Source organism: Bombina bombina, chromosome 11 (assembly GCF_027579735.1).
Source record: "Bombina bombina isolate aBomBom1 chromosome 11, aBomBom1.pri, whole genome shotgun sequence".
In the NCBI taxonomy this organism is placed as follows: domain Eukaryota; kingdom Metazoa; phylum Chordata; class Amphibia; order Anura; family Bombinatoridae; genus Bombina; species Bombina bombina.
In genome coordinates this window covers 34985689-35057777 of record NC_069509.1, presented here as the reverse complement: position 1 = coordinate 35057777, position 72089 = coordinate 34985689, and the positions used below count along the sequence as shown (strand labels likewise).

Here is a 72089-nt window from a genome sequence, read left to right as displayed (position 1 = left end):
CATCCATCTGGCCCATCAAGACTCACTCTCATTTCATCAGTCCATAAAACCTTAGAAAAATCAGTCTTGAGATATTTCTTGGCCCAGTCTTGACGTTTCAGCTTGTGTGTCTTGTTCAGTGGTGGTCGTCTTTCAGCCTTTCTTACCTTGTCCATGTCTCTGAGTATTGCACACCTTGTGCTTTTGGGCACTCCAGTGATGTTGCAGCTCTGAAATGTGGCCAAACTGGTGGCAAGTGGCATCTTGGCAGCTGCAAGCTTGACTTTTCTCAGTTCATGGGCAGTTATTTTGCGCCTTGGTTTTTCCACACGCTTCTTGCGACCCTGTTGACTATTTTGAATGAAACGCTTGATTGTTCGATGATCACGCTTCAGAAGCTTTGCAATTTTAAGAGTGCTGCATCCCTCTGCAAGATATCTCACTATTTTTGACTTTTCTGAGCCTGTCAAGTCCTTCTTTTGACCCATTTTGCCAAAGGAAAGGAAGTTGCCTAATAATTATGCACACCTGATATAGGGTGTTGATGTCATTAGACCACACCCCTTCTCATTACAGAGATGCACATCACCTAATATGCTTAATTGGTAGTAGGCTTTCGAGCCTATACAGCTTGGAGTAAGACAACATGCATAAAGAGGATGATGTGGTCAAAATACTCATTTGCCTAATAATTCTGCACTCCCTGTATATTGACAGAACACAGGTGGCTCTGCAGCACAGCTTTTCCTTTGACCCATGTACTGCAATGGAGAGAAGCATTCCTGTACCTGCCTCTCCATAGCATTACATGGGGGAAAATATTTTTTTTTTGAACTTTTTTGTTGTTGTTTTAATTAAAATTGAATTAAGCTTTGGCCACATATGGCAGGGTAGGCACTGCCTCCCCTGCCTCCTATGAGTGCACGTCCCTGCCATGTAGTGAATACAGTTACACATAAAGGTGTTTATGGAAAGCTTATAAATAATATAATGTTGATAGGAAATGAATTGGTTATTGCAGTGTATAGAGGCACAAATGAATGAATGTGTACACTATGTATAATGGTTGTTAACTGCATATTAACAGTTAATGTTTTTGGTTAAAAAACAATAGCGTTTGCTGTTCATAAATATATATGTTCACTTATATTATCTATTTCATATTAAATTCAGTAACACACATTTTTCAACATGATCCAAATGCTCTACACAATATATTATGAAGTTGTAAAAGTGACCATTTTAAGGGTATAACTGGCGTTAGAATAAGGAAGCCTTGAAAGTATAATCATGTGCTCTAAAGACGGTACCATATCAAATAGGCACGAGCAACAGGATTGGCACCTTTAGCTCAGGCCGAACTCGAACACTCTTGCGCCGTGCACAGCAAAGACATTTTTGCAGAATACAAAACTGTACATAAAAGCACAGGAACACAACCCTGCACATAGAATTTCACACACACTAACACTTTCATGCAAAATCAACCATACACACATACTCTCTTACACACAAAGACACTAACACACTCTGTATCTCACTCTCTCACGCATACTAACACACACACTAACATACACACATACTCTCTCGCGCACACACACACAAAGACACTAACACAGTCTATCTCATTCACTCACTCACATTAACACACACTCGCACAAACTCTAAAACACTAACATACACACATACTCTCTCGCAAACACACACACAAAGACACTAACACACTCTGTATCTCACACACTCTCACACACACTAACACACTCTGTATCTCACTCTCTCATGCACACTAACACACACTCACACAAACTCTAACACACTAACATACATGCATACTCTCTCGCACATACACAGACACTAACACACTCTGTATCTCACACACGCTAACACACTCTGTATCTCACACACTCTCACACACACTAACACACACTCACACGCTCACACAAACTCTAAAACACTAACACACACACATACTCTCTTGCACACACACACTAAGACAATAACACACTGTATCTTACACACTCACACACAATAACGCACTCTGTATCTTACTCACGCATGCTAACACACACTCACACGCTCACACAAACTCTAAAACACTAACATACACACATACTCTCTCGCACACACACACACAAAGAAGACACTAACACACTCTGTATCTCACACACTCTCACACACTCTAACATAATCTGTATCTCACTCTCTCACGCACACTAACACATACTCACACGCTCACACAAACTCTAAAACACTAACATACACACATACTCTCTCGCACACACACACAAAGACACTAACACACTCTGTATCTCACACACACTAACACACTCTGTATCTCACTCTCTCACACACACTAACACATACTCACACGCTCACACAAACTCTAAAACACTAACATACACACATACTCTCTCGCACACACACACACAAAGACACTAACACACTCTGTATCTCACACACTCTCACACACACTAACATAATCTGTATCTCACTCTCTCATGCACACTAACACACTCACACGCTCACACAAACTCTAAAACACTAACATACACACATACTCTCTCGCACACACACAAAGACACTAACATACTCTGTATCTCACACACACTAACACACTCTGTATCTCACTCTCTCACACACACTAACACACACTCACACGCTCACACAAACTCTAAAACACTAACATACAAACATACTCTCTCGCACACACACACACACACAAAGACACTAACACTCTCTATCTCACACACTCTCATGCACACTAACACACACTGACACAAACTCTAACACACTAAAATACACACATACTCTCTCACACACAAAGACACTAACACACTTTATATCTCACACATTTTCACGCACACTAACACACACTCACACACTCTTATGCACACTCTAACATACTGACACTCACACACACATACTCTCAGGGCTGGCCCTATCCATTGTGGGATCCATGTCAGAATGACAAAATGGGCCCCTTGTATCCTCACCCCAACCCTTCCCTATCTCTGCCCACAACCCGGCCCCCACAGTTTTTAAAATGAAAAAAAAAAAATGGGAGAAAAACAATTTAAGATACTGCACACAATTTTATAATAAAAATAAAATACAAATCCACAAATGTGAAACACTATAACATTGTATATATTGCAATATACCATTGTTTCTATTGGAACTACAATATTTCTGTATGCATTGAAGAATTATGCTGGCAATTAGGGATGAGTTAAACTGTTCCTTATATTTATGTGTTTTTTTTAATGATGTTAACAAGGACATTACAGTGACACAAACCTCAAGTTGCAACCCAAATAGACAGTCATAAATATTATGCCATATAAGCCATTATAATTATTTTATACTATACATTTCTAAGCCCTTTAATACTTAGGTTACATGACAAACTTTAGTTTGATATTACATTTTAATGGAACCTTAATTAGCACAAGAGACTACTCATGGACAATAAAATAGATAGATAAAGATAATGGTTTGAAGACTACCTGACCAGTTTTTCAGCAAATTCCCTTAAATGGGATCATAAAGAACCTTTAAATTGTAGGAATAGTAATTCCACTGTCAAAGAGAACAAGAATTATGGCATCAGCCTTCACTGAGAGCGGAGCTGTTCAATTATTGGAATGATAATAAACCAGATACATTAATGATAGCTAAGCACATGTACATTACAGTCTACAAATGGATAATGGTTTGAAGACTACCTGACCAGTTTTTCAGCAAATTCCCTTAAATGGGAACCTAAAGAACCTCTACATTGTAGGAATAGTAATTCCACTGTCAAAGAGTACAAGAATTATGGCATCAGTCATCACTGAGAGCGGAGCTGTTCAGTTGTTGGAATAATAATAAACTAGATAAGTTAAAGATAGCTAAGCACAGGTACTTTACAGTCTACAAATGGATAATGGTTTGAAGACTACCTGACCAGTTTTTCAGCTAATTCCCTTAAATGAGACCTCAATATATTAAACCACAAAGAACCTTTGTGTGTGACACTCAAGTCAAAATTAAACTCTCATGATTCAGATAAAGCAGCAATTTATGCAACTTTCTAATTTACTCCTATTATCAATCTCATAGTCATGTCTTGATTGGTGACTACATTTAGAGACCAATCAGAAAGTGCTACCCAGGTGCTGAACAAAAAAAATGGGCTGGCTCCTAAGCTTACATTCTGGCTTTATCAAATAAATGTACCAATAGAACGAAGAAAAATTGATAATAGGAGTGAATTAGAAAGTAGCTTGACATTGCTACTCTTTCTGAATCATGAAAGTTTAATTTTGACTAGACTGTCCCTTTAAGTTTTAACATGGCAGCTCCCATCATTTCTTATAGGCAGTGGCTACACTGACAATATTTAAGTGCTGAATTTGCAAGAAAAGTTTTAAGGTGCTTTTTTTTTTTTTTTTAACACAATTTGTTTTTGTTTTTATATTTACTTTGATGTGACATTTTTTTTTAAACTAAAGGAGCAAGTTTTATATCCCCTTAATTTAACCTTAAAGGGACATGAAACCCAAATTTTTTCTTTCATGATTTAGAAAGAGCATACAATTATAAACAACTTTCTAATTTACTTCTATTATCTATTTTGCTTCATTCTCTTGATATTCTTTGCTGAAAAGCATATCTAGATATGCTTAGTAGCTGCTGATTGGTAGCTGCACACAGATGCCTCCTGTGATTGGTTCACCGTGTGCATTGCTATTTCTTCATCAAAGTATATCTAAAGAATGAAGCAAATTAGGTAATTGAAGTAAATTGGAATGTTGTTTAAAATTGTATTCTCTACCTTAATCATGAAAGAAAATGTTTGGGTATAGTGTCCCTTTAAAGAGAAATAAAAATGAGATAACCTCGTCATCTTAGACATGACTATGAGATGAACCTTTAACGATCAGGACCCTAATTTCTCCTTAGAGTGGAAGAAAAATTGTGGAAATTCTAGTACATGTGATACTGTCAATTTAACTACTAATTAAAGGGTCAGTCTTGCTAATAAAAAACTAACATACTGGGTGAATCTAAAAATATTTGAATTCAACATCTTGGTGGCTGTAATTGTTATAGGGGGAGTCAATCCTGTCTTGCAACTAGAGTGTACACAACTAGCCACTGTAATTTTGCTAGCAAAATCTCAATTATTTTGCAGTTCTTATCTTATCATCTCTGCTCAAACCGATTAGTGACAGATATGGTTCAGGGTCTGCCTTGTGTGCGATCACATATCAGAACTGAAAAACTCTTTCATTTTCAGACTTAAATTACAGGAAAAGGGGACAAAATAAATAATAAAAATATATTGCAAGGGTTTTTTATTGACACATCTATACTATAATCGCGTTTGTAAATTGTCCGTCTCCGTTGGCAGTTGCGCACGCATCCTCAAAGGAATGTTGGCAGAAGGTGGATTCTTTCACCACCCTGACATTTTCGGAATCCACCGGGATGCAGCGAAGGCAAACGGAGAATTACAAAAAAAGTAAATAACCACCCGCAGTAAGTATTTAAAAAAAAAACAACTAACCGTCCGCAATAAGTAATAAAAAATAAAAAAATGCCCACAATAGGTATTTAAAAAACAAACAAAAAACGCCCGTACGAACTATTAAGAAAAAAATAAACTAATCGCCCGCACAAAGTATAAAGAAAAAACCCCCCAATAAAATGATTAACCCCTAAATCTGCCAACCACAACATCGCAAACTATTTGTTATTATTATTATTATCGGTTATTTGTAGAGCGCCAACAGATTCCGCAGCGCTAAACTACCTAATACATCTATTAACCCCTAATCAGCAAACCCCCCACAACGCATTGAACCTAATTTACTTATTAACTCTTAAACCGCCAACCCCACAACGCAAAAAACTAATTTAATGACTAAGCCCCCTAACCTAACACCCCCTAAATTAACCCCTTAATTACATTAAAAAAATATTACATAACAGTTAAAATAAAATAAAAATACATTACATTAATCTAAAATCACAGAAAATATCAAAAAGGCTAACATTACAAAAAATAATAAACAATACTATCCAAAATAAAAAAATTAAGCCTAATCCCTATGAAAATAAAAAAAAAAGCCCGCCCAAAATAAAAACACCCCCTAATCTAAGAATAAACTACCAACAGCCCTTAAAGAAATCACCTCTTTTACATTAAAAATAAACAAAGTCCCCCCATAACAGTAAAAACCCCCACCCACCAAACCGCACAAAAAACAAACAAAAATAAACTAACACTAATAAACCTAAACTACCCATTGCCCCAAAAGGGGCATTTGTATGGGCATTGCCCTTAAAAGGGCATTAAACTCTTTTTTACTGCCCTTAAAAGGTTTTGCAAATTGCCCAATAAACCCTAATCTAAAAAAACAAAAACTCCAAAAAAACTTAAAAAAACCCCTAACATTAAAGCCCCAAATAGGTACTCACGGTTTCAGAAGTCCGGCAGAGAAGGTCTTCTTTCAGGCGGGTCCATCATCTTCATCCACAGTGAAGGTGGCACGGACCGGAGATCTGAAGCGGTCTTCCCAGATGTGGCGGTTTTCCCAGATGTGCGCGGAGCGAATGCGGAGCGGTCTTCCCAGATGTGGCGATCCTCGGTGGCGGTCATCGGGAGCCGGCGGTCCTTGGCGAAGGCGTGGAGGTTCCTCTTCATGTGATCGTCCGCCACACACTGAAGATTGCATTCAAGGTACCCCATATTTATTGGGGTACCTTGCATTCCTATTGGCTGAAATTTTCAAAATCAGCCAATAGGATGAGAGCAACTGAAATCTTATTGGCTGATTTGAACAGCCAATAGGATTTCAGTAGCTCTAATCCTATTGGCTGTTTTGAACAATTCAGCCAATAGAAATGCAAGGTACCCCAAATTGATTGCGGTACCTTGCATTCAATATTCAGTATATGACGGACATCGGATGAAGAGGATCGCCACATCTGGGAAGACCGCTCCGGACCTCTGCGCCGCTATGGATGAAGATGATGGACCTCTGAAACTGTGAGTACCTATTTGGGGCTTTAGTGTTCGTGTTTTTAAAAAATCTTTTTGTTTTTTTAGATTAGGGTTCATTGGGCAATTTCAAAAAGAGCTGAGTGCCCTTTTAAGGACAGTGAAAAAGAGCTAAATGCCCTTTTAAGGGCAATGCCCATACAAATGCCCCTTTAGGGTCAAAGGGTAGTTTAGGTTTATTAGTGTTATGTTTTTTTATTTTGGGGGGTTTGGTGAGCAGGGGTTTTTACTGTTAGTGGGGACTTTGTTTATTTTTAATGTAAAAGAGCTGATTTATTTAGGGCATTGCCCTACAAAAAGCCCTTTTAAGGGCTATTGTTAGTTTAGTATTAGATTAGGGGGTGTTTTTATTTTGGGGGAGATTTTTTATTTTTATAGGGGTATTAGTTTAGGTTTAATTTTATTATTTTGTATAGCTTTGTTTATTATTTTCTGTATTTTTACTTTTTTATTTTTTGTAGCTTGGGGGATTACATTTTTAACACATAGACTGCACTCTGGGCAGGCTTATCAACTAGTAATTAAATAAAAGTTATATTGCAATCTCAAAGGGTTTACTTTCCCTGTAATATACAAATAAAAAAGACCTTTCCAATGCCAGAGCAGTCATCTGTCTTAATATTATAGAAATATCATGTTACCGCTCTGTTTATTTAGGTATTTATTTCTAAGATAAGATATGGAATGTAACACCCACTGTAAACTGAAATGTATCTCCAAAAATTCCTCAAAGTGTTTAGGTAAACGTCAGTTTAGAGCTTCATGTTTATTATTGTTTATTCTGTAGCCAGAAAGTAGAAAATTACATTTTATTGCTTCATAAGAAAATGCTGGAGTGGCCACATTTCCCAAGCTCCAGTTCCCTGCAATTTCTAAGCACTTGAAGGCTGCCTCTTATCTGAATGCATTTGACAATTTTTCACAGCTAGAGGGCGTTAGGGCTCACAAACGTTGAGTTATTCAAGAGTCAGCACTTATTGTCCGAAATGCAAGTCTGTCAAAAGATCTGAGTTAAAGGAACAGTCTGCAGAAGCTTAGATACAAGGTAATCACAGAGGTAAAAAGTATATTAATATAACTGTGTTGGTTATGCAAAACTGGGGAATGGGAAATAAAGGGATTATCTATCTTTTTAAACAATAACATTTTTGGTGTTTGCTGTCCCTTTAACCTTATCCATTAGTCTAACCCTTATCCTAACAGTAGCTATACCCCTTATACCCTAGCTATAAACCTAATCTTTACACTTACCCAGACTGACCCTGGCCCTAAGCTTAACTGCCACAATGCTACCACTCACATGCTGTTAATATGGATGATTCTTGTTGAAGTGAGATGTGATGGGCGCTGAAGTCTTGTTACTGACATTAAATGCACAATATTGTTTAGGCTGCATCATATTGTGCAAGGGAGGAAAGAGAGAATTGCCCTTCTCTGCTGCCATCCCTTGTTAGCCACACCCCTGAAGAATCCAGCTCCGCCCACTCGACCCCTCCCATGGACAACACATGATTCTCTCTGATACGCACAAAGTAAGCCTTTGCCCCTCAATAAATCATCCCAGTACTTCCTCTGGTCCATAATACCTTTATGTCACACTCCCTCTGATATCATACAGCCTGCAGAATAGCAGATGATCTGGCTCCCAGATGTCAGGTGCTCCAGGCAGCTGTTTGTCACGGATCATTTCATGTTAACATAAAAAAAAAATGCTTTGAAGTCTTTAGAATAATTTTTAAACAAAATACAAAGTAACCTTCAGTTTTCATTAATATTCAGATCACTTCATTATGGGTAAAGGCAGTGACCTAAATACCAGGCACAGCTAAACCTTAGCAGAGTAAAGAAGTTTGGGGGGGGGGGGGGTAGATTGATGCTACAATTTGTGTTAAACTAAATGTTATGAATATCAATTAAAGGGAAATTCTATTATAAAAATAAAACGTTATATTTGCTAAGATTATTTTATTGTTTAACAAATCTACTTCTACTCTATTTTAACGCCTTTAAAAAAGATTAAACATGGAGCCAAAGTTGCACTCCTGGAATGCCCCAATTCTGCTCCAGATGAGAATAAGCCCAGTGAGTGCAGCATACACATGTATGCTTACGTCTGATTGGCTCACCAGCGGTATCCTCATTGGGAGTGGCACTGAAGCAGAATTTAGACTGTATGTATTTAAAGTTACATAAAACCCAATTTTTTTATTTAATGATTCAGACAGAACACAAAATTTTAAACAACTTTCCAATTTACCTCTAATTTCAAATTTTCTTAATTTTCTTGTTATCCATTGTTAAAAAGCAGGAAGGTCAGTTCAAGAGTGTGCACGTGTCTGCAGCAGTTTTGTAACAATGTAATACATTACCAGGAGCACTAGATGGTAGCACTATTTCCTGACGTGTTTCTCCAAACGTGCACGTTACCTATCTAGATATCTCTTTCACAAAGAATAACATAAGAACAATGCAAATTTGATAATAGACGTAAATTGGAAACTTTTTTTTAAATTGTATTCTCTATCTGAATCATAAAAGAAAAAAGGTGTTTCATTTCTCTTTAACTCTTTTCCAGAAATTAAACATATAATAAAATAAAGCAGTCTGTTTAAAAACTAAAATGATCTAATGAAGAAGAGCATTTTTTCCCCCTTAGAATTTCCCTTTAATTTGGCATTGCATAGACAGCTGGAGGGTTAACCCCTTAGTGACCAGAGCACTTTTCCATTTTCTGTCCGTTTGGGACCAAGGCTATTTTTACATTTTTGCAGTGTTTGTGTTTAGCTGTAATTTTCTTCTTACTCATTTACTGTACCCACACATATTATATACCGTTTTTCTCGCCATTAAATGGACTTTCTAAAGATACCATTATTTTCATCATATCTTATAATTTACTATAAAAAAAATTATAAAATATGAGGAAAAAATGGAAAAAAACACACTTTTTCTAACTTTGACCCCCAAAATCTGTTACATATCTAAAACCACCAAAAAACACCCATGCTAAATAGTTTCTAAATTTTGTCCTGAGTTTAGAAATACCCAATGTTTACATGTTCTTTGCTTTTTTTGCAAGTTATAGGGCCATAAATACAAGTAGCACTTTGCTATTTCCAAACCATTTTTTTCCAAAATTAGCGCTAGTTACATTAGAACACTGATATCTTTCAGGAATCCCTGAATATCCCTTGACATGTATATATTTTTTTTTAGTAGACATCCCAAAGTATTGATCTAGGCCAATTTTGGTATATTTCATACCACCATTTCACCGCCAAATGCGATCAAATACAAAAAATTGTTCACTTTTTCACGAATTTTTTCACAAACTTTAGGTTTCTCACTGAAATCATTTACAAACAGCTTGTGCAATTATGGCATAAATGGTTGTAAATTCTTCTCTGGGATCCCCTTTGTTCAGAAATAGCACACATATATGGCTTTGGCGTTGCTTTTTGGTAATTAGAAGGCCGCTAAATGCCACTGCGCACCACAAGTGTATCATGCCCAGCAGTTAAGGGGTTAATTAGGGAGCTTTTAGGGAGCTTGTAGGGTTAATTTTAGCTTTAGTGTAGTGTAGTAGACAACCCCAAGTATTGATCTAGGCACATTTTGGTATATTTCATGCCACCATTTCACCGCCAAATGCGATCAAATTAAAAAAAACGTAAAATTTTTCACAATTTTAGGTTTCTCACTGAAATCATTTACAAACAGCTTGTGCAATTATGGCACAAATGGTTGTAAATGCTTGTCTGGGATCCCCTTTGTTCAGAAATAGCAGACATATATGACTTTGGCGTTGCTTTCTGGTAATTAGAAGGCCACTAAATCCTGTTGCGCCTCACACGTGTATTATGGCTAGCAGTGAAAGGGTTAATTAGGGAGTTTGTAGTGAGCTTGCAGGGTTAATTTTAGCTTTAGTGTAGAGATCAGCCTCCCATCTGACACATCCCACCCCCTGATCCCTCCCAAACAGCTCCCTTCCCTCCCCCACCCCACAATTGTCCCCGCCATCTTAAGTACTGGCAGAAAGTCTGCCAGTACTAAAATAAAAGAGTTTTTAAAAAAAAATGAATTTTTTTTTTAGCATATTTACATATGCTACTGTGTAGGATCCCCCCCTTAGCCCCCAACCTCCCTGATCCCCCCCAAAACCGCTCTCTAACCCTCCCCTCTGCCTTATTGGGGGCCATCTTGGGTACTGGCAGCTGTCTGCCAGTACCCAGTTTACAATAAAAAGTGCTTTTTTTTGGTTTTTTTTGTTTTTTTCTGTAGTGTAGCTTCCCCCAACCCCCCACCCCCCACAAACAAACCCCCACCACCTTGCTCATTGTATATATTTTATTTTGAATATATTTTTTATTTCCCCATTTTCTGCAGTGTAGCGGTTCCCACCCGCTCCCTCCCCGTGCACGCGCCCGCCCCCACCCTCCCGTGCACGCGCGCGCGCGCCCGTGCGCGCCCCCAGCCACCCCCGCCCACGATCCCGCCCCCCTTCAGATCCACATGGCCATCGATGGCCGCCACCCGCCTCCCGGTCCGGCTCCCACCCACCAACGCCGGTAGCCACCGATCTCCGGTGCAGAGAGGGCCACAGAGTGGCTCTCTCTGCACCGGATGGCTTACAAACGTTATTGCAGGATGCCTCCATATCGAGGCATCACTGCAATAACCGGAAAGCAGCTGGAAGCGAGCAGGATCGCTTCCAGCTGCTTTCCACACTGAGGACGTGCAGGGTACGTTCTCAGGCATTAACTGCCTTTTTTCTGAGGACGTACCCTGCACGTCCTCAGTCGTTAAGGGGTTAAATAAACATCTCCTCCAAATGTAGCCAGTTTATTTATTTATTGAGAAATCACTTAATTGCTATACGAGGCCTCTCTCATGTGATGAAGGTGCTCAGTGGGAGGTCAGTTCGTCCGCAACTCCTGCGCTGATTGGAACAGCAGCCAAAATGCTGATGATTAATTCAGAAGATTCCCATTAACCTCCCCTACAAGATCAAATCACATGTATGTGACCTACACCCCATGTCATTCAAATCGCTCTCCAGCCTCTCCGGTATATATATATATATATATATATATATATATATATATATATATATATATATATATATATATATATATATATATATATATACTCCCTTGCAAGTCCTGGGACTAGAATCCTGATTGGCTGCTTAAAGGGACAGTCTAGTCAAAATTAAACTTTCATGATTCAGATAGGGCATGTGATTTTAAACTACTTTCAAATTTAATTTGACTCTTGGTGCTCTTAGTTAAAAGCTTAACCTAGGTATTATTATTATCAGGTATTTGTAGACCTATGTAGGCTCATATGCTAATTTTTAAGCCCTTGAAGGCCTCCTCTTATCTGAATGAGTTTTACATTTTTTTCACAGCTAGAGGGAGGGAGTTCATGTGTGCCATATAAAAAAAATTGTGCTCACGTCCGTGGAGTTATCTAGGAGCCAGCACTGATTGGCTAAATTATGTCTGTCAAAAGAACTGAAATAAGGGGGCAGTCTGCAGAGGCTTAGATACAAGGTAATCACAGGGGTAATAAGTATATTAATATAACTGTGTTGGTTATGCAAAACTGGGGAATGGGTAATAAATAGGGTGACCATATTCCCGCTTTAAAAAGGGACACATATGAAAAACACATATGTCAGGGCTCTTTTCAGGGCTGTTTAAAGAAATGTTTTGTATAAGAACCCTGACATATGTGTTTTTCATATCTGTCCCTTTTTAAAGCGGCAATATGGTCAGCCTAGTAATAAAGGGATTATCTATCTTTTTAAAGAACAAAAAATCTGGAGCAGACTGTCCCTTTGAAGTCTCTTTACAGAGGGGTGTGAATACTTAGGACATTTTGAGGTAAAATATCTTTCTTTTTTACATAGAGATGTTCAGGTGACATTTTCTAGTCAGCTTTTTACAGCTGTGCTGCATCACTTTCAGGTGCTTCAGTATTTGGGTATCATGGCCCTTTAATGATGCTGGTTAACTCTGTGTGCTCTTTGGTAGTCAAGGAGATCATACGTTTTATAAAGCTCAGTGAATCTGTATTATGTCATCTATAAGCATTGTATCTGTTTAGAGTACACTGCTATGTTTGAGGAATTGCAATAATAGAAAACACGTGTGCATGAGGAATGCTCATTAGTGGGTATATTACACAAGAGCGCCATCTAGAGGAGATTTAGTCTCCCTGCACTGTCTGACATAAAAATGTACTAATTTTACTGAAATTATCTGTAATATTTGTTCTGCTTATAGTAAATCTGTACTGTTATGTACAAATCTGATGCCGCAGAAAACATTGTCGCAATCCGTATTCTGATTCTCGTTTCTTAAAGGTTTGTTTGTGTGAGGTGATTTAATCAGTGCTGTTTGGCAGATTTTGCATGAGTCTTGAAGAAAATGGCCTGGCCCTCATTGCAAGCGAATATCTTACCATTGTATAGGTTTCGCAAGCTTAGATAATTTGCATATTTACACGAATGCTGGCGCATGTCCGCACAGCATGCATATTTCTTTTGCACTTTTTATTGCGATTTTATGTGTGTATTTCTAATCGTAAGGATTTATTTTCTTCATCATATGATAAATAATATATTGGAATTTAAGCTTATTTATCTACTAACTTATTTAAAGACAAAAAAGTATTAAACTAATGAATAACTGGTGAGACAAATGTGTGAGATTGTTAGAGAATACCGATCTACTTGCAACGCTTCCTCAATTACGCCTATGGAGCGCTCACTTTTACAAATCTGTGAATAAAATTGGAATCATGTTAATACGCTATTTATTTAGAAATGAAAGGGGTATAAAACCCACAAGAGTTTATTTCATGATTCATATAGAACATACAATTTTAAAAAACCTTCTAAATTACTTCTATTATCAAAATGTCTTTGTACTCTTGATATCTTTTGTTGAAAAGCAATGACTTATGCTTAGGAGCCGGCCCATTTCCGGAGCACTTTATGGCAGCAGTTTTGCAAAAATGTTATCCATTTGCAAGAGCACTATTTCCTGCCATTTATTGCTCCAGATGCCTACCTAGGTATCTCTTCGAAACAGAATATCATGGGAGCGAAGCAAATTTCATATTAGAAGTAAATTGGAAACTTTATTAAAATTGTGCGTTCTGTCTGAATCACAAAAGAACATTTCTGGGTTTTATATCCCTTTAACGTGATGGTAAACTTTGCCCTTTGTATAAACAGTGCTAAAATTCAAATGCCCACTTCAAAACTCATTTTTTGTGTGAGCTAACGGTTTGAACTGTTCTCCAATCAGAACTCGAGTTACACAAAAACATTTTTGTGAGTGCCGTACGGCTAGAGTGATGATTGGAGAACAGTTCAAACCTTTAGCTGACAAAAACAAATGACTTTTGAAGTGGGCGGCCGGAGCGCGGGGTATTTGAATTTCAGTGCTACATAAAAAGTGAGTTAAAAATAAGCATATTCATTACAACTGATTAATTAAACTCCATCTAAAATGTCACAAACATCCGGATCTTTTTATACAAAGGGGAAAGCTTACCAACACTTTAATATAAAATATTACATGATATATATGTGCATACACTTTTTTTAAATATACATTTAAAAAAAAACAAAAAACAGCATATGTAAAAAAATTTAATAAAAAATTCTTTCTTTTTACCTTAGACTGTTAGCTGTTGCAATACAGTTAACAATTGTAATACATTGTATATACATTAACTATATATATTTTTCCTCATTACATCATACATTAAATACACTTGTCTTTTCATTTGACAGTATTTTATTTTCTTATCTGTTGCTCAATTTTATTTGAGAATAATATAATGCAGAAATATTTTATACTGAATCTGAATATTTGTATTAGCAAGTTATCCTTTTTGTTAAAATATGTTTCTATTGTATTAATTCTCACTCTGAGGGAGTGGAGCCATATGTAACGCTTTTGCGTTAACTCTGCTAAAAGAACGTTTTTTGTGACCGCGCACAAACAGGCTCGATAAACCCAATATCACAGTGCGACAATCATATTATATCCCTTAAATGTTTGTTTTTTCTCATTAGATACAAATTAGGATTTTTAGTACTTTTTTGTTTATAAATAACTCTATTTTGTGCTTTCAAATAATCTGTTATTACACAATATAGGAACTGTGAATCTATAGAATAACTAGATAGATGTGTTCAAATAGGGGAATAGATTTCAATCAAATTATTTATATATAGATTTCACCATTAAAGTCTAGGGGTAGTTTGTAAATAAATTATTTGAAAAGCTTTTCTAAAGAATTGTTATTGACACCATCATTTCAATAAAACATTTTAATTGTTTTAAGCAGACATTAAAGGGACATAAAATGCCAAGGGAATGATTTTCCAAAGGGATGGTGGGAAGAATTTTTCTTGTAAGGCTTTCGCTCCTACTGTGTTCTTCTGTACTAGTGGGTAAAACTAAAAAATGGAGCAACATAGGAGAACAAGTGGGGGAATGTGGTGATATATCTTAGAGATTTTATCCCTGGAATTAATACACCAGGCCTTTTTCAAATAAGAAATCCCTTCCCTCCCCAGATTCACTTTCAAATTCTAGACAAGGCTTTTGACCTACTCTAAGGCTACTCCCATAAGTCTTTGAATGGCATATGATAGGCCACTCCCTATTAAATTGTGCATAAAACTGGAAAACTAAATTAGTTTCTCTCTCGTCTCGCCCCCCCCCTCCTGCTGAAGATGCTGATTCTGTACAAAGAGAGAAAACTCACATTAGAGAATTTGGCTAAGTATTCTACCTTCTTTTCCTGCATTTTATTTTATTTAGTTAGCAGTGTTGCACAAATTAAGGGTTGTGCTAGATAGAGTTGCCCTGTATTAATTGGTCTTGGTGTAATATGTATGTATATATTAACCGGTTAATATTCAATTTATCACAATATACAGTATCTCACAAAAGTGAGTACATCCCTCACATTTTTGTAAATATTTTATTATATCTTTTCATGTGACAACACTGAAGAAATTACACTTCACTACAATGTAAAGTAGTGATTGTATAGCCTGTATAACAGTGTAAATTTGCTGTCCCCTCAAAATAACTCAACACACAGTGATTAATGTCTAAACCGTTGGCAACAAAAGTGAGTACACCCCTAAATGTAAATGTCCAAATTGGGCCCAATTAGCCATTTTTCCTACCCGGTGTCATGTGACTTGTTAGTGTTACAAGGTCTTAGGTCTGAATGGGGAGCAGGTGTGTTAAATTTGGTGTTATCGCTCTCATACTCTCTCATACTGGTCACTGGAAGTTCAACATGGCACCTCATGGCAAAGAACTCTCTGAGGCTCTGAATAAAAGAATTGTTGCTCTACATAAAGATGGCCCTGAAAATGAGCTGCAGCATGGTGGGCAAGATCATACAGCGGTTTCACAGGACAGGTTGCACTCAGAACAGGCCTTGCCATGGTCGACCAAAGAAGTTGAGTGCACGTGCTCAGCGTCATATCCAGAGGTTGTCTTTGGGAAATAGACATATGAGTGCTGCCAGCATTGCTGCAGAGGTTGAAGGGGTGGGGGGGGTCAGTCTGTCAGTGCTCAGTCCATATGCCGCACACTGTATAAAATTGGTCTGCATGGCTGTCGTCCCAGAAGGAAGCCTCTTCTTAAAATGATGCACAAGAAAGCCCGCAAACAGTTTGTTGAAGACAAGCAGACTAAGGACATGGATTACTGGAACCATGTCCTGTGGTCCGATGAGACCAAGATAAACTTATTTGGTTCAGAAGGTGTCAAGCGTGTGTGGCGGCAACCAGGTAAGGAGTACAAAGACAAGTGTGTCTTGCCTACAGTCAAGCATGGTGGTGGGAGTGTCATGGTCTGGGCCTGCATGAGTGCTGCCGGCACTGGGGAGCTACAGTTCATTGAGGGAACCATGAATGCCAACATGTACTGTGACATACTGAAGCAGAGCATGATCCCCTCCCTTTGGAGAATGAGCCGCAGGGCAGTATTCCAACATGATAACGACCCAAAACACACAGAGAAGACCACTGCCTTGCTAAAGAAGCTGAGGGTAAAGGTGATGTACTGGCCAAGCATGTCTCCAAACCTAAACCCTATTGAGCATCTGTGGGGCATCCTCAAGTGGAAGGTGGGGGAGCGCAAGGTCTCTAACATCCACCAGCTCCGTGATGTCGTCATGGAGGTGTAGAAGAGGACTCCAATGGCAACCTGTGAAGCTCTGGTGAACTCCATGCCCAAAAGGTTTAAGCCAGTGCTAGAAAATAATGGTGGCCACAAAAAAAAATATTTGACACTTTGGGCCCAATTTGGACATTTCCACTTAGGGGTGTATTCACTTTTGTTGCCAATAGTTTAGACATTAATGGCTGTGTGTTGAGTTATTTTGAGGGGACAGCAAATTTACACTGTAATACAGGCTGTACACTCACTACTTTACATTGTAGCAAAGTGTCATTTCTTCAGTGTTGTTACATGAAAAGATATAATAAAATATTTACAAAAATGTGAGGGGTGTACTCACTTTTGTGAGATACTATATGTAGTTTCCTTTTAAAACTTTTTGCAAAAATTATGGATGGACCTGTTAGTGTTTAATAACTTGCATTGGTTTAGTGTTTTTTTTTTTACCATACAATTATATTTAGTTAGTATTAAATTAAAAATCCATCACATTAACAACCACAAGCTCCTTTAACCTTATTTTGGCATCTGAAATAGCCAACATAGCCTGTGGTATCCCCACCTATACTGAAAGTTTCTATACTTGAGTATTGGCTTTTGACAAGCATAAGTAAAAACAGACAGCAGAAGAAATTACACTCCCGGTGGGGTGCAGGATAGTTTAAGTAATACAATTATAATTTTCCATTGTTCTAAGTATTGAGCTTTACTTTACAGACAAATATAAGATAAGGAAGCAAGTGTGTGTACACAAAGCGATAACATAATGAGATATGATATTATCTGTTCTGGTTTAAAAGCACAAAACTAGCTATTTCATATATACAAATAAACCTGGAAATGCAATTTCTCATACATTTTATACTCTGCATGCAGCTGGTATAACAAGTCATTGAAAATACATCAAGGAAAAAACAATGTTACAGTGTACTGCCCCTTTAAGGTAAATATTATAGGTACTGGTGAACTTTTCACTTTTAGCTTTGCATTAACTTTAAATGTTTAACTAAAATTCAGTATTTGTTTTGTTTTAAACTAAACAAATACTGAACAGTGCAGCCAACGAATATTCAGGAGATTGAATTTCCCCGATAATTTAAGAGAAAATGAACATTTCTTGGTTGCACAAGTCTAATTGTTTTCCTGTAATTTAAATCTAAAAATAGCCTAACTTTTGATGATTAAAGGGGCAGTAAACAGCTTGTAATGATGAGACATTTCTGTTGTCTTGCTATGGAATAACATTTCAACCAAGTCTAACATTTTTAAAACAGATTAAAGTCTTGTTTGCTGCAATCGTTTTTCAATAGCCAAAATTCACCTACCATTGGTCTTATTTAGAAAAGCTGATCTGGGTTATAGTCTGCAGATGACAACACTTGTTACTTTATTATTTTGGTATAATATACATTGTTTTGCATTTCATCTGTTAAAGCCAATTAGGGAAATATACGGTATGTAGCATGGTTAGCCTTGATGAGTCAGCAGGGAGCTTTTTTTAGTTCTGAGAATTAGAGAAGCCACAATTTTCAAAGCTAAATTACATGAAAGTGAGAAAAAATAGATGAAAGTTTATTGCAAAATTGTTTTACTACTCATAACTAAACCTTTTCTATTAAAATCACAAGATTTTAAAGCTGTGCTGGCGTGGTGCACAGCGTGATGATGCGGCTGTGCGCGCTCAGTGTGTCCTTCCTTTTCATCTCTGCACGATCAGTTGCATCAGGTTGCGTAGCTGAGCGCACAGAGTTTAAATATTTGAACTTCAGAAGCGATGCAATGTGGCGCGAAACAGCTGATTCGCCGTGTGTCACAAGCCTTTACTGTGCATTGTACACTACTATATTCCACAATGCCATTGTCTGAGCTATCAAGTAACTTATTAATGTTTGTCTCAACAGCAGAGAGCCCATCTGCTTTTCAACAAATGATGCCAAAAGAACAAAGCATATCTGATAATATAAGTACATTGGATTTTTTTTTTTTTTTTTTGTATGCGCTATCTGAATCACGAAAGAAAAAAAATTGGGTTTCATGTCCCTTTAATGAGGCAGATCAGTTAGCTATGATCAATCTAAATTTGTTTTGTTTGCTTTTTCATTTCCTGGTGTAATTTTGTTGATCCATAGTGTGATTTGGAGAACAGACTTTAAATAGTGTGTCTGACAGTGACATCAGCGCTGCGGAATCTGTTGGCGCTCTACAAATACCTGATAATAATAATAATAACGGCTGTTTCTGCAGTGAGCAGGACTAACACATCAGCAGAGTCTGTACGCACAGAGATTATAACGTGGTTTAACCTTTCAGTCCCATGTAGGAGTGTTGCTTAATGAGACCTTAACAGTACACATCAGCACACACGGGGGCAGCAGAGGTTTCATAGATAGTTGAACAACGTGACAGCCTCACATCCGGAGAGCAGAAAGCCAGAAAAAAAAATGACAGCCAAAACAGTAAAAAATACAGGAACTGAGCAAAGTGTGTTTGAGAGACAGATAGCAAGAAGACAGTGCTAAAGAATAGATCACCAGAAGGTGACAGCAAGTGACAAGAGAGACAGAGAGACAGCTAGGACTATTAGCTAACAACAGAAAAGTTTTAGACAGACAGGGGTTCTGTGTTGGTGATGGCGAGCAGGACAGGCCGCGCAGAGACCAGGAGCCGAGCACGCGATGACATCAAGAAGGTGATGACGGTGATAGAGCGCGTCAGACGCTGGTATGTCCGCAAGAACCCTGTAATAGAGTGAGAGACGGGGAGAATGGGCAAAACTGCTAAAAATAGCAAAAAAATAAAATAAAAACTGGTGTAATAATACAAAAACTACACTAGATATAATATAATTTATTTGTAAAGCGCCAACATAATCCGTAGCGCTGAATATATGAGCGGGAGGGTAGAATAGTACATGGATAGATATGGGTTAATTATCATGCAGGGGACTCATGAATAAGCTGCTAACTTTAGCTTCATTTTCAGTCCATTAGAATTAGTGTGTGAATTTCAGCACAAGCATTTTTTGCAGTCCTTTCAAATTCAAAGCCATTCCAATCTATTTGAAAACCCTACAATAACCCACTTACTGCAGAGCAGACTTTTCAGATTCATGTGTGGCAGAATAACGCTCTCTCTACCGTGCACAGGGAAAATTCAGCTCTGATATTCTGATGCTGCAGAGAGAAAAAAACAGCAACTTTTACATTTTCAACTCATATTCTGCACTGTGAACCTGTTGAATATCCAATTTGACCTGTTTTGAGCATCAGCTTATGACTATTCTTATGGTTTTCATTATTAGAGGGACATTCGATAAAGAAAAAAACCTTAATTTCAAAAAAGTATTTTATATTTAGACACAAAGGGCTAGATTACAAGTGGAGCGCTAATTTATTGTGCGCCCACAAATGGATACATTTGCCCGTTTACAGGTGCGAGATAAATAACCAACCATTACAAGTGACTAGTTATTGCTACCGCGAGCTTGCTGTAGCAATTAGAGCTCAATTTTTTTTTTACCAAAGGTCAGACCGCTGGTTCATTTTTAAAATGTCCCCAAAATAAAATGTGAGGTCCCTTTTCGAAAATAAAAAAATGTAGCATCATTTTTTTTTAAAAACTGCCCTAAGCAGTTTTAGGGGTTAAAGTGTGCGGTCTATGGGGACTGTGTGTTCCCAGTAAATATATATGTATATGATTATGTACATATATATTTATCTGCTAATATGTGTATATACATATAGTAACACATACACACACATATATATATATATATATATATATATATATATATATATATATATAGCCATGTGCTGTACATATATATTTATCTGCTAATATGTGTATATACATTTAGTAACACATACATATATATATGTATATAGCCATGTGCTGTACATATATATTTATCTGCTAATATGTGTATATACATATAGTAACACATAAATATATATGTATATAGCCATATGCTGTACATATACCGTATATTTATCTACTAATATGTGTATATACATATAGTAACAAATAAATATATATGTATATAGCCATATACTGTACATATACCGTATATTTATCTACTAATATGTGTATATACACATAGTAACAAATAAATATATATGTATATAGCCATATACTGTACATATACCGTATATTTATCTGCTAATATGTGTATATACATATAGTAACAAATAAATATATATGTATATAGCCATATACTGTACATATACCGTATATTTATCTGCTAATATGTGTATATACATATAGTAACACATAAATATATATCTATATAGCCATATACTGTACATATATATTTAACCTTTGCTGCCCATCGCTGCCTCACAGCATGAGAACGAGGTTCCCTTGGAGCCTTTAGTAGCGCGCTCTCATGAGCGCAAAGCTTCCCAGCATTGCAAATGGGAGGTCGCATTCACATTGCGCTCAACTTGTAATACCAGCACACATTTGTGTGCCCTGGTATTACTCAGTGGAGCGCAAATATCTAGCTTGCATAAACGATATTTTGCGCTCAACTCATAATATAGGCCAAAATTGGTTCTTTGTTTACTATGTGTTTAACCCTTCAAAAAAGTTAAAGGAACAATTAACAGTTTGAAATTGTAATTTAACATTTAATTATATGTAGAGAAACAGCTTTGCAATGTATATTTCCTGTAGTTTAAAACTGAAAATGAAAGGGACGAGAAACACAAATTGTTATTTGATGATTCAGATAGAGCATTTACTTTTAAACAGGTTTCAAACATATTTCTATGGTCAAAAGTTGTTTAATTCTCTTGTTATCCTTTCATGAAGGAGCAGCTAGGAGCTAGATGATCACATCAGGTGAGCCAAAGACAAGCGGCACATATTTGCAGCCACCAATCAGCAGCCAGTTTACAGTAGTACATTGCTGCGCGCAAACCAAACTACATGATTTTTAGCAAAAGCTACAAATAAAACAAAGCAAATCTGATAACCATAAATAAAATGGAAAGTTGTTTAAAATTGTAGGTTCTGTCTGAATCAGGAAAATGTTATTTTTACTCAACTGTCAGACTTCGCAAGCCTGACCTTGCTACATATCTGTTACTTACTGGCTTCAGCAGAGATGATAAGATACATACTGCAAATCAATGGAGAGTTTGCTAACAAAATGACCATATCCAACTGTGTCTACTGCAGTAACAAATCCGGAAGGGTTAATAAAAAAACAAACAAGGTGATATTGCATTACAAGCATTTCATACATACCTAGTATGTTAGTTTATTGCAAGACAGCAGAAAAATCTTATAACTGAAAGGTGTTTACTGTAGCTTTGGTTTAGACAGAGCATGCACATTTAAGACGCTTTTCAGTATATCTTTTGTTGAAAAGCATACCTAGGTAGGCTCAGGAGCAGCAGTGCACTACTGGGAGCTAGCTGCTGATTGGTGGCTACACATGTATCCCTCATGTCATCGTCTCATCAGATGTGCGCGTTGCTGCTGTGGAGCTGACTTTAACATTTTGTTTAACACACAGTTATACGCAGCAATAATACACAGTAACATATTCTAATGCATTACAGCATTTCCTTTTTTTCACTTATATGTCCTTTTAAGGAACATACATTATAATTTAACAGGGGTAGTAGTGAGTTGTTTAGTGTGACATGCAGGGGTAGTAGTGAGTTGTTTAGGGTGACATGCAGGTGTAGTAGTGAGTTGTTTCGGGTGACATGTAGGTGTAGTAGTGAGATGTGCTTAGGGTGACATGCAGGTGTAGTAGTGACATGCAGCTGTAGTAGTGATTTGTGTTTAGGGTGACATGCAGCTGTAGTAGTGAGTTGTGTTTAGGGTGACATGCAGGTGTAGTAGTGACTTGTGTTTAGGGTGACATGCAGGTGTAGTAGTGAGTTGTTTAGGGTGACATGCAGGTGTAGTAGCGAGTTGTGTTTAGGGTGACATGCAGCTGTAGTAGTGAGTTGTGTTTAGGGTGACATGTAGGTGTAGTAGTGAGTTGCTTAGGGTGACATGCAGGTGTAGTAGTGAGTTGTGTTTAGGGTGACATGCAGCTGTAATAGTGAGTTGTGTTTAGGATGACATGCAGGTGTAGTAGTGAGTTGTTTAGGGTGACATGCAGGTGTAGTAGTGATTTGTTTAGGGTGACATGCAGGTGTAGTAGTGAGTTGTTTAGGGTGACATACAGGTGTAGTAGTGAGTATTTTAGGGTGACATGCAGGTGTAGTAGTAAGATGTGCTTAGGGTGACATGCAGGCGTAGTAGTGAGTTATTTAGGGTGACATGCAGGTGTAGTAGTGATTTGTGTTTAGGGTGACATGCAGGTGTAGTAGTGAGTTGTTTAGGGTAACATGCAGGTGTAGTAGTGAGTTGTTTAGGGTGACATGCAGGTGTAATAGTGATTTGTGTTTAGGGTGACATACAGGTGTAGTAGTGAGATGTGCTTAGGGTGACATGCAGGTGTAGTAGTGAGTTGTTTAGGGTGACATGCAGGTGTAATAGTGATTTGTGTTTAGGGTGACATGCAGGTGTAGTAGTGAGTTGTTTAGGGTGACATGCAGGTGTAGTAGTGATTTGTGTTTAGGGTGACATGCAGGTGTAGTAGTGAGTTATTTAAGGTGATATGCAGGTGTAGTAGTGATTTGTGCTTAGGGTGACATGCAGGTGTAGTAGTGATGTGTTTAGGGTGACATGCAGGTGTAATAGTGATGTGCTTAGGGTGACATGCAGGTGTAGTAGTGAGTTATTTAGGGTGACATGCAGATGTAATAGTGAGTTGTGCTTAGGGTGACATGCAGGTGTAGTAGTGAGTTGTTTAGGGTGACATGCAGGTGTAGTAGTGTGTTGTTCTTAGGGTGACATGCAGGTGTAGTAGTGATTTGTTAAGGGCGACATGCAGGTGTAGTTGTGATTTGTGTTTAGGGTGACATGCAGGTGTAGTAGTGAGTTTTTTAGGGTGACATGCAGGTGTAGTAGTGAGTTATTTAGGGCGACATGCAGGTGTAGTAGTGATTTGTGTTTAGGGTGACATGCAGGTGTAGTAGTGAGTTGTGCTTAGGGTGACATGCAGGTGTAGTAGTGAGTTGTTTAGGGTGACATGCAGGTGTAGTAGTGAGTTGTTTAGGGTGACATGCAGGTGTAGTAGTGAGTTATTTAAGGTGACATGCAGGTGTAGTAGTGAGATGTGCTTAGGGTGACATGCAGGTGTAGTAGTGAGTTGTGTTTAGGGTGACATGCAGCTGTAGTAGTGATTTGTGTTTAGGGTGACATGCAGCTGTAGTAGTGAGTTGTGTTTAGGGTGACATGCAGGTGTAGTAGTGAGTTGTTTAGGGTGACATGCAGGTGTAGTAGTGAGTTGTTTAGGGTGACATGCAGGTGTAGTAGCGAGTTGTGTTTAGGGTGACATGCAGCTGTAGTAGTGACTTGTGTTTAGGGTGACATGCAGCTGTAGTAGTGACTTGTGTTTAGGGTGACATGCAGGTGTAGTAGTGAGTTGTTTAGGGTGACATGCAGGTGTAGTAGTGAGTTGTTTAGGGTGACATGCAGGTGTAGTAGCGAGTTGTGTTTAGGGTGACATGCAGCTGTAGTAGTGAGTTGTGTTTAGGGTGACATGCAGGTGTAGTAGTGAGTTGCTTAGGGTGACATGCAGGTGTAGTAGTGAGTTGTGTTTAGGGTGACATGCAGCTGTAGTAGTGAGTTGTGTTTAGGGTGACATGCAGGTGTAGTAGTGAGTTGTTTAGGGTGACATGCAGGTGTAGTAGTGAGTTGTTTAGGGTGACATACAGGTGTAGTAGTGAGTTGTTTAGGGTGACATGGAGGTGTAGTAGTAAGATGTGCTTAGGGTGACATGCAGGCGTAGTAGTGAGTTATTTAGGGTGACATGCAGGTGTAGTAGTGATTTGTGTTTAGGGTGACATGCAGGTGTAGTAGTGAGTTGTTTAGTGTGACATGCAGGTGTAGTAGTGAGTTGTTTAGGGTAACATGCAGGTGTAGTAGTGAGTTGTTTAGGGTGACATGCAGGTGTAATAGTGATTTGTGTTTAGGGTGACATGCAGGTGTAGTAGTGAGATGTGCTTAGGGTGACATGCAGGTGTAGTAGTGAGCTGTTTAGGGTGACATGCAGGTGTAATAGTGATTTGTGTTTAGGGTGACATGCAGATGTAGTAGTGAGTTGTTTAGGGTGACATGCAGTTGTAGTAGTGAGTTGTTTAGGGTGACATGCAGGTGTAGTAGTGAGTTATTTAAGGTGATATGCAGGTGTAGTAGTGATTTGTGCTTAGGGTGAACATGCAGGTGTAGTAGTGATGTGTTTAGGGTGACATGCAGGTGTAATAGTGATGTGCTTAGGGAGACATGCAGGTGTAGTAGTGAGTTATTTAGGGTGACATGCAGATGTAATAGTGAGTTGTGCTTAGGGTGACATGCAGGTGTAGTAGTGAGTTGTTTAGGGTGACATGCAGGTGTAGTAGTGTGTTGTTCTTAGGGTGACATGCAGGTGTAGTAGTGATTTGTTTAGGGCGACATGCAGGTGTAGTTGTGATTTGTGTTTAGAGTGACATGCAGGTGTAGTAGTGAGTTTTTTAGGGTGACATGCAGGTGTAGTAGTGAGTTATTTAGGGCGACATGCAGGTGTAGTAGTGATTTGTTTAGGGTGACATGCAGGTGTAGTAGTGATTTGTTTAGGGTGACATGCAGGTGTAGTAGTGAGTTTTTTAGGGTGACATGCAGGTGTAGCAGTGAGTTATTTAGGGCGACATGCAGGTGTAGTAGTGATTTGTGTTTAGGGTGACATGCAGGTGTAGTAGTGAGTTGTGCTTAGGGTGACATGCAGGTGTAGTAGTGAGTTATTTAAGGTGACATGCAGGTGTAGTAGTGATTTGTGTTTAGGGTGACATGCAGGTGTAATAGTGATTTGTGTTTAGGGTGACATGCAGGTGTAGTAGTGATTTGTGTTTAGGGTGACATGCAGGTGTAGTAGTGATTTGTGCTTAGGGTGACATGCAGGTGTAGTAGTGATTTGTGTTTAGGGTAACATGCAGGTGTAGTAGTGATTTGTGCTTAGGGTGACATGCAGGTGTAGTAGTGATTTGTGTTTAGGGTGACATGCAGGTGTAGTAGGGATTTGTGTTAAGGGTGACATGCAGGTGTAGTAGTGATTTGTGTTTAGGGTGACATGCAGGTGTAGTAGTGATTTGTGTTTAGGGTGACATGCAGGTGTAGTAGTTAGTTGTTTAGGGTGACATGCAGGTATAGTAGTGAGATGTGCTTACGGTGACATGCAGGTGTAGTGGTGCGTTGTTTAGGGTGACATGCAGGTGTAGTAGTGAGATGTTTAGGGTGACATGCAGGTGTAGTAGTGAGATGTGCTTAGGGTGACACGTAGGTGTAGTGGTGATTTGTGTTTAGGGTGACATGCAGGTGTAGTAGTGATTTGTGCTTAGGGTGACATGCAGGTGTAGTAGTGATTTGTGTTTAGGGCGACATGCCGGTGTAGTAGTGATTTGTGTTAAGGGTGACATGCAGGTGTAGTAGTGAGTTCTGTTTAGGTTCACATGCAGGTGTAGTAGTGATTTGTGTTTAGGTTGACATGCAGGTGTAGTAGTTAGTTGTTTAGGGCAGTGATTTTTAACCTTTTTTTTTGCCGTGGCACACTTATTTACATAAAAAAATCCTGTGGCACACCACCATCCCAAAATTTTTAAAAAATCACACATTGTAGCCTAATACAGCATATATATATATACATACATACATACACACAAACACACACATACTGTATGTATTTTGCTGTTATGCCATGCCTCCTACAAACTACCCCTGCACTGGGAGTAAAAAACAAGCAAAGTTTAAAAAATATGTCACACTGTTGTCAGTCTGCCGTGGCACACATGAGGATCTCTCATGGCACACTAGTGTGCCACGGCACACTGGTTGAAAAACACTGGTTTAGGGTGACATGCAGGTATAGTAGTGAGATGTGCTTAGGATGACATGCAGGTGTAGTGGTGAGTTGTTTAGGGTAACATGCAGGTGTAGTAGTGAGTTGTTTAGGGTGACATACAGGTGTAGTAGTGAGTATTTTAGGGTGACATGCAGGTGTAGTAGTAAGATGTGCTTAGGGTGACATGCAGGCGTAGTAGTGAGTTATTTAGGGTGACATGCAGGTGTAGTAGTGATTTGTGTTTAGGGTGACATGCAGGTGTAGTAGTGAGTTGTTTAGGGTAACATGCAGGTGTAGTAGTGAGTTGTTTAGGGTGACATGCAGGTGTAATAGTGATTTGTGTTTAGGGTGACATGCAGGTGTAGTAGTGAGATGTTTAGTCTGACATGCAGGTGTAGTAGTGAGTTGTTTAGGCTGACATGCAGGTGTAGTAGTGAGTTGTTTAGGGTGACATACAGGTGTAGTAGTGAGTTGTTTAGGGTGACATGCAGGTGTAGTAGTGAGTTATTTAAGGTGATATGCAGGTGTAGTAGTGATTTGTGCTTAGGGTGACATGCAGGTGTAGTAGTGATGTGTTTAGGGTGACATGCAGGTGTAATAGTGATGTGCTTAGGGTGACATGCAGGTGTAGTAGTGAGTTATTTAGGGTGACATGCAGATGTAATAGTGAGTTGTGCTTAGGGTGACATGCAGGTGTAGTAGTGAGTTGTTTAGGGTGACATGCAGGTGTAGTAGTGTATTGTGCTTAGGGTGACATGCAGGTGTAGTAGTGATTTGTTTAGGGCGACATGCAGGTGTAGTTTTGATTTGTGTTTAGGGTGACATGCAGGTGTAGTAGTGAGTTGTTTAGGGTGACATGCAGGTGTAGTAGTGAGTTATTTAGGGTGACATGCAGGTGTAGTAGTGATTTGTGTTTAGGGTGACATGCAGGTGTAGTAGTGAGTTGTGCTTAGGGTGACATGCAGGTGTAGTAGTGAGTTGTTTAGGGTGACATGCAGGTGTAGTAGTGAGTTATTTAAGGTGACATGCAGGTGTAGTAGTGAGATGTGCTTAGGGTGACATGCAGGTGTAGTAGTGATGTATTTAGGGTGACATGCAGGTGTAATAGTGATGGGCTTAGGGTGACATGCAGGTGTAGTAGTGAGATGTGCTTAGGGTGACATGTAGGTGTAGTAGTGATTTGTGTTTAGGGTGACATGCAGGTGTAGTAGTGATTTGTGCTTAGGGTGACATGCAGGTGTAGTAGTGATTTGTATTTAGGGTGACATGCAGGTGTAGTAGGGATTTGTGTTAAGGGTAACATGCAGGTGTAGTAGTGAGTTGTGTTTAGGGTGACATGCAGGTGTAGTAGTGATTTGTGTTTAGGGTGACATGCAGGTGTAGTAGTTAGTTGTTTAGGGTGACATGCAGGTATAGTAGTGAGATGTGCTTACAGTGACATGCAGGTGTAGTGGTGCGTTGTTTAGGGTGACATGCAGGTGTAGTAGTGAGATGTTTAGGGTGACATGCAGGTATAGTAGTGAGATGTTTATGGTGACATGCAGGTGTAGTAGTGAGATGTTTAGGGTGACATGCAGGTGTAGTAGTGAGATGTGCTTAGGGTGACATGTAGGTGTAGTGGTGATTTGTGTTTAGGGTGACATGGAGGTGTAGTAGTGATTTGTGCTTAGGGTGACATGCAGATGTAGTAGTGATTTGTGTTTAAGGCGACATGCCGGTGTAGTAGTGATTTGTGTTAAGGGTGACATGCCGGTGTAGTAGTGAGTTCTGTTTAGGGTGACATGCAGGTGTAGTAGTGATTTGTGTTTAGGGTGACATGCAGGTGTAGTAGTTAGTTGTTTAGGGTGACATGCAGGTATAGTAGTGAGATGTGCTTAGGATGACATGCAGGTGTAGTGGTGAGTTGTTTAGGGTAACATGCAGGTGTAGTAGTGAGTTCTGTTTAGGGTGACATGCAGGTGTAGTAGTGAGTTCTGTTTAGGGTGACATGCAGGTGTAGTAGTGAGGTGTTTAGGGTGACATGCAGGTATAGTAGTGAGGTGTTTAGGGTGACATGCAGGTGTAGTAGTGAGATGTTTAGGGTGACATGCAGGTGTAGTAGTGAGATGTGTAGGGTGACATGCAGGTGTAGTAGTGAGATATGCTTAGGGTGACATGCAGGTGTAGTGGTGATTTGTGTTAAGGGTGATACGCAGGTGTAGTAGTGAGAGGTCACTCAGTGATATACATTGTCTCTGTCTCTCTCAGGGAGAAGCGCTGGGTGACCGTGGGGGACACTTCACTTCGGATATATAAGTGGGTGCCGATTGTGGACCCTAGAGATGAGGTGAGTACCCATTCTGCTGTTTGTAAAATATCTGCAGAGTATTACGCTCGCCAGCCTCAATTTGCCTGCAGATTAGAGTTTGTTGCATTACCTGCACATCATTGCACCTCAGCTCTACTGCTGACCTGCACATCAGTCTGCACTCTCCTGCCAGACACTTGCAGATTATTGCACAACAAGCTGTGTGCTGGAGGGCTGTAGAGCATTTCCACCAACTAGAACTTCTCTTTCTTTCATGTAATTAGCAAGAGTCCATGAGCTAGTGACGTATGGGATATACATTCCTACCAGGAGGGGCAAAGTTTCCCAAACCTCAAAATGCCTATAAATACACCCCTCACCACACCCACAAATCAGTTTTACAAACTTTGCCTCCGATGGAGGTGGTGAAGTAAGTTTGTGCTAGATTCTACGTTGATATGCGCTCTGCAGCAAGTTGGAGCCCGGTTTTCCTCTCAGCGTGCAGTGAATGTCAGAGGGATGTGAGGAGAGTATTGCCTATTGAATGCAGTGATCTCCTTCTACGGGGTCTATTTCATAAGGTTCTCTGTTATCGGTCGTAGAGATTCATCTCTTACCTCCCTTTTCAGATCGACGATATACTCTTATATATACCATTACCTCTACTGATTCTCGTTTCAGTACTGGTTTGGCTATCTGCTATATGTAGATGAGTGTCCTGGGGTAAGTAAGTCTTATTTTCTGTGACACTCCAAGCTATGGTTGGGCACTTTGTTTATAAAGTTCTAAATATATGTATTCAAACATTTATTTGCCTTGACTCAGAATGTTCAACTTTCCTTATTTTCAGACAGTCAGTTTCATATTTGGGATAATGCATTTGATTTAATAATTTTTTTCTTACCTTCAAAAAATTTGACTCTTCCCTGTGGGCTGTTAGGCTCGCGGGGGCTGAAAATGCTTCATTTTATTGCGTCATTCTTGGCGCGGACTCTTTTGGCGCAAAAATTCTATTTCCGTTTCCGGCGTCATACGTGTCGCCGGAAGTTGCGTCATTTTTTTGACGTTATTTTGCGCCAAAAATGTCGGCGTTCCGGATGTGGCGTCTTTTTTGGCGCCAAAAGCATTTAGGCGCCAAATAATGTGGGCGTCTTATTTGGCGCGAAAAAATATGGGCGTCACTTTTGTCTCCACATTATTTTAGTCTCATTTTTTATTGCTTCTGGTTGCTAGAAGCTTGTTCTTTGGCATTTTTTCCCATTCCTGAAACTGTCTTTTAAGGAATTTGATCAATTTTGCTTTATATATATGTTGTTTTTTTCTCTTACATATTGCAAGATGTCCCACGTTGCATCTGAGTCAGAAGATACTACAGGAAAATCGCTGTCAAGTGCTGAATCTACCAAAGCTAAGTGTATCTGCTGTAAACTTTTGGTAGCTATTCCTCCAGCTGTTGTTTGTATTGATTGTCATGACAAACTTGTTAAAGCAGATAATATTTCCTTTAGTAAAGTACCATTGCCTGTTGCAGTTCCTTCAACATCTAAGGTGCAGAATGTTCCTGATAATATAAGAGATTTTGTTTCAGAATCCATTAAGACGGCTATGTCTGTTATTTCTCCTTCTAGTAAACGTAAAAAATCTTTTAAAACTTCTCTCCCTACAGATGAATTTTTAAATGAAGATCATCATTCTGATTCTGATGATTCCTCTGGTTCAGAGGATTCTGTCTCAGAGGTTGATGCTGATAAATCTTCATATTTATTTAAAATTGAATTTATTCGTTCTTTACTTAAAGAAGTACTAATTGCTTTAGAAATAGAGGATTCTGGTCCTCTTGATGTTAATTCTAAACGTTTGGATAAGGTATTTAAAGCTCCTGTGGTTTTTCCAGAAGTTTTTCCTGTTCCTAATGCTATTTCTGCAGTAATTTCCAAGGAATGGGATAAATTGGGTAATTCATTTACTCCTTCTAAACGTTTTAAGCATTTATATCCTGTGCCGTCTGACAGATTAGAATTTTGGGACAAGATCCCTAAAGTTGATGGGGCTATTTCTACCCTTGCTAAACGTACTACTATTCCTACGTCAGATGGTACTTCGTTTAAAGATCCTCTAGATAGGAAAATTGAATCCTTTCTAAGAAAAGCTTATCTGTGTTCAGGTAATCTTCTTAGACCTGCTATATCTTTGGCTGATGTTGCTGCAGCTTCAACTTTTTGGTTGGAAACTTTAGCGCAACAAGTAACACATCGTGATTCTCATGATATTATTATTCTTCTTCAGCATGCTAATAATTTTATCTGTGATGCTATTTTTGATATTATCAGAGTTGATGTCAGGTTTAGGTCTCTAGCTATCTTAGCTAGAAGAGCTTTATGGCTTAAAACTTGGAATGCTGATATGGCTTCTAAATCAACTTTGCTTTCCATTTCTTTCCAGGGTAACAAATTATTTGGTTCTCAGTTGGATTCCATTATTTCAACTGTTACTGGTGGGAAAGGAACTTTTTTACCACAGGATAAAAAATCTAAAGGTAAAAACAGGTCTAATAATCGTTTTCGTTCCTTTCGTTTCAACAAAGAACAAAAGCCTGATCCTTCATCCTCAGGAGCAGTTTCGGTTTGGAAACCATCTCCAGTCTGGAATAAATCCAAGCCAGCTAGAAAGGCAAAGCCTGCTTCTAAGTCCACATGAAGGTGCGGCCCTCGTTCCAGCTCAGCTGGTAGGGGGCAGGTTACGTTTTTTCAAGGAAATTTGGATCAATTCTGTTCACAATCTTTGGATTCAGAGCATTGTTTCAGAAGGGTACAGAATTGGTTTCAAGATGAGACCTCCTGCAAAGAGATTTTTTCTTTCCCGTGTCCCAGTAAATCCAGTAAAAGCTCAAGCATTTCTGAAATGTGTTTCAGATCTAGAGTTGTCTGGAGTAATTATGCCAGTTCCAGTTCTGGAACAGGGGATGGGGTTTTATTCAAATCTCTTTATTGTACCAAAGAAGGAGAATTCCTTCAGACCAGTTCTGGATCTAAAAATATTGAATCGTTATGTAAGGATACCAACGTTCAAGATGGTAACTGTAAGGACTATATTGCCTTTTGTTCAGCAAGGGAATTATATGTCCACAATAGATTTACAGGATGCATATCTGCATATTCCGATTCATCCAGATCATTATCAGTTCCTGAGATTCTCTTTTCTGGACAAGCATTACCAGTTTGTGGCTCTGCCATTTGGCCTAGCTACAGCTCCAAGAATTTTTACAAAGGTTCTCGGTGCCCTTCTGTCTGTAATCAGAGAACAGGGTATTGTGGTATTTCCTTATTTGGACGATATCTTGGTACTTGCTCAGTCTTTACATTTAGCAGAATCTCATACGAATCGACTTGTGTTGTTTCTTCAAGATCATGGTTGGAGGATCAATTTACCAAAAAGTTCTTTGATTCCTCAGACAAGAGTAACCTTTCTGGGTTTCCAGATGGATTCAGTGTCCATGACTCTGTCTTTAACAGACAAGAGACGTCTAAAATTGATTGCAGCTTGTCGAAACCTTCAGTCACAATCATTCCCTTCGGTAGCCTTATGCATGGAAATTCTAGGTCTTATGACTGCTGCATCGGACGCGATCCCCTTTGCTCGTTTTCACATGCGACCTCTTCAGCTCTGTATGCTGAAGCAATGGTGCAAGGATTACACGAAGATTTCTCAAATAATATTTTTAAAACCGATTGTTCGACACTCTCTAACATGGTGGACAGATCACCATCGTTTAATTCAGGGGGCTTCTTTTGTGCTTTCGACCTGGTCTGTAATTTCAACAGATGCAAGTCTCACAGGTTGGGGAGCTGTGTGGGGATCTCTGACAGCACAAGGAGTTTGGGAATCTCAGGAGGTGAGATTACCGATCAATATTTTGGAACTCCGTGCAATTTTCAGAGCTCTTCAGTTTTGGCCTCTTCTGAAGAGAGAATCGTTCATTTGTTTTCAGACGGACAATGTCACAACTGTGGCATACATCAATCATCAAGGAGGGACTCACAGTCCTCTGGCTATGAAAGAAGTATCTCGAATTTTGGTTTGGGCGGAATCCAGCTCCTGTCTAATCTCTGCGGTTCATATCCCAGGTATAGACAATTGGGAAGCGGATTATCTCAGTCGCCAAACGTTACATCCGGGCGAATGGTCTCTTCACCCAGAGGTATTTCTTCAGATTGTTCAAATGTGGGAACTTCCAGAAATAGATCTGATGGCGTCCCATCTAAACAAGAAACTTCCCAGGTATCTGTCCAGATCCCGGGATCCTCAGGCGGAGGCAGTGGATGCATTATCACTTCCTTGGAAGTATCATCCTGCCTATATCTTTCCACCTCTAGTTCTTCTTCCAAGAGTAATATCCAAGATTCTGAAGGAATGCTCGTTTGTTCTGCTGGTAGCTCCGGCATGGCCTCACAGGTTTTGGTATGCGGATCTTGTCCGGATGGCCTCTTGCCAACCGTGGACTCTTCCGTTAAGACCAGACCTTCTGTCACAAGGTCCTTTTTTCCATCAGGATCTGAAATCCTTAAATTTAAAGGTATGGAGATTGAACGCTTGATTCTTGGTCAAAGAGGTTTCTCTGACTCCGTGATTAATACTATGTTACAGGCTCGTAAGTCTGTATCTCGAGAGATATATTATAGAGTCTGGAAGACTTATATTTCTTGGTGTCTTTCTCATCATTTTTCTTGGCATTCTTTTAGAATACAGAGAATTTTACAGTTTCTTCAGGATGGTTTAGATAAGGGTTTGTCCGCAAGTTCTTTGAAAGGACAAATCTCTGCTCTTTCTGTTCTTTTTCACAGAAAGATTGCTATTCTTCCTGATATTCATTGTTTTGTACAAGCTTTGGTTCGTATAAAACCTGTCATTAAGTCAATTTCTCCTCCTTGGAGTTTGAATCTGGTTCTGGGAGCTCTTCAAGCTCCTCCGTTTGAACCTATGCATTCATTGGACATTAAATTGCTTTCTTGGAAAGTTTTGTTCCTTTTGGCCATCTCTTCTGCTAGAAGAGTTTCTGAATTATCTGCTCTTTCTTGTGAGTCTCCTTTTCTGATTTTTCACCAGGATAAGGCGGTGTTGCGAACTTCTTTTGAATTTTTACCTAAAGTTGTGAATTCCAACAACATTAGTAGAGAAATTGTGGTTCCTTCATTATGTCCTAATCCTAAGAATTCTAAGGAGAAATCGTTGCATTCTTTGGATGTTGTTAGAGCTTTGAAATATTATGTTGAAGCTACGAAATCTTTCCGTAAGACTTCTAGTCTATTTGTTATCTTTTCCGGTTCTAGAAAAGGCCAGAAAGCTTCTGCCATTTCTTTGGCATCTTGGTTGAAATCTTTAATTCATCTTGCCTATGTTGAGTCGGGTAAAACTCCGCCTCAGAGAATTACAGCTCATTCTACTAGGTCAGTTTCTACTTCCTGGGCGTTTAGGAATGAAGCTTCGGTTGACCAGATTTGCAAAGCAGCAACTTGGTCCTCTTTGCATACTTTTACTAAATTCTACCATTTTGATGTATTTTCTTCTTCTGAAGCAGTTTTTGGTAGAAAAGTACTTCAGGCAGCGGTTTCAGTTTGAATCTTCTGCTTATGTTTTTCGTTAAACTTTATTTTGGGTGTGGATTATTTTCAGCAGGAATTGGCTGTCTTTATTTTGTCCCTCCCTCTCTAGTGACTCTTGCGTGGAAAGATCCACATCTTGGGTAGTCATTATCCCATACGTCACTAGCTCATGGACTCTTGCTAATTACATGAAAGAAAACATAATTTATGTAAGAACTTACCTGATAAATTCATTTCTTTCATATTAGCAAGAGTCCATGAGGCCCACCCTTTTTTTGTGGTGGTTATGATTTTGTATAAAGCACAATTTATTCCAATTCCTTATTTTATATGCTTTCGCACTTTTTTATCACCCCACTTCTTGGCTATTCGTTAAACTGAATTGTGGGTGTGGTGAGGGGTGTATTTATAGGCATTTTGAGGTTTGGGAAACTTTGCCCCTCCTGGTAGGAATGTATATCCCATACGTCACTAGCTCATGGACTCTTGCTAATATGAAAGAAATGAATTTATCAGGTAAGTTCTTACATAAATTATGTTTTTTCTAGGAAAGGCAGAGAGTCCAGACACCCACAGAGCGCCAGAAGGCGAGGGACAGGCGTAGAGCGCAGAATCGCAGGAAAAGTCAAGCGCTCTTAATGCTGGAAATAAATGGTGAGTAATCTGAGGGCTGATCTCCTGACCTGTATCCCAGCAATACTCCTGTGTCACTGAGATATTCTGGGTTTTCTGAATGGGGTAGTCTAGGTCTGATGCTGTTTTTGTGCTGTGTATACATGTCACTGTGTAGAAGTGTGTGTAAGGGGGAGGCTGGCACTGCTACTGTCTGTGCTGTGTATACATGTCCCTGTGTAGTAGTGTGTGTGAGAGGGAGGCTGGCACTGCTGCTGTCTGTGCTGTGTATACATGTCACTGTGTAGTAGTATGTGTGAGAGGGAGGCTGGCACTGCTGCTGTCTGTGCTGTGTATACATGTCCCTGTGTAGTAGTGTGTGTGAGAGGGAGGCTGGCACTGCTACTGTCTGTGCTGTGTATACATGTCCCTGTGTAGTAGTGTGTGTGAGAGGGAGGCTGGCACTGCTGCTGTCTGTGCTGTGTATACATGTCACTGTGTAGTAGTATGTGTGAGAGGGAGGCTGGCACTGCTGCTGTCTGTGCTGTGTATACATGTCACTGTGTAGTAGTGTGTGTGTGTGAGAGGGAGGCTGGCACTGCTGCTGTCTGTGCTGTGTATACATGTCACTGTGTAGAAGTGTGTGTGAGAGGGAGGCTGGCACTGCTACTGACTGTGCTGTGTATACATGTCACTGTGTAGTAGTGTGTGTGAGAGGGAGGCTGGCACTACTGCTGTCTGTGCTGTGTATACATGTCACTGTGTGTGAGAGGGAGGCTGGCGCTGCTGCTGTCTGTGCTGTGTATACATGTCACTGTGTAGTAGTGTGTGTGTGAGAAAGGCTGGCACTGCTGCTGTCTGTGCTGTGTATACATGTCACTGTGTAGTAGTGTGTGTGAGAGGGAGGATGGCACTGCTGCTGTCTGTACTGTATATACATGTCACTGGGTAGTAGTAGTGTGTGAGGGGGAGGCTGGCACTGCTGTTGTCTGTGCTCTGTATACATGTCACTGTGTAGTAGTGTGTGTGAGAGGGAGGCTGGCACTGCTGCTGTCTGTGCTCTGTATACATGTCACTGTGTAGTAGTGTGTGTGAGAGGGAGGCTGTGCTGTGTATACATGTCACTGTGTAGTAGTGTGTGTGAGAGGGAGGCTGGCACTGCTGCTGTCTGTGCTGTGTATACATGTCACTGTGTAGTAGTGTGTGTGTGAGAGGGAGTTTGGCACTGCTGATGTCTGTGCTGTGTATACATGTCACTGGGTAGTAGTGTGTGTGTGTGTGTGTGTGTGTGGGAGGGAGGCTGGCGCTGCTGCTGTCTGTGCTGTGTATACATGTCGCTGTGTAGTAGTGTGTGTGAGAGGGAGGCTGGCACTGCTGCTGTCTGTGCTGTGTATACATGTCACTGTGTAGTAGTGTGTGTGAGAGGGAGGCTGGCACTGCTACTGTGTGTACTGTGTATACATGTCACTGTGTAGTAGTGTGTGTGAGAGGGAGGCTGGCACTGCTACTGTCTGTGCTGGGTATACATGTCACTGTGTAGTAGTGTGTGTGTGTGTGAGAGAGGAAGGCTGGCACTGCTGCTGTCTGTGCTGTGTATACATGTCACTGTGTAGTAGTGTGTGTGAGAAGCAGGCTGGCACTGCTGTTGTCTGTGCTGTGTATACATGTCACTGTGTAGTAGTGTGTGTGAGAGGGAGGCTGGCACTGCTGCTGTCTGTGCTGTGTATATGTGTCACTGTGTAGTAGTGTGTGTGAGAGGGAGGCTTGCACTGCTGCTGTCTGTGCTGTGTATACATGTCACTGTGTAGTAGTGTGTGTGAGAGAGGGAGGCTGGCACTGCTGCTGTCTGTGCTGTGTATACATGTCACTGTGTATTAGTGTGTGTGTGAGAGGGAGGCTGGCACTGCTGCTGTCTGTACTGTGTATACATGTCACTGTGTAGTAGTGTGTGTGAGAGGGAGGCTGGCACTGCTGCTGTCTGTACTGTGCATACATGTCACTGTGTAGTAGTGTGTGTGAGAGGGAGGCTGGCACTGCTGCTGTCTGTGCTGTGTATACATGTCACTGTGTAGTAGTGTGTGTGAGAGGCTGGCACTGCTGCTGTCTGTACTGTGTATACATGTCACTGTGTAGTAGTGTGTGTGAGAGGCTGGCACTGCTGCTGTCTGTGCTGTGTATACATGTCACTGTGTAGTAGTGTGTGTGAGAGGCTGGCACTGCTGCTGTCTGTGCTGGGTATATATGTCACTGTGTAGTAGTGTGTGTGAGAGGGAGGCTGGCACTGCTGCTGTATGTGCTGTGTATACATGTTACTGTGTAGTAGTGTGTGTGAGAGGGAGGCTGGCACTGCTGCTGTCTGTGCTGTGTATACATGTCACTGTGTAGTAGTGTGTGTGAGAGGGAGGCTGGCACTGCTGTTGTCTGTGCTTTGTATACATGTCACTGTGTAGTAGTGTGTGTGTGAGAGGGAGGCTGTGCTGTGTATACATGTCACTGTGTAGTAGTGTGTGTGAGGGGGAGGCTGGCACTGCTGCTGTCTGTGCTTTGTATACATGTCAATGTGTAGTAGTGTGTGTGAGAGGGAGGCTGGCACTGCTGCTGTCTGTGCTGTGTATACATGTCACTGTGTAGTAGTGTGTGTGAGAGGGAGGCTGGCACTGCTGCTGTCTGTGCTTTGTATACATGTCACTGTGTAGTAGTGTGTGTGAGAGGGAGTTTGGCACTGCTGCTGTCTGTGCTGTGTATACATGTCACTGTGTAGTAGTGTGTGTGAGAGGGAGGGTGACACTGCTGCTGTCTGTGCTGTGTATACATGTCACTGTGTAGTAGTGTGTGTGAGAGGGAGGCTGGCATTGCTGCTGTCTGTGCTGTGTATACATGTCACTGTGTAGTAGTGTGTGTGAGAGGCTGGCACTGCTGCTGCCTGTGCTGGATATACATGTCACTGTGTAGTAGTGTGTGTAAGAGGGAGGGTGGCACTGCTGCTGTCTGTGCTGTGTATACATGTCACTGTGTAGTAGTGTTTGTGAGAGGGAGGCTTGCACTGCTGCTGTCTGTGCTGTGTATACATGTCACTGTGTAGTAGTGTGTGTGAGAGAGGGAGGCTGGCACTGCTGATGTCTGTGCTGTGTATACATGTCACTGTGTATTAGTGTGTGTGAGAGGGAGGCTGGCACTGCTGCTGTCTGTGCTGTGTATACATGTCACTGTGTAGTAGTGTGTGTGAGAGGCTGGCACTGCTGCTGTCTGTACTGTGTATACATGTCACTGTGTAGTAGTGTGTGTGAGAGGCTGGCACTGCTGCTGTCTGTGCTGGGTATATATGTCACTGTGTAGTAGTGTGTGTGAGAGGGAGGCTGGCACTGCTGCTGTATGTGCTGTGTATACATGTCACTGTGTAGTAGTGTGTGTGAGAGGGAGGCTGGCACTGCTGCTGTGTATACATGTCACTGTGTAGTAGTGTGTGTGAGAGGGAGGCTGGCACTGCTGCTGTCTGTGCTGTGTATACATGTCACTGTGTAGTAGTGTGTGTGTGTGTGTGAGAGGGAGGCTGGCACTGCTGCTGTCTGTGCTGTGTATACATGTCACTGTGTAGTAGTGTGTGTGAGAGGGAGGCTGTGCTGTGTATACATGTCACTGTGTAGTAGTGTGTGTGTGTGTGTGTGTGAGAGGGAGGCTTGCACTGCTGCTGTCTGTGCTTTGTATACATGTCACTGTGTAGTAGTGTGTGTGAGAGGGAGTTTGGCACTGCTGCTGTCTGTGCTGTGTATACATGTCACTGTGTAGTAGTGTGTGTGAGAGGGAGGGTGACACTGCTGCTGTCTGTGCTGTGTATACATGTCACTGTGTAGTAGTGTGTGTGAGAGGGAGGCTGGCATTGCTGCTGTCTGTGCTGTGTATACATGTCACTGTGTAGTAGTGTGTGTGAGAGGCTGGCACTGCTGCTGCCTGTGCTGGGTATACATGTCACTGTGTAGTAGTGTGTGTAAGAGGGAGGGTGGCACTGCTGCTGTCTGTGCTGTGTATACATGTCACTGTGTAGTAGTGTGTGTGAGAGGGAGGCTGGCACTGCTGCTGTCTGTGCTGTGTATACATGTCACTGTGTAGTAGTGTGTGTGAGAGGGAGGCTGGCACTGCTGCTGTCTGTGCTGTGTATACATGTCACTGTGTTGTAGTGTGTGTGTGAGTGGGAGGCTTGCACTGCTGCTGTCTGTGCTGTGTATACATGTCACTGTGTAGTAGTGTGTGTGAGAGAGAGGCTGGCACTGCTGCTGTCTGTGCTGTGTATACATGTCACTGTGTAGTAGTGTGTGTGAGAGGGAGGTTGGCACTGCTGCTGTCTGTGTGTGTATATATGTCACTGTGTAGTAGTGTGTGTGAGAGGGAGGTTGGCACTGCTGCTGTCTGTGTGTGTATACATGTCACTGTGTAGTAGTGTGTGTGAGAGGGAGGCTGTCACTGCTGCTGTGTATACATGTCACTGTGTAGTAGTGTGTGTAAGAGGGAGGGTGGCACTGCTGCTGTCTGTGCTGTGTATACATGTCACTGTGTAGTAGTGTGTGTGAGAGGGAGGCTGGCACTGCTGCTGTCTGTGCTGTGTATACATGTCACTGTGTAGTAGTGTGTGTGAGAGGGGGAGGCTGGCACTGCTGCTGTCTGTGCTGTGTATACATGTCACTGTGTAGTAGTGTGTGTGAGGGGGAGGCTGGCACTGCTGCTGTCTGTGCTGTGTATACATGTCACTGTGTAGTAGTGTGTGTGAGAGGGAGGCTGGCACTGCTGCTGTCTGTGCTGTGTATACATGTCACTGTGTAGTAGTGTGTGTGAGAGGGAGGCTGGCACTGCTGCTGTCTGTAATGTGTATACATGTCACTGTGTAGTAGTAGTGTGTGTGAGAGGGAGGCTGGCACTGCTGCTGTCTGTGCTGTGTATACATGTCACTGTGTAGTAGTAGTGTGTGTGAGAGGGAGGCTGGCACTGCTGCTGTCTGTGCTGTGTATACATGTCACTGTGTAGTAGTGTGTGTGAGTGGCAGGCTGGCACTGCTGCTGTCTGTGCTGTGTATACATGTCACTGTGTAGTAGTGTGTGTGTGGGTGTGAGAGGGAGGCTGGCACTGCTGCTGTCTGTGCTGTGTATACATGTCACTGTGTAGTAGTGTGTGTGAGAGGGAGAGGCTGGCACTGCTGCTGTCTGTGCTGTGTATACGTTTGACTGTGTAGTAGTGTGTGTGAGAGGGAGAGGCTGGCACTGCTGCTGTCTGTGCTGTGTATACATGTCACTGTGTAGTAGTGTGTGTGTGGGTGCGAGAGGGAGGCTGACACTGCTGCTGTCTGTGCTGTGTATACATGTCACTGTGTAGTAGTGTGTGAGAGGGAGGCTGGCACTACTGCTGTCTGTGCTGTGTATACATGTCACTGTGTAGTAGTGTGTGAGAGGCTGGCACTGCTACTGTCTGTGCTGTGTATACATGTCACTGTGTAGTAGTGTGTGTGAGAGGGAGGCTGGCACTGCTACTGTCTGTGCTGTGTATACATGTCACTGTGTAGTAGTGTGTGTGAGGGGTAGGCTGGCACTGCTACTGTCTGTGCTGTGTATACATGTCACTGTGTAGTAGTGTGTGTGAGAGGGAGGTTGGCGCTGCTGCTGTCTGTGCTGTGTATACATGTCACTGTGTAGTAGTGTGTGTGAGAGGGAGGCTGTGTTGTGTATACATGTCACTGTGTAGTAGTGTGTGTGAGAGGGAGGCTGTCACTGCTGCTGTCTGTGCTGTGTATACATGTCACTGTGTAGTAGTGTGTGTGAGAGGGAGGCTGGCACTGCTGCTGTCTGAGCTGTGTATACATGTCACTGTGTAGTAGTGTGTGTGAGAGGGAGGCTGACACTGCTGCTGTCTGTGCTGTGAATACATGTCACTGTGTAGTAGTGTGTGAGAGAGAGGCTGGCACTGCTACTGTCTGTGCTGTGTATACATGTCACTGTGTAGTAGTGTGTGAGAGAGAGGCTGGCACTGCTACTGTCTGTGCTGTGTATACATGTCACTGTGTAGTAGTGTGTGTGAGAGGTAGGCTGGCACTGCTACTGTCTGTGCTGTGTATACATGTCACTGTGTAGTAGTGTGTGTGAGAGGGAGGCTGGCATTGCTACTGTCTGTGCTGTGTATACATGTCACTGTGTAGTAGTGTGTGTGAGAGGGAGGCTGTGTTGTGTATACATGGCACTGTGTAGTAGTGTGTGTGAGAGGGAGGCTGTGTTGTGTATACATGTCACTGTGTAGTAGTGTGTGTGAGAGGGAGGCTGGCACTGCTGCTGTCTGTGCTGTGTATACATGTCACTATGTAGTAGTGTGTGTGAGAGGGAGGCTGGCACTGCTGCTGTCTGTGCTGTGTATACATGTCACTGTGTAGTAGTGTGTGTGAGAGGGAGGCTGGCACTGCTGCTGTCTGTGCTGTGTATACATGTCACTGTGTAGTAGTGTGTGTGAGTGGGAGGCTGGCACTGCTGATGTCTGTGCTGTGTATACATGTCACTGTGTAGTAGTGTGTGTGTGGGTGTGAGAGGGAGGCTGGCACTGCTGCTGTCTGTGCTGTGTATACATGTCACTGTGTAGTAGTGTGTGGGAGAGGCTGGCACTGCTGCTGTCTGTGCTGTGTATACGTGTCACTGTGTAGTAGTGTGTGTGAGAGGGAGAGGCTGGCACTGCTGCTGTCTGTGCTGTGTATACATGTCACTGTGTAGTAGTGTGTGTGTGGGTGTGAGAGGGAGGCTGACACTGCTGCTGTCTGTGCTGTGTATATATGTCACTGTGTAGTAGTGTGTGAGAGGGAGGCTGGCACTGCTGCTGTCTGTGCTGTGTATACATGTCACTGTGTAGTAGTGTGTGAGAGAGAGGCTGGCACTGCTACTGTCTGTGCTGTGTATACATGTCACTGTGTAGTAGTGTGTGAGAGGGAGGCTGGCACTGCTGCTGTCTGTGCTGTGTATACATGTCACTGTGTAGTAGTGTGTGAGAGGGAGTTTGGCACTGCTGCTGCTGTCTGTGCTGTGTATACATGTCACTGTGTAGTAGTGTGTGAGAGAGAGGCTGGCACTGCTACTGTCTGTGCTGTGTATACATGTCACTGTGTAGTAGTGTGTGTGTGAGAGGGAGGCTGGCACTGCTGCTGTCTGTGCTGTGTATACATGTCACTGTGTAGTAGTGTGTGAGAGAGAGGCTGGCACTGCTACTGTCTGTGCTGTGTATATATGTCACTGTGTAGTAGTGTGTGTGAGAGGGAGGTTGGCGCTGCTGCTGTCTGTGCTGTGTATACATGTCACTGTGTAGTAGTGTGTGTGAGAGGGAGGCTGTGTTGTGTATACATGTCACTGTGTAGTAGTGTGTGTGAGAGGGAGGCTGTCACTGCTGCTGTCTGTGCTGTGTATACATGTCACTGTGTAGTAGTGTGTGTGAGAGGGAGGCTGGCACTGCTGCTGTCTGAGTTGTGTATACATGTCACTGTGTAGTAGTGTGTGTGAGAGGGAGGCTGACACTGCTGCTGTCTGTGCTGTGTATACATGTCACTGTGTAGTAGTGTGTGTGAGAGGGAGGCTGACACTGCTGCTGTCTGTGCTGTGTATACATGTCACTGTGTAGTAGTGTGTGAGAGAGAGGCTGGCACTGCTACTGTCTGTGCTGTGTATACATGTCACTGTGTAGTAGTGTATGTGAGAGAGGCTGGCACTGCTACTGTCTGTGCTGTGTATACATGTCACTGTGTAGTAGTGTGTGTGAGAGGGAGGCTGGCACTGCTACTGTCTGTGCTGTGTATACATGTCACTGTGTAGTAGTGTGTGTGAGAGAGGGAGGCTGGCACTTCTGTCTGTGCTGTGTATACATGTCACTGTGTAGTAGTGTGTGTGAGAGGGAGGCTGGCACTGCTACTGTCTGTGCTGTGTATACATGTCACTGTGTAGTAGTGTGTGTGAGAGGGAGGCTGTGTTGTGTATACATGGCACTGTGTAGTAGTGTGTGTGAGAGGGAGGCTGTGTTGTGTATACATGTCACTGTGTAGTAGTGTGTGTGAGAGGGAGGCTGGCACTGCTGCTGTCTGTGCTGTGTATACATGTCACTGTGTAGTAGTGTGTGTGAGAGGGAGGCTGTGTTGTGTATACATGACACTGTGTAGTAGTGTGTGTGAGAGGGAGGCTGTGTTGTGTATACATGTCACTGTGTAGTAGTGTGTGTGAGAGGGAGGCTGGCACTGCTGCTGTCTGTGCTGTGTATACATGTCACTGTGTAGTAGTGTGTGTGAGAGGGAGGCTGGCACTGCTGCTGTCTGTGCTGTGTATACATGTCACTGTGTAGTAGTGTGTGTGAGAGGGAGGCTGGCACTGCTGCTGTCTGTGCTGTGTATACATGTCACTGTGTAGTAGTGTGTGTGAGAGGGAGGCTGGCACTGCTGCTGTCTGTGCTGTGTATACATGTCACTGTGTAGTAGTGTGTGTGAGAGGGAGGCTGGCACTGCTGCTGTCTGTGCTGTGTATACATGTCACTGGGTAGTAGTGTGTGTGAGAGGGAGGCTGGCACTGCTGCTGTCTGTGCTGTGTATACATGTCACTGTGTAGTAGTGTGTGTGAGAGGGAGGCTGGCACTGCTGCTGTCTGTGCTGTGTATACATGTCACTGTGTAGTAGTGTGTGTGAGAGGGAGGCTGGCACTGCTGCTGTCTGTGCTGTGTATACATGTCACTGTGTAGTAGTGTGTGTGAGAGGGAGGCTGGCACTGCTGCTGTCTGTGCTGTGTATACATGTCACTGTGTAGTAGTGTGTGTGTGAGAGGGAGGCTGGCACTGCTGCTGTCTGTGCTGTGTATATGTGTCACTGTGTAGTAGTGTGTGTGAGAGGGAGGCTGGCACTGCTGCTGTCTGTGCTGTGTATACATGTCACTGTGTAGTAGTGTGTGTGAGAGGGAGGCTGGCACTGCTGCTGTCTGTGCTGTGTATACATGTCACTGTGTAGTAGTGTGTGTGAGAGGGAGGCTGGCACTGCTACTGTCTGTGCTGTGTATACATGTCACTGTGTAGTAGTGTGTGTGAGAGGGAGGCTGGCACTGCTGCTGTCTGTGCTGTGTATACATGTCACTGTGTAGTAGTGTGTGTGAGAGGGAGGCTGGCACTGCTGCTGTCTGTGCTGTGTATACATGTCACTGTGTAGTAGTGTGTGTGAGAGGGAGGCTGGCACTGCTGCTGTCTGTGCTGTGTATACATGTCACTGTGTAGTAGTGTGTGTGAGAGGGAGGCTGGCACTGCTGCTGTCTGTGCTGTGTATACATGTCACTGTGTAGTAGTGTGTGTGTGAGAGGGAGGCTGGCACTGCTGCTGTCTGTGCTGTGTATACATGTCACTGTGTAGTAGTGTGTGTGTGGGTGTGAGAGGGAGGCTGACACTGCTGCTGTCTGTGCTGTGCATACATGTCACTGTGTAGAAGTGTGTGTGTGAGAGGGAGGCTGGCACTGCTGCTGTCTGTGCTGTGTATACATGTCACTGTGTAGTAGTGTGTGTGAGAGGGAGGCTGGCACTGCTACTGTCTGTGCTGTGCATACATGTCACTGTGTAGAAGTGTGTGTGTGAGAGGGAGGCTGGCACTGCTGCTGTCTGTGCTGTGTATACATGTCACTGTGTAGTAGTGTGTGTGAGAGGGAGGGTGGCACTGCTACTGTCTGTGCTGTGTATACATGTCACTGTGTAGTAGTGTGTGTGAGAGGGAGGCTGGCACTGCTGCTGTCTGTGCTGTGTATACATGTCACTGTGTAGTAGTGTGTGTGAGAGGGAGGCTGGCACTGCTGCTGTCTGTGCTGTGTATACATGTCACTGTGTAGTAGTGTGTGTGAGAGGGAGGCTGTCACTTCTGTCTGTGCTGTGTATACATGTCACTGTGTAGTAGTGTGTGTGAGAGGGAGGCTGTCACTTCTGTCTGTGCTGTGTATACATGTCACTGTGTAGTAGTGTGGGTGAGAGGGAGGTTTGTACTGCTGCTGCTTGTGCTGTGTATAAATAAAGTTACAGTAGACATAAGAGGCTGTGCGTGTACAGTGTATAAATAAAGTTACATTAGACATGAGAGACTGCGTGTACTGTGTATAAATAAAGTTACAGTAGATATGAGTGGCTGTGCGTGTACTGTGTATAAATAAAGTTACAGTAGACATAAGAGGCTGTGCGTGTACAGTGTATAAATAAAGTTACATTAGACATGAGAGACTGCGTGTACAGTGTATAAATAAAGTTACATTAGACATGAGAGACTGCGTGTACTGTGTATAAATAAAGTTACAGTAGACATGAGAGGGTGTGCGTGTACTGTGTATAAATAAATTTACAGTGGACATGAGAGGCTGTGCGTGTACTGTGTATAAATAAAGTTACAGAAGACATGAGAGGCTGTGCGTGTACTGTGTATAAATAAAGTTACAGTAGACACGAGAGGCTGTGCATGTACTGTGTATAAATAAAGTTACAGTAGACATGAGAGGCTGTGCGTGTACTGTGTATATATTGTATGATACTGTAGCATTTATCCTCTTTTTCACCCCCTGTCTCCTCCAGATGACAGTAATAACAGCTCTTTATCAGACACATCTGGGGCGAGGGGTGAGGGAAGCGAAAGTCCGAGCCGAACCCCTGAACACAGACAGAACATCAGCCCCTCTCCCCCAGCACAGCCAAAAGCAGAGGACTCCCAGCCCCCTCTGCTGGGGCAGGAAGGCAGTAAGATATACTGGGGGCTGTTTCTGTAGGGGGTGGGTCTGTAAGTTGTGGTTTTATAACTGTATTTGTGTTCTGTACAACAGTGGGGGCTGCCCTGTCTATTGTCGCTACTGATGAACCTCCCATGTTAACCAAAGAAGAGCCGGTTGCTGAAGTAGCCCCATCCCAGGTGAGCCAGCATCAGACTGGGCGCATGTATATAGTAGTTACGGCTCTGCCCTGTGGCACGTGGAGGGTCAGCTGCCTATATTATACAGTCACGCAGAGGAAATACCAGATGCACAGTGCACAGCAATGATACAGAGATCTAGCTGACAGAACCAGTAAATCCGTCTAGTCCACTGGTTTTCAAACCTCTCCTCAGATCTCCCTAACATGCCACATTGTGAGGATATCTGAACTAGAGCACAGGTGAAACAATCAGCTATGGTTATTTTACTGGTTCTTATCCAAGGTAATCCTGAAAATCTTGTTTCTTTCATGTAATTAGCAAGAGTCCATGAGCTAGTGACGTATGGGATATACATTCCTACCAGGAGGGGCAAAGTTTCCCAAACCTTAAAATGCCTATAAATACACCCCTCACCACACCCACAATTCAGTTTTACAAACTTTGCCTCCGATGGAGGTGGTGAAGTAAGTTTGTGCTAGATTCTACGTTGATATGCGCTCCGCAGCAAGTTGGAGCCCGGTTTTCCTCTCAGCGTGCAGTGAATGTCAGAGGGATGTGAGGAGAGTATTGCCTATTTGAATGCAGTGATCTCCTTCTAAGGGGTCTATTTCATAGGTTCTCTGTTATCGGTCGTAGAGATTAATCTCTTACCTCCCTTTTCAGATCGACGATATACTCTTATATATACCATTACCTCTGCTGATTCTCGTTTCAGTACTGGTTTGGCTATCTGCTATATGTAGATGAGTGTCCTGGGGTAAGTAAATCTTATTTTCTGTGACACTCTAAGCTATGGTTGGGCACTTTTTTAATAAAGTTCTAAATATATGTATTCAAACATTTATTTGCCTTGACTCAGAATGTTCAACTTTCCTTATTTTCAGACAGTCAGTTTCATATTTGGGATAATGCATTTTAATTTAACATATTTTACCTTAAAATTTGACTTTTTCCCTGTGGGCTGTTAGGCTCGCGGGGGCTGAAAATGCTTCATTTTATTGCGTCATTCTTGGCGCGGATTTTTTTGGCGCAAAAATTCTATTTCCGTTTCCGGCATCATACGTGTCGCCGGAAGTTGCGTCATTCTTTGACGTTATTTTGCGCCAAAAATGTCGGCGTTCCGGATGTGGCGTCATTTTTGGCGCCAAAAGCATTTAGGCGCCAAATAATGTGGGCGTCTTTTTTGGCGCTAAAAAATATGGGCGTCATTTTTGTCTCCACATTATTTAAGTCTCATTATTTATTGCTTCTGGTTGCTAGAAGCTTGTTCACTGGCATTTTTTTCCCATTCCTGAAACTGTCATTTAAGGAATTTGATCAATTTTGCTTTATATGTTGTTTTTTTCTTTTACATATTGCAAGATGTTCCACGTTGCAACTGAGTCAGAAGTTACTACAGGAAAATCACTGCACAGTGCTGGAGCTACCAAGCTAAGTCTGCTATAAACTTTTGGTATCTGTTTTCTCCAGCTGTTTTTTGTATTGCATGTCATGTCAAACTTATTAATGCAGATAAAATTTCCTTTAGTACTGTTACATTACCTGTTGCTGTTCCGTCAACATCTAATTTTCAGAGTGTTCCTGATAACATAAGAGATTTTATTTATTTTAAATCCATTAAGAAGGCTATGTCTGTTATTTCTCCTTCTAGTATACATAAAAGTCTTTTAAAACTTCTCTTTTTTTCAGATGAATTTTTAAATGAACATCATCATTTTGATGCTGATAAATCTTTGTATTTGTTCAAGATGGAATTTATTCGTTCTTTACTTAAAGAAGTGTTATTTGCATTAGAAATAGAGGATTCTGGTCCTCTTGATACTAAATGTAAACGTTTAAATAAGGTAGTTATTCCAGAAGTGTTTTATCTCCCTGATGCTATTTCTGAAGTAATTTCCAGGGAATGGAATAATTTGGGTAATTTATTTACTCCTTCTAGACGTTTAAGCAAATTATATCCTGTGCCATCTGACAGATTAGAGTTTTTTGGGACAAAAATCCCTAAGGTTATGGGGCTGTCTCTACTCCTGCTAATGTACTACTATTCCTATGGCAGATAGTACTTCATTTAAGGATCCTTTAGATAGGAAAATTGAATCCTTTCTAAGAAAAGCTTACTTATGTTCAGGTAATCTTCTTAGACCTGCTATATTTTTAGCGGATGTTGCTGCAGCTTCAACTTTTTGGTTAGAAGCTTTAGCGCAACAAGTAACAGATCATAATTTTATAGCATTATTATTATTCTATAACATGCTAATAATTTTATTGGTGATACCATCTTTTGATATCATTAGAGTTGATGTCAGGTATATGTCTCTAGCTATTTTAGCTAGAAAAGCTTTATGGATTAAACTTGGAATGCTGACATGTCTTCTAAGTCAACTTTGCTTTCCCTTTCTTTCCAGGGTAAATAATCATTTCGTTCCTTTCCTCACAACAAGGAACAAAAGCCTGATCCTTCATCCTCAGGAGCGGTATCAGTTTGGAAACTATTTTCAGTTTGGAATATATCCGAGCTTTATAGAAACCTATAGCCAGCTCCTAAGTACCTATGAAGGTGCGGCCCTTATTCCAGCTCAGCTGGTATGGGGCAGATTACGTTTTCTTCAAAGAAATTTGGATCAATTCCGTTCTTAATCTCTGGTTTCAGAAACATTGTTTCAGAAAGGTACAGAATTGGCTTCAAGTTAAGGCCTCCTGCTAAGAGATTCTTTTCTTTCCCGTGTCCCAGTTAACACAGCAAGGCTCAGCATTTCTGAAATGTGTTTCAGATCTAGAGTTGGCTGGAGTATTTATGCCAGTTCCAGTTCTGGAACAGGGGCTGGGGTTTTATTTTATCTCTTCATTGTACCAAAGAAGGTCAATTCCTTCAGACCAGTTCTGGATCTATCATTATTGAATCGTTATGTTAGGATACCAACATTCAAGATGTTTACTGTAGGACTATCCTGCCTTTTGTTTAGCAAGGGCATTATATGTCTACAATAGATTTACAGGATGTGTATCTGCATATTCCGATTCATCCAGATTACTTTTAGTGTCTGAGATTCTCTTTTTAGACAAGCATTACCAGTTTTGTGGCTCTACCGTTTGGCCTAGCCTCAGTTCCAAGAATTTTTTTCAAAGGTTCTCGGTGCCCTTCTTTCTGTAATCAGAGAATAGGGTTTTGGTATTTCCTTATTTGGACGATATCTTGGTACTTGCTCAGTCTTCTCATTTTCGTAGAATCTCATACGAATCGACTTGTGTTGTTTCTTCAAGTTCATGGTTGGAGGATCAATTTACCAATCAGTTCATTGATTCCTCAGACAAGGGTAACCTTTTTAGGTTTCTAGATAAATTCAGTGTCTATGACTCTGTCCTTGTCAGACAAGAGAAGTTTAACATTGATATCAGCTTGTCAAAACCTTCAGTCACAATCATTCCCTTTGGTAGCCTTATGCATGGAAATGTTGGGTCTTAGGACTGCCGCTTCAGATGCGATCTCCTTTGCTCGTTTTCACATGCGACCTCTTCAGCTCTGTATGCTGAACCAATGGTGCAGGGATTACTCAAAGATATCTCAATTTATATCTTTAAACCGATTTTACGACACTCTCTGACATGGTGGACAGATCACCATCGTTTAGTTCAGGGGGCTTCTTTGTTCTTCCGACCTGGACTATAATCTCAACAGATGCTAGTTTTACAGGTTGGGGAGCTGTGTGGGGGTATCTGACGGCACAAGGGGTTTGGGAATCTCAGGAGGTGAGATTTCCGATCAATATTTTGGAACTCCGTGCAATTTTCAGAGCTCTTCAGTCTTGGCCTCTTCCGAAGAGAGAGTTGTTCATTTGTTTTCAGATAAGACAATGTCACAACTGTGGCATACATCAATCATCAAGGAGGGACTCACAGTCCTCTGGCTATGAAAGAAGTATCTCGAATTTTGGTTTGGGCGGAATCCAGCTCCTGTCTAATCTCTGCGGTTTATATCCCAGGTATGGACAATTGGAAAGCGGATTATCTCAGTCGCCAAACGTTGCATCCGGGCGAATGGTCTCTTCAACCAGAGGTATTTCTTCAGATTGTTCAAATGTGGGAACTTCCAGAAATAGATCTGATGGCTTCTCATCTAAACAAGAAACTTCCCAGGTATCTGTCCAGATCCCGGGATCCTCAGGCGGAGGCAGTGGATGCATTTTCACTTCCTTGGAAGTATCATCCTGCCTATATCTTTCCGCCTCTAGTTCTTCTTCCAAGAGTAATCTCCAAGATTCTGAAGGAATGCTCGTTTGTTCTGCTGGTAGCTCCGGCATGGCCTCACAGGTTTTGGTATGAGGATCTTGTCCGGATGGCCTCTTGCCAACCGTGGACTCTTCCGTTAAGACCAGACCTTTTGTCTCAAGGTCCTTTTTTTCCATCAGGATCTGAAATCCTTAAATTTAAAGGTATGGAGATTGAACGCTTGATTCTTGGTCAAAGAGGTTTCTCTGACTCTGTGATTAATACTATGTTACAGGCTCGTAAATCTGTATCCAGAGAGATATATTATAGAGTCTGGAAGACTTATATTTTATGGTGTCTTTCTCATCTTTTTTCTTGGCATTCTTTTAGAATACCAAGAATATTACAATTTCTTCAGGATGGTTTAGATAAGGGTTTGTCCGCAAGTTCCTTGAAAGGTCAAATCTCTGCTCTTTCTGTTCTTTTTCACAGAAAGATTGCTATTCTTCCTGATATTCATTGTTTTGTACAAGCTTTGGTTCGTATAAAGCCTGTCATTAAGTCAATTTCTCCTCCTTGGAGTTTGAATTTGGTTCTGGGGGCTCTTTAAGCTCCTCCATTTGAACCTATGCATTCATTGGATATTTAATTACTTTCTTGGAAAGTTTTGTTCCTTTTGGCCATCTCTTCTGCCAGAAGAGTTTCTGAATTATCTGCTCTTTCTTGTGAGTCTCCTTTTCTGATTTTTCATCAGGATAAGGCGGTGTTGCGAACTTCTTTTGAATTTTTACCTAAGTTGTGAATTCCAACAACATTAGTAGAAACATTGTGGTTCCTTCATTATGTCCTAATCCTAAGAATTCTAAGGAGAAATCGTTGCATTCTTTGGATGTTATTAGAGCTTTGAAATATTATGTTGAAGCTATTAAGTCTTTCCGAAAGACTTCTGGTTTATTTGTTATCTTTTCCGGTTTTAGATAGGCCAGAAAACTTCTGCCATTTCTTTGGCATCTTGGTTGAAATCTTTATTTCATCTTGCCTATTTTGAGTCGGGTAAGACTCCGCCTCATAGGATTACAGCTCATTCTACTAGGTCAGTTTCTACTTCCTGGGCGTTTAGGAATGAAGCTTCGGTTGATCAGATTTGCAAAGTGGCAACTTGGTTCTCTTTGCATACTTTTACCAAATTCTACCATTTTGTTGTATTTTCTTCTTCTGAAGCAGTTTTTGGTAGAAAAGTACTTCAGGCAGCGGTTTCAGTTTGAATCTTCTGCTTATGTTTTTCATTAAACTTTATTTTGGGTGTGGATTATTTTCAGCAGGAATTGGCTGTCTTTATTTTATCCCTCCCTCTCTAGTGACTCTTGTGTGGAAAGATCCACATCTTGGGTAGTCATTATCCCATACGTCACTAGCTCATGGACTCTTGCTAATTACATGAAAGAAAACATAATTTATGTAAGAACTTACCTGATAAATTCATTTCTTTCATATTAGCAAGAGTCCATGAGGCCCGCGCTTTTTTGTGGTGGTTATGATTTTTTTGTATAAAGCACAATTATTCCAATTCCTTATTTTATATGCTTTCGCACTTTTTTCTTATCACCCCACTTCTTGGCTATTCGTTAAACTGAATTGTGGGTGTGGTGAGGGGTGTATTTATAGGCATTTTAAGGTTTGGGAAACTTTGCCCCTCCTGGTAGGAATGTATATCCCATACGTCACTAGCTCATGGACTCTTGCTAATATGAAAGAAATGAATTTATCAGGTAAGTTCTTACATAAATTATGTTTTGTTGGGGAGGACTGAGGACAGCTTTGAAAACCAATGGTTTAGTCTGTGAAAGTTTGTCTGCAGCTGTGCACAAATGTCTACACAATGATACTACTTAGCTCTACGTCCCTTTAATGCTCTGGAGACAAATCTAAGCAATTCTTTCATTCCTGGGAAGCATATGTACATATCTCTTCTGCTGATACAAATGACTACAGAACATGCTATTCCCTTCTACAAATCACTGTTTTTTAACATAAAAAATAATTTCCTCCTCAGCTTTATTAAATCCCTTAAAGGGACAGTAAAGTTAAAATTAAACATTCATGATTCAGATAAAGTAAAATGCAACATTAAAAAACTTTCCAGTTTACATCAATCATCAAATTTGCTTCATTCTCTTGGTATCCTTTGCTGATGTGTAGGCTCAGGAGCCGAAATGCACTACTGGGAGCTATGCATTATTGCTTGTGAATAACAAAGCACATGGGTTATGCACATAGTAAAGAACAGCTCTAGAGCATCAACGCACTACTTGGAGCTAGCTGAACACACATTTAGTGAGCTAATGACAAGAGGCATATGTGTATATGATAGGTCCCGTTAGTGCATTGCTGCCTCTGAGCTAGATTTGCTTTCCAACAAAGGACACCAAGAAACTGAAGCAAATGAGATCATTAGAAATACATAGCAAAGTAGCTTTTGTGAATTTGAAATAAGCATTCATTACTCTAAACTTCCCCTAGATGGCAGTCTTACATGCAAAAGAGGCCTGCAGGAACTCTGCAATGAGAAAAACAATTTATATTGCCCTTTGTTTCTAATTTAATAAAGGGATACGAAGCCCAAAAGTTATTTTGTGATTCAGACAGAGCATACAATTTTAAAAATGTTTTCAATTTACTTCTTTTAACAAATTTGCTTTGTTCTCATGATTTTCTTTGTTGAAGAGATACCTAGGTAGTTGTCTGTAGCACTATATGACATTAAATAGCGCTGCCCTCTAGTGCTCTTGCAAATGGGTAACATTCTTGCAAAACTGCTGCCATATAGTGCTCCAAAAATGGTCCGGCTCCCACGCATACGTCTCTGCTTTTCAACAAAAGATACCAAGGAAACAAAGAAAAAGTGATATTAGAAGTAAATAAGAACGCTGTTTAAAATCACATTTCATATCACTTTAGTCCAAAAGTTCATTTTGATCCAAAACGTTTGAATTTTGGGCCATTCCCATAAGTAATGAATGAAATTAGCTTTAATGAAGGCTATCCTGCTGATTGCGCCAATTTACTAGATCACCAGTTCTTAGTGAATAGGCTGGGAACTATACCCTAGGAAGTGCAGAGACTTCATACTGAGGATAGGGTAGCGTCTCTTTCTGATATTCCTTCTCCAGTTAAAGGGTTTCCACAAAACAAATAGCACTTTTTAGAACACACGTTGTATAAGATTTGATTTCAGAATATCATTTACATTCAGACCTATGAGGAGCACCATTAAAGTGTTGATTGTTTTCAATATCCATTTTAAAGGGACACTAAACCCCCATTGTTTCATTCATGATTCAGTAGGAGCAGCAACTTTTTAATTTACTCCAATAATCAATGTTTCTTTGTTCACCTGCTATTTTTATTTGAAAAGCAAGAATGTAAGCTTTAGGAGCTGGCTGGTTATTGGTTCAGCACCTGGGTTGCGCTTGCTGATTGGCTAAATGTAAATTAGAAAGTTGCTTAAAATTGCTGCTGTATCTGAATCATGAAAGAAAAGTGTCCCTTTAAGCTTAAACGTCTTGCCCTGTATATTTTATTTTTATTTTACTTGTAAAGAAGAGGAAATATGAAACCCAGTTTTTTTTATAATTCAATTAGAGCAAACAAATTTAAAAATTTCCAATGTAACTTCTATTATCAACATTGCTTTGTTCTCTTAGTATCGTTTGGTTGAAGGAGCAGCAATGCACTGCTCTGAGCTAGATGAGTATATCACACTAGCCAATAACAAGAGGCATATATGTGCATCCACCAATCAGCAGATAGCTCCCAGTAAATGCACTGCTGCTCTTGAGCCTACTCTGAGGAAGCGTTTGTGAAACACGCGTTAGGGGCACTTTCACTGTGGGCATAATCCCTCTTTTTATGCAGCGTTACCAGGATGCAATAATAATTATATCTGGTCTCCCCCACTGTTATGGTCATTTACTTTACTTTAGTAGTCAGAATAAAAGTAAGCAAGTTCCCGCTATAGAAGGAGCTTTTTATTAGCTAAGCTATAATGCAGTGGTTTTGCTATGCACTATTTAACCTATTTATTTTGGGTATTAGCATTAGCTGTTTCGCCACTTGGCTTTAGCTACAATTCTAGATCTGACTCCTTATTTGATTAGATCAGTGGAGATAAACCCCACGTATCAACCTGGGTTTAAGCTTTTTTAACTTGTGTGTGCGCAAGTGTACGCAATTATGACTGTTTGTTTATGATTATTTCTTAAAGGGACACTGAGCCAAAATTTTTCTTTAGTGATTCAGCTAGAGCAGCAATTTTAAGCAACTTTCTAATTTACTCCTATAATCAAATGATTTTCTTCATTCTCTTGGTATCTTTATTTAAAAAACAAGAATGTAAGTTTAGATGCCGGTCCATTTTTGTTGAACAACTTGGGTTGGATAAATTCACCCACCAATAAACAAGTGTTGTAGAGAGTTCTAAACCAAAAAAGTGTCTGGCTCCGTAGCTTAGATGCCTTCTTTTTCAAATAAAGATAGCAAGAGAATGAAGAAAAATTGATAATAGGAGTAAATTAGAAAGTTGCTTAAAATTGCATGCTCTATCTGAATCGTGAAAGAAACTACAGGTGGCCCTCGTTTTACAACGGTTCAATTTACACCGTTTCAGAATAACAACCTTTTTTCCCAGTCATGTGACTGCTATTAAAAAGCATTGAGAAGCAGTGCATTTATTAAAATAGCCAGTAGGTGGAGCTGTCCGCTTGTGTTGCAGCAAAGCCAAGCAAGCTGAATTTAATCAGTTTAACCAGACCTGAGCTATCAAGCAGATTTCAAAGGAACAAGATCTTCCTGTCTATAAATCAGTCCAGATTGGAATGCATAGAAAGAACTGTTTGCAGAAAAATGCAAGTGAAGTCTGTGTTGTGTGATTATTTTATTAGGTTTATAATGCTGTTTAGCATTTAAAATCTTCATTTCAAAGCTATAAAAATAATGTATTAGGTGTTACTTATGACAATTTTGAGAGGGACCTGGAACCTAAGTCCCTCACTTCCCATTGACTTACATTATAAACTGGGTTTCAATTTACAATGGTTTCGATTTACAACCATTCCTTCTGGAACCTAACCCCGGCGTAAACTGAGGGCTACCTGTATTTGGGTTTAGAGTCCCTTTAAATAAAGTTATTTTGATTTGAATGTTTGGAATGTTTCCAATTCTATACTTTTGTATTAATTGTCTAAACTAGAGTAGGGCTATTTTTCTTTCTGCTGTGCAACATTTGTTGCATTTTTCATAACAATTGTTACAATTAGCCTCTGTTGTTCAGCAAGCTAGCAAATGAATGCATAATAAAAAAGCTGATTGAACAAATATTCTCTACATTTTTCTATCCCTCAACTGTTTTTTGGTATTGCTCTTGAGCATACCCCAGTATGTGTGGCAAACCTAGCCACTTCTGGACTATAACGTGAGAAAGGTTGTCTATAGGCTGTATATTGTGCTATGTAGATGTGACAGACCCTTCTGTCAGCACTGAAAGAGTTAACTGTGTTCAGCTTTAGCCTCAGCTATGGTGCACTGTCATTAATGTTATTGATACACAGTCCATTGTTTAATCAACCTCAGAGAGCAGACCCTAGATGATAAGGAAAGCCAAGTGTGTGTCTGTGTTTAAATTGTTATCAGCTTGAGCAAGGTATTCTATTGTATCATGTAAAAGGGCGTGTTCCCTCCATCTAATGTACAACATTCTTTCAACCCCCCTTCTGGGGGGGGTCAGACCTGCATAAATACTGGGCATATGAGCCTTAATAAAATTCATTCTGTTTAAACCTGACAACTGGCTGGGTTGTGAACTGCTGATTCCCTATGTAGGACATTGTTCCCTGGTGGTAACCCTTGGTATCCGGTTGGTACCGTTACAATTGGTGGCAAGCGACGGAATAAACCTTATCGCCCAGAAGAGCAACTACACAAGCCAGTAACCTCAGGAAGAGGGGGATTACTACAATACTGACTAAGATGGAAGGAGTACCAGGGACCGAAGTGAATGGAGATGGATTATTCTAAGCTAAAGAGACAAACGTAAAAGGAACTGCTAGAAGCCAGGGGAAAGATAGGCAGCAGCAAACCCAAGGCTATATTAATTGCTGAGCTGATGGAGGGAGACAGAGCTCGCAGCGCTACGCCTCCAGCAGCCATGGAGGAGACCCTATACCAGAGGGAAATGAGGACCAGGCTGGAATTTTTACCCCAACCTGTACCACGGGATATGCTATCCGTGGTAATGGCAGATGTGCAGGAGTACGTGATGGCACACAGTCCGCGGAATGCATCCTCCCGAGCAGAATCCATTTTGGACGCACTCAGCAACCCAGTAAGACCCAAAATCCCATACCATGCATTTAAAATGTTTTGTGAGGAGAAGGATGAGATTGATGGGTATTTACAGGATTTTGAGAGACTGTGCGAGTTACATGATTTGGAGCAGTCCGTATGGGTGCCGGTGCTAGCAGGCAAGCTAGCCGGTAGGGCAGCGGAAGCGTATCGCGCTGTACCCAGGGAGGACAGCAAGGATTACGCTAAAGTGAAGAGAGCGATCTTGGAAAGATATGCCATTACCTCAGAGGCATACCGGCGCAAGTTTAGAGGCCTGCGCAAGCCAGAAAGAGATTCCCATGCAGAGTGGGCCCACAAGCTGGATCAAGCATCTCAGGGGTGGATACAGGCCAGCCAAGCTACCACCATGGAAGAATTGCGACAACTGATGCTGTTGGAGCAATTCTTTAACGGCTTGTCCCCAGAAGCCCAAGAATGGGTGAGAGATCGAAAACCCCTCACCTTAACCGAAGCAGCCAGATTAGCAGACCAGCATTTTGATGCCAGGAGGCGCCATGGACTACAGCCTAACAACGGACGGGCTAATATACAATGCCACACCTGCAAGCAGTGGGGACATATGGCACGTGAGTGCACCCAAAATCGGAGCAGACAAGCTTGGAACCAGGTCAGACAGAACCTGGCCCCAAGGGCGGCTGCTCACCATTACCAAACGGAGCCAGCCGCTCATGAGGTGTTGAGCACCCAAGCCGAGGAACCCCTGGGAATTCTGCATGAGGTGATGTCGGTCCAGGGACTTCGGGATTCGGGAGCTACTTTAACCCTGATAGCTCCCCATTTGGTGCCGGATACAGCACCCACTGGCGGATCCGTGGCAGTACGAGGGGCAGGGGGAGCAGTATACCGATTGCCCACTGCTAGAGTGGAGTACAGACCCCCAGTCACCCCAGCAGCTGCCAGTTACCAACCCCCGGCGCACCGCTATACCACACGGCCTCCGGCCACGAACTACCCTCAGAGAGCCCGGTTCAATTCGCGGGGCTACTCACAACCTATTCGGTGCTTTGGATGTAAGCAACTAGGGCACAAAAGACCAGAGTGTCCCCTAAACGCAGCGAATCAAGCACAGTCCTGGAGAAGACCCGCTGGCGGAATCCCACATAATCCTCAGCCTGTGGCCCGCTACGTAGAGGCGCCAGAATGCTGGGGCAGCCTACATGAAGCAGACCCCGTGCAAGCTGCCCACCGGAATAACCGGCAACGGGTTAAAGTGAATGGGAAGGAGGTCAGTTGTCTACGGGATACTGGTGCTACCATGACCTTGCTTCAAGAGAACTTGGTGCCTGAGAAACAGCACACTGGAGACACTGTGGCTGTGAGGGTAGCAGGGGGCACTGTGTTCCGCCTACCTGTTGCCAGGGTACATTTGGATTGGGGAGTGGGCGCTAGACTTGTGAATGTGGGGGTCAAGAAGGACTTACCTGCTGATGTTCTCCTTGGAAATGACTTGGCCCCCCTTGTTTCTGCCTATGCTCCCATGGATCCCGCTGATGTTAACCCTGTGACTACCCAAGCCCAGTCCCTCCGGGAAGAGACGCTTCCATGTTTGGGGTGGGGGCAGTACTGAGCCAAGTTGGAGCAGATGGTGGAGAACACCCCATAGCTTACTTGAGCCGAAAGTTGTTGCCCCGGACATCCCCAAGCCGATCCGTTGGGATCAGACTGTGTATGCCGGCTTGGTTCTGGGGGAGCATTGTGGCAAACCTAGCCACTTCTGGACTATAACGTGAGAAAGGTTGTCTATAGGCTGTATATTGTGCTATGTAGATGTGACAGACCCTTCTGTCAGCACTGAAAGAGTTAACTGTGTTCAGCTTTAGCCTCAGCTATGGTGCACTGTCATTAATGTTATTGATACACAGTCCATTGTTTAATCAACCTCAGAGAGCAGACCCTAGATGATAAGGAAAGCCAAGTGTGTGTCTGTGTTTAAATTGTTATCAGCTTGAGCAAGGTATTCTATTGTATCATGTAAAAGGGCGTGTTCCCTCCATCTAATGTACAACATTCTTTCAACCCCCCTTCTGGGGGGGGTCAGACCTGCATAAATACTGGGCATATGAGCCTTAATAAAATTCATTCTGTTTAAACCTGACAACTGGCTGGGTTGTGAACTGCTGATTCCCTATGTAGGACATTGTTCCCTGGTGGTAACCCTTGGTATCCGGTTGGTACCGTTACAGTATGCTTTTCAACAAAGGTTATTAAGAGAATGAAGCAAAGCAGATAACCAAATTAAATTGAAAAGTTGTTTAAAATTGCATGCTCTGTATAAATAATGAAAAATGTTGAGTTTCATGTTCCTTTAAGGAATGTAGTCCATAGATAAAGCTAATGCAGAGATAGGCAACCAGCATCACACGTACCTAGAGCACTCATATGGGCTGTTCTGTACATTTCCCCCTAAAATTAGACAGCAACAGTGTTTCAAATAAGTAGAGAGATTTCAAGACACATAACAGGCGTTTTCTTGTTTAAAATCTACATTTCTACCAAATATTTTGTACCAAATTTTGTGGCCCACAATGTTTGACAAAGCCTTGCTCCCAGGGGGCGGGGCCATATTAGTAAACACTTGTGCAAAGATAGATGCAGGTGACTAATACAACCACACTGACCCCAAATACGGGCAAAGCACCCTATCAGCTTGCGGAAACAGACATGGGGACTAATTTATAGGTGAGGAGCCATTAAGCTCAGTTTATGACAACAAATATTGCATTTTGTGGTTATGTAGAATTTTCAATCTGTATCCCTTTTATGTCCCTTAAAGGACAGGGAGGAGGGGACATTGTTTTATTGTATATAAGATAAGTACTTTATATTCTGGGGTAAAAAGGGGAACTCTTACCTGCTGTGAGGAGATGATGATGAGGAGAAGCCTGTGAGGGCCACATTCAGCTAGCTAGGCCAGTTATGTGTTTAGCTGCTGTGTGACTGCCACCTATGTGCCACTAAGACTAATGCATGATTTGTTTGCTTACAGTTATTACTTTTTAGTCTAACAAAATAAAACACAAGTTATATTTATGTAACATCCTTTAAATTAATATTAAACTCAAAATTATATCATGTATTTAAAAGAGCACTAATTAAAATATTTGTGCAGAATGAAGATTAAAGGGATAGGAAAGTCAAAATTAAATTTGTATGATTCAGATCGAGCAAGTAATTTAAATACACTTTTAAATTCCCTTCTATGTTTAAATGTGCCTTTTTCTCTTGGTATCCCTTGTTAAAAAATAATACACACATATCCTGCACAAGTGAGAGCTGGCAGCTGATTGGTGCCTGCACACATTTGCATTTTGTGATTGGCTGACTAGATGTGTTCACCTTGCCGCCAGTCGTGCACTGCTGTAACTTTAGCAAAGGATAACAAGAGAACAAAACAAATTTGATAGTGAAAGTAAATTGGAAAGTTGTTTAAAATTGTATGTTGTGTCCAAATCATGAAAATTTGGGGTTTCCTGTCCCTTTTGCTGTAAAGTAAAGACTTTGGGACTGTAACATATACTTTCATTATTTACTTTGTCCCCTTTTTTGTAATTTAACTCTAAAAATTGTGAGTTTTTGCAACTGGCAGTGGTAGTAGAGGCTAACACTGACACATATTTGTACCAAATTGGCCTCAGTAGAGCTGATAAGATAAACTGCAAAGCAATGCAGCTTTGCTATAGTGACTGTGTCTAGCTATGACTGCTCCAATAACAAATCCTTACTGGCTCCTCCAAAGAAGGCATTTGGTGGGAAGAGTTTGTCTACTGAAATACTATTGCAGCAAACAAGGTGTTAATTCAATCCAAAAATGTCACATTCACATAGTATGTTAATATATTGCAAGACTGTAGAAAATTATTCTAATTACACGGTGTTTAAATCCTTAAAGGGATACTGAACCCACATTTTTTCTTTTGTGATTCAGATAGATCATGAAATTTTAAGCAACTTTCTAATTTACTCCTATTATCAAATGTTCTTTATTCTCTTGGTATCTTTATTTGAAATGCAAGAATGTAAGTTTAGATGCCGACCCATTTTTGGGGAACAACCTAGGTTGTCCTTGCTGATTGGTGGATAAATTCATCCATCAATCAAAAACTGCTGTCCAGAGTACTCAACCAAGAAAAAAGCTTAGATGCCTTCCTTTTCATATAAAGATAGCAAGAGAATGAATAAAAATTGATAATAGGAGTAAATTAGAAAGTTGCTTAAAATTGCTGCTCTATCTGAATCACGAAAGAATTTTTTTGGGTTCAGTGTTCCTTTAAAGCTTCTTTTTATTTAAAAACAAACCCAAAGTGAATGTTTAATGCTGTTTTTATCCTCCTCCCCACAGGCTCCCTGTTCAGTTCCCATGTTCCCTCGTTTAGCAGAGGAAGATTCGCTAGACGCTCCACCGCTAAAGAGATTCTGCGTGGACAGATCTACAACAGGAAACTGAGACCTCCTTACAAACGGCTGCTGGTCTATCTACATTTCTCCCTTGTATTGTGCTTTTATAGCTCACGTTTACGTTGCACAATACACATAACTAATATTGTGTCACAACTGGCGCAACCATATTTTTTTTGCTTCTAATTTTTATAGTGCAAAATTACAGGAAGTTTAAAACATATAAACAGAGTGGGCTGTTTAACAGCACAAACTTAATTATAGCTTTATATAAAAATATATAAATACAATTAACCCTTTCGTGCCAGGGTTAACGTGTCTACATCGGAACAACTGTTCCGATGTAAACAAATTGAAATCTCGCAATCATGCATGTGATCACCAGATTTCAATGATGATATCGCATCAAGGGGCATCCCTATGATGCTAGACATGCCCTCTAGACCGAGATCCCATCAGGGAAGTGCCAGTGACTTCAGGAAAGCCAAGCGGTTTGGACATTGTATTCCGTCCTTCGGCACTAAAGCCCAGCAAAATTCAGACGGAATACAACGACCTAACGGCGTTAAAAGGTTAAAGAAGAGGCAAAAATCATAACATGATACACATCAAAAAGCTTTCAAGAAAACATGTGATTGGTTTACAAGGCCCTTAAAGCTTGCAAGTGCCAAACATTTACCCAGAGGAACTCATTTAACAAATAAAAACGTTATCTCTAATATAAGAATTTATATAGCTCTGAACAGTAACATGGATAAAATAGATAATTGATTGTTTAATTGAGTGTGTTGCGTTTTATCTGTTTTGGTCTCTGCCATTGGCTTCTTATCCCCCTGCAACACATACTAAAAAGGACTCCCGTAGCACTTAAATCTTTGCATGGTCTTGGATGGTTGTTATCACAAGGCTTGAATATCTTGCCATTGTGCCTTTGGATGCTGCCATTTTGTTGACAACTTGGAAGCCATTTTGTTTTGATCAGACAGTATCTCCACACTGACATTGTTGAAGTACTGGACTATTTTGTTTTAGCTGATCTTTGTCTGGAGTGGGTTTAAACTCGACTGCTGGACATATTTTTTGTTTAAAGGCTTTGGTGTAACATATATTGATAAATATTTTAAAATTAAATATATTTATTTCACAGCATAAAAATGTCTTTTATGCCAGAGTTGAAGTTAAAAGAAACAGGGAAATATCTGGTTTCAGCCGTTGCAAAGGACATTTAAGGGACCTAAAGAAATTCCATTATGTGTTAGAGCACTAATTGCACTATTGCTTAAATATTACTAGAAAAGAGATTAAACACATAGTTAAAGGGACAGTATAACTGCATGTTATAGGCACTACTATGAAGAATATGCACAGATACTAATATAAAAATCCAGTATAAAACCTTTTAAAAACGTACTAGAAGCTCCCAATTTAGCACTGTTGATGTGGTTAGGCCGGGACACCCACTGAAAGGGGCTGAGAGCAGAACTTACCCCCTCCCCTCCATATGAAAAGACCCATTATACAAACAGAAGCAATCTGAAGTCTGTATACAACAGTCTACATCTAAAACTTTAGGGCGTGTTTAAGAGTCTGGCAATCAGCACAATGTTATTTAAGCAAAACTATTGTAACAAAAACACTCCCAGGGGGGCTATATAAATGAATCATATACAAAACATTTATGAAAAGAAAAATCTAGTGTATAATGTCCCTTTAAAGTCAGTTCAAAAGTAGCAATGCACTACTGGGAGCTAGATTAACAAATCTCATGATCCTATGACAAATAGGCAATCAGCAGTTAGCTCTCCATAGGCATTGCTGCTGCTAAGCCTACCTAGGTATGCTCTTTGACAAAGGATATCAAGAGGACAAAGTACATTTTATAACATAATTTTCCATGCTCTATCTGAATCATGGAAGTTACATTTTGATTTTCATACCCTCTAAACCTCTACGTACCCCTAATACTACTAGAAGTCTGACTCTACCGTCTTACCCAAGAGCTCCCCTTTAGACAAACAGGTTTCATATTTGTATGGGTGGCTGTGGAACACAGAGCTAAGGATGACATCTTTTATTAAATGATCATGATATTCAAAAGTTTTTCTTGCCCATTAAAAATATTTTAAATGCTTTTTTTGTCATCAGCCAATGAGCAATAAGTAAAGTCAAGCTTAAACTTAAAGAGACTGGATGGAGGATGACATTTTAAACCACTTTAGTGTTCTATCTAATCCATTTATTTTCCTTTTACAATTTCTACACTTTCATAAACATGACAGAACAATTTTGAAGATAATGTCTTATAAGAGGCAGCTGAACCCAGAAATTTCCTTATTTTTTGCAGTTCAGTGACAATGTAAACTCTGGCATGATTGTAAATGTTCTACCATTTCATTTTTGTATAAAATAAATATTATATATATATATATTCAAAATGTGTACTTGCCCACTCTAGCTGGGCGAGTGAAAATCGAATTGGGGAGACTAGTGAACGAAAGTTAGTAAATAATATATATATAGACACTCTTTATATAGAAGCCATGCATACAGACAACTATGTTAATTAGGCTACAAATATTTTTGCAATTGTGTTTTTGTCATTTCTGTATGAGCTCAACCATGAAAATTAAACAAGCAAAAAGATTACTGTCTGGTGTTGTGAACCTGTAAATTTCAACAAAGGATGAGGTGCTCTATCTCCTGAGCTGTCTGGATGCTTGATAAGTCCTTTAGCGGTTTTACATTTCACAAAGATATCACATACACATATAAACTGTTATACCATCTTACACACGGGTCAAATGTGTTTACAAGCAAATTCATAATGCAAATGATTTTCACTGCACATTAGTACTTAAAAGGAACTGTTAACCTTTGTGTAAGTTTAGGACATTTTAGTCTGTACTTGGTTTAGAGTTGTCACCTGGGTGGCATTTTACTGACACAGATGGTATTATTTTGAGCTCACAAACTGGTGCTAGTGCCAGTATTAATTCAGTGCAGGTCCCAGATTGTTCTTCCTTGGTATTATTCTCACAACCTGTTCTGACTGCTTAGCAACCTCAAACAGTAGCAGAGAAATACTTTTTATAGTCACATGGGCTCTGGCTCCAACGTTACAGCTTTCATTTGTTTCCATGGCAACTCGTTTTAAACTGGTATTAGTCTATGCATACATCATCATTATCATTGTCTTAACAACCAGAAACACCAGAGTAGTTAAAAGTTTGGATAAGGTCTGAGAGTGGTACTTACCAGGTGAGTGAAAAACAGACTGATATGGGTCAGAGAGTAACACATAGACACAGATAGAGACCCAGGGAAAGACAGGGCGAGAGTGATGCATGGAAAGAGAGAAGAGCAAAGATAGAGGGGCATAAAGAGATGATCTTTAATGTCTATATTGTAAAATTATTTATTCTATGATTATTATTATTCACTTTTTTGTGGTTGTCATGAGATGCAGGACACAGCATAGAAGGTACAACGCTATTTTATTGCAGAGCATGGAAGTATACAGCTTGTACAACACATCTTACTTGGTAACTGCGACATAGACAATAACGGTTATAAGCCACGCCCCCATCTGGTGACATCACACTCCAACTCTCATCACATCTTCCCCTTTTTCGAAGGACAAAGCATACTTTTTTTTTAGTGTACAACACATAACAAGGTATACAATAAGCATACAAAAATAGTTTTGTTTAGTGTATAAAAAATAAAAAGTTAAAGAGAATATATATGAACAACAAGAAATACAATCCTGACTTGAACATCGGGGGAGACTACCCTAGTCCACAGTGACCATGGGATTATTCTACCCATTCTTCTTGTCACTGCTCTAACTAGTGCTAATCCCGATATCGGGCTGGAAGTTTCACCACTTTTCCACTTGACGTCATTTTACATGAACTGTCCTCTGATACAGAAGAAGGTGATTGAGAGTCTGTTGGAAGCACAGAAGTATCCCCGCTGTGATCTTCTTGAGGGGAAGGCACCCCTCTTAAAACAGGGGATCCCAACGGCAGTGGCTATGAGGCATCCAGTCCCAAAATCTCAGGTACTGGCTGAAGATGTCTTCTACTTTGACGTGTGACTGTCCCTCCATCAGTAAGGACTACATAAGACCTTGGTTCTGAAGAGCATCCAATTACCGTAGCAGGCATCTTCCATTTCTTCTCATCATCCACTATATCTCTGACATTTTGCCCCACATTTAGCTCCTGCAAGGGCATCACAAAGTGTTTTCTGTTGTAGAAGAATCAATAACCCCTTTTTGCCTCTTCATCCCTCCTAAGGACCTTGTTCCGAGGAACAGAGCTGGTTGGCTAGAAGACACCCACAGAGGGTAACGTGGTGTGAATCTGACGTCCTAGCTTCAGCTGTGCCAGGCTAAAACCTGTGGCTTGGATGGGGTTGCCCTATAGGCCAACAGATCTAGGTATGGCTCAGATTGCTTCAAAATGAACTTTGTTGTTTGAACTGCCCTTTCAGCCATTCAATTGGCCTCTGGGTAATGTGGACTTGATGTATAATTGACAAAATCATATTCACTGCTAAAAGAACTGAACTCCATGGATGCAAACTGCATTCCGTTATCACTCACTAACTCCATTAGTATGCCCCACTGGGCGAACAAGCTCTTGAGACGAGTGATAACGGCTTGACTGGTGATCTCATTCAAGGGTGCAATTTCCAAATACCTGGAATAGTAGTCAATCATGACTAGGTACTTTTTCCTGTGCAGTTCGTACAAATCAGCAGCTATTTTCTACCATGGGCCTGCAGGCAGCAGAGTAGAAATCAAGGGCTCCCTTCTCTGAGTAGGCCGGCGTTGCTGGCATAAGGCGCATTTTGACACATGGCTTGCAATGTCAGAACTGATCCCAGGTCACCATACTGCCATAGCTGCCCTTTCTTTGCACTTTGTAATGCCCAAGTGGCCATCATGAATCCTGCTTAACATCTCCTGCTGCATACTAACAGGAATAACAATGCGGTCCTGGAACAGCACCAACCCATCCATCTCCATGAGCTGTGACCTCTCTGACTGGAAAGAACTTGAAGATACCCAGGCTTCCCCGCTCTCTGGCCAACTTTTATGTTACTTAATAACTTCTTGAAGGTCTGTATCTAATCGTGTCTCATTTCTTATTTGCTCTCGCTTCCCTGATGAAATGGATTTGGATGCCAGAACTGAATCCACATACACTTTCACATCTGATTCTGTTGAAGATACTTCAGCAGCAGCCAGCGGGAGCCTGGAAAGTGTATCTGCCACTACCAGTTGTTTCCCCGGCATATGCACTGCCTGAACGTTGAACCTGAGCAGCCTCATCAGAAGTCTCTGGCATCTTAGGAGTGTTTTGTCAATATCATAGGAGTTGATTAGAGGGACTCTATTTATCTAAACCCACTAAGTAACGATGGAAGCGCTCACAGGCCCAAACTGCAGCCAGGCACTCTTTTTCAATTTGGGCGTATTTCGACTCAGCAGCCGTCAGTTTACGGGAACAGTAGGCAATGGGTTATAGTTTGTTCTCATTCAGCTGCAGGAGGGCGGCCCCTAGCCCATAATTGCTTGCATCAGCACTAACCTCACTCTTTTTAGAAGGGTCGTAGAACCCTAATATTGGGGCAGACACCAGCAAGGACTTGACTGGTACAAAAGCTTCTTCCTGTGAAGGACCCCAGACCCAGGCAACATCCTTCTTCAACAACTCTGTGATAGGGTGTAGTACTGTGGATAAAGCTGGAAGGAAAGTGCCCACATAATTCACAAGGCCCAATATTTGTCTCAGCTTGTATACATCATAAGGACTTCTCATCTGTTCAATAGCAAGGATTTTATCAGGGTCCGGCTTGATGCCATCTCCATTGATGATATGCCCAAAGTAACATAACTCAGATTTTCTAAAATGGCATTTTTCTTTATTTAATTTCAGCCCGGACTCTCTAATGGTCTGCAGCACACAGTTTAATTGCTAATCATGTTTCTTCCAATGTAGACCCATACACTAAAATGTCGTCCATGATGACTGCCGTGCCTTTGTGGTCCCTTAGGAGGGAACTCATCTCTCTTTGAAAGATTTCAGGAGCAGAGGATATCCCGAAAGGGAGTCTGCAGAAGCAAAACCAACTGACCGGTGTAATGAAGGTAGTCAGTTTCCGTCACTGTGGATTTAGAGGTTTCTGCCAGAAGCCGCTGGAAGCATCCAGTGTAGAGAAGAACTTCACCGCAGCCAGTTTTGGAGCTATGTCTTCAAGCGTCGGCAGCACATATCTCTCTCTTCACAGCCTCATTCAGCCTTTTCAAGTCTACACAGATGCGTACTTTCCCATTTTTCTTCACAACAGGAACAATGGGGGTACACCAGTCAGTTGCTTCAACAACCTCTTCAATAACTCTCATATTTTTCATACGCAGAAGTTCCTTCTCCACTTGAGGCATAAGCGGGAACGGAATTCTACGAGGAATGGTAATGCTGTATGGGACTGCATCACTTTTAAGTGATTTATATACGTACTGGGTTGCAATTCAGTAGTTGACAAGGCCCAAACCACAGGCTGCTATCCTGCTCAATAGGTTGTTAACACACTGACCTCTAATTACATGTACCCACATGGTGAATTTCCTCTGCTTGTACTCACAGCTGTCAAGAAATTTCCCTGCACAAGCGATGCGGCTACCATGACTATGAACTTTCGTCGTAACTTTCGACAGCTGAGGCTGTCGAGGCAGTTTTATAAATGCTGCAAGGGACATAACAGTGATGTCTGTTCCCGTGTCAATCTTGAAGGCAACCTTGGCTCACATTACAGTAAGGGTAACCCCCCAGTCTTCGTCTGAACCAGACCGTTCAACAACAGACCCTACAAAGGACACTTCTTGACCCTCCTGGTCACTATCCACCTGCATCTCCTTAATGTATTCAGTTTTACACACCACTTCAAAATGACCCATTCGGTTACACTTTCTACATCTTTTATCTTTAGCGGGGCATACGACATTCTGATCAGTGGCGTCACTAGGGGGGGGCAGATCGCACCCGGGTGACACTCTCCAGGGGGTGACACCACCAGCAAATTTTTTTTTTCTTCTTTTTGTTGAAATTTTATTGAAATTCAAAGAAATACAATGTAGAGATGCATAGATTTTTTTATTAGAGGGGCCAGCAGTTGTGAACATTAGTTGTACTGCTAGCCTAAACCTGCCTGCCTATCTGTGCTCACTGCTCAGTGATGTGTGGAGAAGTGGAGTCACTCACTGCTGTGCTGTCTCTCTAAATGGGAACCGGGAAATCGTGAGGGGGATGCCTGGCACCTGACCGCATGACTGTCTTACACTGTCTCTAAAGTGAAGGAGCCACATATGATGCCCACCAGACCCAGACGGCACACTGAAGAGGTGGGGGGGGAGGGCGGGCGGGGGTCTAGGGGTGGGCAGAGTGCAGAGGTGATTAGCCATAAGAAGCGGTAGGCACGCGGCCCAGGGCTGTTCACTGACAGACTTGGAACAGAGTCAAAGAGCAGAATTTTCATATTTTGCGCGCCTAAACCTTTTCTTTAGTGATTTATTTTTATAGTACACTGTTTATCTTTCATTTGACGCTCTGCCGAGCCAGGGAGCAGCTCTAGGCATGAGCTTTATAATTAATGCAGTGCTGTTTACATATTTTGTGTGTGTGTGTGTTTTTGTGTGTGTGTCTGAGTGTGTTTCCGAGTGTTTGTGTGTGCATCTGAGTGTGTTTTTAAGTGTCTCTGAGTGTGTGTGTCTGAGTATTTGTATGTGTGTGTGCCTGTGTTTTTGTGTTTGTGTGTGTCTGATTTCTGTCCATTGGAGAAGTTTGCCTTTTCTATGAAATCCTTTTCTTGCAGTAAAAAAAAAAAACATTACTGGGGGCTGGGGTGGGAGGTGATACCATAACTTACTGCACCGGGTGACACCAACCCTAGTGCCGCAACTGATTCTGAATTGATTCATAATGGAATAATCTTATGTGTTTCTGATAGCACCAGCATGGCCTCACAGGTTCTGGTATGCGGACCTTGTCCGAATGTCCAGTTGCCAACCTTGGACGCTTCCTCTAAGACCAGACCTTCTGTCTCAAGGCCTGTTTTTTCTCTCCTCTGTACATCCTAGATTCCGCACTCAGCTATGTTTGTCTACTGTATTTCCTGAAATATGGTATCTTTCGGCAACCAAAAGTAGGAGAAAGTAGATCCGGCAACGCATTTCAGCTCACTATGAAGCCTTTGTCAAGCCTGTCTTCTCATTCCTCTTATGCTCCTGGATACAGTATGTGCTAATATATTTTTCAAATTGTCTGTTTTTCTTTATACAAAAAATGGGCGATCAGATAGTTGTTCTCCTATTTTATTGTCCTGTTTTAAAATATGCCAATGTTTATGGAAGATACCTTCAAGTATTTTGTGATTTGAATTATATTTTGTCACAAAGGGAACTCTAAGATCATTAAATGTCTTACTACTCTTTGATTTGGGCTGGAGGAGGGCATTTCTTTCAACAGTGGATGTGGTCTATCTAATCTCTTCTGTCTTTATATTATCATAACTCCTCTCTAAAAAATTGTTTTTTAAAATTGCAGAATGTTCTATAAAATCCTCATTTTCGCCACAGTTTTTTCTTAACCTAAGCATTTGCCCTTTGGGAATGTTATCTTTCCATTTCACATGGTGACAGCTGGTTGAATAGATAAAATTGTTACAGTCCACAGGTTTAAAAAATTTCTTTGTTTGTATTCTCTTACTCTTAATAAAAATATCTAGATCTAAAAAAGTCAGATGTTCCTTACTCATTTCTTTAGTAAATCTGATATTCAGAATATTTAAATTCATTTTTTTCAAAGGTCTCTGTAAATGACGTCTCTAAACCCTTCCATATAATAAAGACGTCATCTATATATCTCCTATAAAGACTTGCACCCACCCTTGCATCAATCAAGAAGCTCTTTTAACCAAGAGTCCATAAAAAGATTAGCATAGCTGGGGGCATATCTAGTCCCCATAGCAGTCCCACAAGGTTAATCATAAAAGAGATGTTCAAATAAAAAATAATTGTGGGTTAAAATAAAATGAATACCCTCCATAATAGAGAGGAGCTCTGCGGCTTTCTTCTGTGTACTCCATAAGGATCCCAGAGCTGTTTGCTAGGAGGTATAACCACCCACTTTTAGATAAAAATACACGGAGCTCCTGAGTTACTAACATAAGGTACCAACTTTCTCTGTCTCCACTTTGCACTGAAAATACAGCTGCTGAAATTTACTTGGAAATGTACTTGGCAATCGGACTGGAAGTTTGTGACATGGTTCACTCTGCTTGGATATAGCGATGTCGCGAACAGTTCGCCGGAGAACAGTTCCCGGCAATCATTGCTTGTTCGCGTTCGCCGCGGCAGGCAAACATATGCGATATTCGATCCGCCCCCTATTCGTCATCATTGAGTAAACTTTGACCCTGTATCTCACAGTCTGCAGACACATTTCAGCCAATCAGCAGCAGACACTCCCTCCCAGACCCTCCAAGCTCCTGGGCAGCAGCCATTTTAGAATCATTCTGATCCTGCATTCTTAGTGAGAGGAGTGATAGTGCTGCTGCTGGTGATTTTATAGGGAAATTGATAGCTAGGCTAGTGTATTCAGTGTCCACTACAGTCCTGAAGGACTCATCTGATCTCTGCTGTAAGGACAGCACCCCAAAAAGCCCTTTTTAGGGCTAGAACTTCAGCCCAAAAAGCCCTTTTTAGGGCTAGAACTTCAGTTTTTTTTTTTTTGTTATCTAATTGCATTTGCCTGCCCGTCAGCCTGTGTGTGAGGCTCACAGCATATACTGTGCCTACTTGCTCACTGCCACCACTCATATCTGGTGTAACATTAGTGTAAATTTAAAAAAAAAAAAACTTTTACATTAGTTTGCTAGTGTAATCTAATTTCATTTTCCATCAGGCCTGTGTGTCAGGCCCACAGCATATACTGTGATTAATTGCTCTGTGCCACCACTCATATCTGGTGTAACATTAGTGTAAATCTAAAAAAAAAACAACATTTACATTATTTTGCTAGTGTAATCTAATTTCATTTTCCATCAGGCCTGTGTGTCAGGCCCACAGCATATACTGTGACTAATTGCTCTGTGCCACCACTCATATCTGGTGTAACATTAGTGTAAATTTAAAAAAAAATATTTTTTACATCAGTTTGCTAGTGTAATCTAATTTCATTTTCCATCAGGCCTGTGTGTCAGGCCCACATCATATACTGTGATTAATTGCTCTGTGCCACCACTCATATCTGGTGTAACATTAGTGTACATTAAAAAAAAAAAACTTTTACATCAGTTTGCTAGTGTAATCTAATTTCATTTTCCGTCAGGCCCACAGCATATATTGTGATTAATTGCTCTGTGCCACCACTCATATCTGGTGTAACATTAGTGTAAATTTAAAAA

At 41.2% G+C, this 72089-nt stretch overlaps 1 protein-coding gene across 1 annotated transcript; it reads left to right on the top strand.

Moving 5' to 3' along the window:
- The first annotated feature begins 19623 nt into the window (after window positions 1–19623).
- BCL7C (BAF chromatin remodeling complex subunit BCL7C) lies at window positions 19624–64259 on the top strand. The gene is made up of 6 exons (XM_053694726.1): window positions 19624–19980; window positions 29447–29525; window positions 35635–35740; window positions 46280–46441; window positions 46525–46610; window positions 61561–64259. Exons 1-6 carry the CDS (start codon window positions 19889–19891, stop codon window positions 61663–61665), a joined length of 630 nt encoding a protein of 209 aa, XP_053550701.1. The 5' UTR covers window positions 19624–19888; the 3' UTR covers window positions 61666–64259.
- Window positions 64260–72089: the final 7830 nt, after the last annotated feature.

Coding starts and splice junctions, on each gene's coding strand:
- BCL7C (XM_053694726.1), top strand. CDS start 19,889: ATGGCGAGCAGGACAGGCCGCGCAGAGACCAGGAGCCGAGCACGCGAT. Junction 29,526..35,634: donor TTGTGGACCCTAGAGATGAG/GTGAGTACCCAT, acceptor TGTTTTTTCTAG/GAAAGGCAGAGAGTCCAGAC. Junction 35,741..46,279: donor CTTAATGCTGGAAATAAATG/GTGAGTAATCTG, acceptor TGTCTCCTCCAG/ATGACAGTAATAACAGCTCT.